This window comes from Macaca fascicularis, chromosome 15 (assembly GCF_037993035.2).
Source record: "Macaca fascicularis isolate 582-1 chromosome 15, T2T-MFA8v1.1".
NCBI classification, from domain to species: Eukaryota; Metazoa; Chordata; class Mammalia; order Primates; family Cercopithecidae; genus Macaca; species Macaca fascicularis.
In genome coordinates, this window is record NC_088389.1 from 89,034,969 (window position 1) to 89,107,057 (window position 72,089).

Genomic DNA, 72,089 nt, shown 5'->3' on the forward strand with positions numbered 1-72,089 from the left:
AGAGTCTTGCTCTGTCGCCCAGGCTGGAGTGCAGTGGCGCGATCTCAGCTCACTGCAAGCTCCGCCTCCCGGGTTCACGCAATATTTGGATTTTTATCTTGGCTGTACATGTAAGACAGTTGAGGCTCAGTGATGGATCTCAGAATACATCCAGGTTTTCTGGTTACAGCTTATTCTAGATTCTTAACATATAATATGACTATATATAACATTGTAGGATATAAGGGTATGTGGGCATACAGTTGAAGTAGTAGATGGTGAAAACTCTTAAATCTTCTTTCTTTGGTTGAATGTGTTTCCAGATCAGTTCATAGTGTGAAAATACTTGTAGACAGCAGATGTATATTCCAAGGGACTTTCCAAATAAAGTCCAGACTTTTATTCATCATTTGTTTGGGTTTATCTTTCTTTGTGGGTCCAGCACTTTAGATGAATCAGAGAGAAGAAGCATTAATTTAATTTATATATAATTAATTTCCATATAGAAATATAATTTCCATATAGAAATGTCATAGAAATTATGGACTAAACTTATTTAGGAAATTAAATTAGTTTCAAGCAGGTAAGCCTGAATTTATATTTTTACCCTAAGATATCTGTGTTCCTCTATGCAATTAAATGTAAATAATAGTTTAAAATGTGAATAACTTACTCAACCAAATTCTTCTTCCTTTAGTTCCTTCCATTGCAATTGCTTTACAATAGATTTTTTTAAATTTCATTTGAAAAATTTTAAATTAACAGAAAAAGTATGAAAATTGCACAGAGAATTTCCATATACCGCATACTTACTTTCCCCTCTTATGAATATTTTGCATTAGTATGTAATGTTATAATTAATAAAGAAATATCAGTACATTATTATTAACTAAAGTCTATATTTTATTTCTATTTTCTTTGCTTTTAATGTCCATGGATATTACATTATATTTAGTTATCATGTGTCTTTAGGGTCCTCTTGGCTGTGACAGTTTCTGACTTTCCTTATTGATGAGTATTGCTCAGGTATTTTGCAGGATGCCCCTCTGTTAGAATTTGTCTTGTGTTTTTCTCTACATAAGATTAAGATAATCGGTTGTTGGGAGGAAATACCACAGAAGTAAACTACCATTTTCATCTCATCCCATCAAAGGTACATGCAATCATATTGATATTGGCCTTGATCACCTGGCTGAGGTAGTGTATGTCTTATTTCTCCACCGCCAAGTTAGTCTCCTTTTGTCCCCCCTTTCCATACTGTACTCTTGGAAGCAAGTCTGTACACAGAGCCACAGCTCAGAAGTGGAAAGTTATGCTCCACTTTCTTGAGATAGAGTAGCTACATACATTATTTGGAATTATTCTACGTGGGTTGCTTTCCTTATCACCTCTTATTTTGTTATTCAAATTGCCATAGCTTTGGTCATTGGGAGCTATCCCAGTTGCTCCTGGGATCCTTTGACATACTTTTTTTCATTTTTTAAATTTTCATACTCCCTTTTTCATACCCCTTTTATCATTTTTAAAATTTTTTAAATATGTCCTTACATTCTGCCACTACAAGTTGTTCCAAGTTGTTGCGTATTTCCTGCCTCAGACCTAGATTCAGTCATTTATTTAAGGAGCTCTAATTTCTTTTATTAGGGAACATTATTAGAAGCCAGTATCAGGGTGCTAGGCATGTTTGTTGCTACTGTCTGCCATTTCTTCTAGGCCTTCTAGGCAGACAGAGAAAAAAATATATGTGCTTAATCGTAACCCACGTATAGACATACCTTTCTAAAATATCTCTATATGTAAACATCTATATATTAAACTAAACTTGAGTTCATACCAATGTCTACAACTCGAATCTATCACAGCATTTGTCTTTCTAGCTTCCTCTCCTTGCTTATCTGAAAAATCTCACTCCTAGTTCTATCTGCTATCCATTTATTTAGTTCCATTCCAATACATTCATATAGCAGTATCAGAATTGTTAACCTGTACCCTGTGGAAAACAACTTTATCAACTCAAGTACACTGTTTTTGTGCACCTCCTTTTGCCTCTAGCGTTTTAGACTTGACTCATTTTCAAAGTTATTTAGGTCAGCACCTTTCTTCCTTATTCTCCTCAGTGAGGTTTTTCATATATTTGTAATACAGATAGATTCTCTTATTGTAGTAGGAAGTTTGTCTAGGATCATCCAACCTGCTAAAATTTTTAAATGTCTACACATTAAGTTTTACTCTGTGCTGTAAAATTCCATGGGCTTTGACAAATACGTATTGTCATGTATCCACCATTACAACATCAGTAAAATTTGGAATAATTTTACTGTTCTAAAAATTGCCTGTACTTTACCTATTTACCCTCTTCCTTCCTCTCAAGGCTCTGGAAACAACTGATCATTTTAATATTTCTACAAGTTTTACCTTTTCCAGAATAACATATAATTGTAACCATAAATATGTCAGCTGTCAATACTGGTTTCTTTCACTTAGCCATCAAAGGTGCATTTAAGATTTCTGTGGCTTGATAGGCAATTTCTTTTTATTGCTTAATAATATTTTGTCATATAGATATACTACAGTTTGTTTATTCATTCACCTGTTGAACATCTTGGTTGCTTCCAGTGTTTGGAAATTATGAATAAAGCTGCTGTAAACTGGCAGGAAGGTTTTGGTGTGAACATAACTTTTTGAAACAATTGGGTATATATACCTAGGAGCAAGATTGTTTGATTGTATAGTAAGACTGTGTAGTTTCAAGAGCCCACCAAACTGTTTTCTAAAATGGCTGTACCATTTTGTATTCCCACCTATTGCTGTACATTCTCACATTTGGTATTGTCAGTATTTTTAGTTTTCACCCTTCTAATAGATATATTAATGTCTAATTGGTGTGAGGTTTTATGATATTGAGCATCATTTAATATTCTTGCCATCTGTATATTTTCTTGAAGTATCTGTCCAGATATCTTATGCATTTTAAATTGGGTCATTTGTTTCCTTATGGCTGAGTTTTAAAAGTGCTTTCTATATTTTGGATAAAAGTTCTTTGGCAGATATGTGTTTTGCAAATAAATTACCCAACTGTGGCTTGTCTTTGATTCCCTTACCAGTTTGTTTTACACAGTGTAAGTTTTTTGTTTTTGTTTGTTTTGTTGTTGTTGTTGTTTTTGAGACAGAGTTTGCTTTTGTCACCCAGGCTGGAGTGCAATGGCACAATCTTGTCCCACTGCAAACTGCACCTCCTGCGTTCAAGCGATTCTCCTGCCTCAGCCTTCCGATTAGCTTGGATTACAGGTGCATGCAACCACACCCAGCTAATTTTTCATATTTTTCGTAGGGACGGGGTTTCACCATGTAGGTCAGGTTGGTCTGAAACTCCTGACCTCGGGTGATTCACCCACCTCGGCATCCCAAAGTGCTGGGATTACAGGCGTGAGCCACTGTGCCTGGCCACACCGTAAGTTTTTAATAAAGTCCAATGTATCCTTCTTTCTTTCATAGATTGTTTTTGGTATGATGTCTGAAAACTTGCCAAACTCAACATCAGTTATATTTTCTCCTGTGTATCTTCTAGAAGTTTTTGAGTTTATTTAATATTTAGGTGTTTGATCTATTTTGAGTTATGCTTTATGAAAAGTGTAAGCTCTGTGTCTAGATTCTCTCTCTTACACATACACAAATGGACTTCCAGTCGTTCTGAGATTTGTTGAAAGATACATTTTTCTCCATTCAATTGCCCTTGCTTTTTTGTCAAGGATCAGTTGACTACATTTATGTGGGTCTAATTCTGGGCTTTTCTATTTTTTTTGTTTTTTTCTCACCCTGTCTTACAGTGCTAATCTTCTATTCTGTTGATCGGTGTATCTTTTGTTTTACCAACACCACACTGTCTGGATTACTGTAGATTTTTAGTAAGTCTTGAATTCAGGTTGTGACAGTCTTCCAACTTTATTCTTCACTATTGTGTTAGCTATTCTGGGTCTTTTACTTCTTCATATAAATTTTAGGATTGATTTGTCAATATCACTAATATGTTAAGGATTTTTGCTTTTTGTTTATGAGAGATATTGTCCTACAGCATTTTTTTTTGTTGTTGTTTGTTTGTTTTATTGTTTTTTGCTATGGTGGTGATAACATTAGAAAAATAGCCTCAGAGAATGAGATAGAACATATTCTTTCTGCTTTCCTTTGAATTTTAATTTCAACTTAAAAAAAGGATGTTTAATTTTATAATTTTTTTGTAAATATGCTTGTTCTTTTTAAAATTTTACCTTGTTTATGTTTTCTTCTTTGAAACATTAATAATTTTAAGTATTATCTTATTTTCTGCATCTGTACAGGTCCGTTCTTGTTAAGCTTTGTATCAATATGTCTTTTGTAATTTTAGATTATACGCTAATTTTTGGCAGGATTTTATTTTTAAGAATTCCATATGATTTGGATTTATGAGATATCTTAAAGAGAGGAGTATTCTTTGCCTCTGTTAACATTGCCATGGATATTAGTAGCTTTGGATCACTTTTTATGTGTCTGGATTTTTTTATGGAATTTTTTTTGTAGTCAATGAATACAGTGGGCATACTTTTTCTCATCAGTGGGTATGCTTTTTCTCAAACAATTTATTTTTAATTAGATGTATATTCTCCATGAGCTTCAACTATATATGGAGTTCTCAACTCCAAATTTCAACTTAACTTGAGCCCAATGCTTTTTCTTGTTAACGTTCTGACCCTTAGCTAGTTTCGGACACTGATTTCTTTTGCTACCATCTATGGGCAGTAATAACATAAATATCCACTTTTTAAATCTAATATGTATTTAAACTTAATATTGATTACAATTTATTCATAAGTTTTATGTGCTATTTTAGTGATGTGGAGAAGATTCAGTTATTTAGATTCTTCAGTGCTAGAAAACAAAATCTTATTGCTCTCTAACTTGTGATTTATTAATACTAATACATTGATCTGTCTCTTAGGTAACCAAATTCTATGAGCCATTCCCTTGTCTCATTCACGTATGTCCCACCTTAATTACCTGAAATAACTATTTGTGAAGAGTAAGTATTTAATACAAGATTAAATGTGTGACAAAATGATAAACCACATAATAAAACACATGTATCTTCTGTATTAATTTTGACTCTTTTTAATATTATGGGTTTCTCTCCACTTGAAAGATAATCCACTGATTTTGAAAACCCACAAGCACATATTAAAAACAATGAACTGGATTTCTGAATTCAAGTAGTGCTTATTTATGACTATTTTAAACTTTTAGGTTCATGCAAAAATAAAAAATTTCTGATCATTTGACTCAGCCTCAATTAAATCACTATACTACTGTGGTCTCATAACACTTTCAGAAATTTAGTAGAATTTTTTTTAAGTTTGACTTTAATCAGGGCTGAGGTAAACTTCACCTCAATTTCTTTTACATCCTTTCCCCATAAAGAACAAAAAGTAACATAATTGGATGGGAAGAAAAATACCTCTCCAAAGGACTATGTGTTATATTTATGATGAATCGAAGACCATATATTAGATTGGACATTTCTAAAATATGAGCAAAATCTAGAATTTTTTTAAAAAAGAGCTTGCATTTAACATGTGATCAACAGTTAATGTGTTGGTACATTTGCAAATAAAAGTGGCCTTCATCAAATAATTATAGTATAAGACTTTAGTCCCTCCCCAGCCCTCCAGTTATAACTTAAAAATGACTTAATTACTCTATATTGAGTAGTCCTTCTGATACTGTTTCAGGAACATGTAGTTACATTGTTTTGGAAAATCTTTGTTATTTCAGAGTAATATGATTATTTTCTTAAGAACCTAAATATCCAGAGTTCAATGTTGTGGCCAATGTAAAGTTATATATCAAATTGACATATAGCAAAAGGTAAGAAGACAGTGTTTTATTTTAAGATTCATAAAATGATAAAGAATCACAAAGAGAAAGTAAAAACTTAACTATTTAAGAATATAGCTTAAATACATACATATCCTTTACTGTTTTATGTTCTTGTGGTTCCTTTTAGGATGATAGTCATTTTACACTTCCACCATTTAGTAATCATTCACTCATTCATTCATTATTCATTTGTTCTTTATCAATTTCATGCTGCCTTTCCAGTGTTATACTGGAGATAATTTCCTTTGTTTGCTGACAGTGCTTACTTAAGAGGACCTGACTGTATCGCTGTTAGGCTTTCTATGCCTACTATGTGATGGGAGTAGATTGCCTCTCCATCATCTTCTTCTTTGCTTCGCTAAAATGCAAGCTCTTTAGCATTTAGTTTGACCTGTACTCTTTATTTTTTAGTGGACAGCCTTTAACATTTCTTGCACAATTATTTCAATTATTTATAAAGTGAGCTGAAATGGTATCTTTATCTTAATAGAGGTTTAATCTTAAATCTGAGTTTTGTTTGTTCCAGAATCTCATTCTGAATTAGATGCAAATTGATCTTATTCCTTTGTAATATTTTTCTAGCTAATCAATATAGCCATTTGAAGGAAAAGTCTACTTATATTGTGTATATATAGTTACTTGTATCTATTACTTTATCAATCTATGTTTCTATGCACAAATAATATTGCTGGGATATACACAGAAATTGCTATGGAAAAAATAGGAACTGTGTGTTTCAGATGGGAGGGAGGATTATTATTTATTTTTTATGTATAAAGATGTTCATTATGTACATATTGTAGTATTCTAAAAAACTAGTTAATAAATATTCATGGATTTCATATTGCACTCTCAAAAATGACAGATTTTCTATTTCTGCATTATTTTATATTGTTTTAAACTATGAAAAATTTATTGTCTGATTATATATTTTATAAGTAATGTTCTTAGTAGTAGTTCTCATATAAGGTATTTTCATAATGTTAAAACAACATGTTTAAAGTTAGTACTTTTTAGAATAAATATACTTAATAGAAAAATGATACAATTATATTGCATGCCTCTCTAAATAGACAGGTTTTTCAGTAAGGCTGTTTATAGGACAATTATCTATTTTTTTTTTTTTTGAGACAGAGTCTCACTCTGTCACCCAGGCTGGAGTGCAGTGGCACAATCTCAGCTCACTGCAGCCTCCTCCCAGATTCAAGTCATTCTTGTCCATCAGCCTCCCGAGTAGCTGGGATTACAGGTGCACACCACCATGCCCAGCTACTTTTTATATTTTTAGTAGAGACAGGGTTTCACCATGTTGGCCCTGCTGATCTCAAACTTCTGACCTCAGTGATCCACCCGCCATGGCCTCCCAGAGTGCTGGGATTACCAGCGTGAGACACTGCGCCCAGCTTGATCTTTCAATCAAGTGCCCTGTAAACCTAGAGTCCTTCAAGGTAGCAAATGGATGGAAAAATATAATTTTAAAAAACACAGCAAGGAAATCCTCCATTTACACCAAAAGCAGATGCAAAGGCTGATTGCAACATTGAGTGTGTGTATGCCAAACAATTTCTTCTGGGCATCATATGGCATGTGTCAATAAAACCCTATGGTGGGAAGAGTGATCTATGTAGCATGAGTATGACATAAATCATTGCCAGATGGTACCTGCAGAAACTAGCTAAAATATGTTTAAAATTGGTTGCTTCAGCAGTGGTTACAATAAACATGGAACTGATGGGATCTCAGTGAGCGTAAGTCACGTAAACCAATATCACAGACTGTTAATTTGCTCCAGTACAAATACCAGATCCTGCATGAAATGTTTAATGTTATGGTAGCTTATCATTACGTTAGAATTCTCCAGAGAAACAACCAAAAGTGTGTGTGTGTATGTGTGTGTGTGTGTGTGTGTGTGTCTGTATGCGCATTTGCGCGCACGTGCACACGCGCGCACACACACACACACACACATTTTAAAGAATTGGGTTCCATGATAATGAAGTCTAAAATCTGAGGTTCAAGTGACAAGGTCATTAGGTTTGAGACATAAAAAAGAGTTGATGTTGCAATGCAAGTCTTAAGGCCTTCTGCAATTCCCTCTATTTTAATTTTTTTTTTAATTTCAATAGCTTTTGGAGCATAAGTAATTTTTGGTTACATGGTTGAATTCCATAGTGTTGAATTCTGAGATTTTAGTACACCTGTCACTGAGTGGTATACGCTGTACCAGTATGTAGTCTTTTTATCCCTTTTGCTCAGGTGAGGTCAGTCTTTTGTTCTGTTCATGCCTATAACTGATTAGATGAGGCCCATTCACATCATGGAGGGCAGTCTGCATACACAAATTTTACTGATTTAAACGTCAATCTCATCCAAAGATATTGCTGCAGAAATATCCAGGATAGTGTAGACCACATATCTGCACACCATGACCCAGGAAAGTTGACACACAGAATTAATCCTCCAATTTGGTTTTACATGAACAAAATAGGTAAATCTAATGGATATATGATGTGGGTCACCACCTTTGCATTTTTCAAGTCTTTGATGTTGGTACTAATTTCTGCAGTTCTTCCTAAATTCATTCTTGCATAGGATTTTTTCTGGCTACCACAATGTCCCTTAACCCACAGGTTTGAGAACCAATATGAAGGCTCTTCTACTTGCCAGTTATATCATTCCTATATAGGCATTTAAGAAATATTTGCATTTTTAAGGGAAATAGCTGCCAGATAAATGAACGTATCAGAAACACTGTGCAATGGATTTGGAATAAATGTATCTCCTGGTCTCCATAGCCCTTGCTCTAACTGGGGGTTCCTGACAGTATTACAGGTACTACTTCAGTGTTTAAACCCTAGTTCTAAATGTCTTTTAAATTTCTGGGCATTCACCTTTCCCCAGTGAATAGTTATCCAGGCAAAATGGTGCAAGGACTCTTTAGGGAAGGGAGAATATTTATTATATATATTGTTAATAGTGTTGGTCTTTCTCAGTAAAACCAGCCTTCCGTTCAATCATTGTACTCTGAATTCTGTGAACTAACTTGATGGTCAAAATGAGTGAGAAACAATCTTCCATTGCAATGAATGATGCTGGCCTTCTGCTTACCATCATTCTATTTTCCACCAATTTTGTAATTGAACAACATCCTTGTTTGTTGTATCTATATCTTGCTCCTAGGAACACTATTTTCCAGTTGTTGCCAAAAATGCCTGTGGGTCAAGACACTATGTACTGCTGAGCATTTAAAATTTACATCTCTTATATCCACCTTCTTTTTAAGTGCCATCACCTGGTTTCTTACATGCTAGAATTCCACTACAGAGCCCAATAATCTCCCACCTTTAACCAGGACTAAAGAACACAGCCACATTTGAGCTCTTCAAAGTTACCATTTCTCCTTTCACCAATGTGAAAGACACATAACTTTGAGGTGGTGAGTTCTCAGATCTTACCTGGTAAATCCATTCTAATTTTACTACCATCCTCAGCCTCTGTCCCTCCTCAATACTTTGCCAAAAATGTTCCAGCATCTTTCCTTCATTTCCTGTAGGCCATAATTTTGAGCAAAGTTCAAGGAGAGATTCCAACATACATATTTGGGCCAGGGCCAGGTGTTCTTACCCACATACTCAATTAAGATCATGAGTAAATGCTGGGTGTCAATAAATTCTCTTCATACTAGTCCTTACATTGCTCCCCGACCTTAGTCCAATAAACTAAATTGACTGCTACATATTTAATCTTGTTTCATGCTATAAATACTGGCTAGGCACTACATTTCCTGTGGTGTATAATCTGTTTCCTCCTGATGCAGAATTATACTTCACCAATCAAACTATACTGAAACCTCACCCTGGTTATTGGCCTGAAGGCATAGAGAGGCTGTAGGAAGGGATGTTGAGGAAAATGCCATTAACTTGTAAGAAATCTATGTCAGATATATCCCTGTACGCCCTCCAGGCAAGGGGAGGAGAAACTTTTCTCAAAAACACTGGAGCGTTCTGCTTTTGACAGCCAGGAGGATTCAGAAGAATTTAGGGGTTCAAAATTCTTATGCTCATCCACTCAAATGTCCCTCCCTGGGACTTGATTTCTCACGTTTTGTTTTTTCAGTAAGAGCCATAGCTTTGTCGGAAATTTATTAAGGCTAGATGATGTTTACAGTTCTACCACATTCATAATTAAAACCTAAGTCTAATTTTTAACACAGCTGGCCTTTTAATTATAGGAGATAAGAATACCTTCAAACATTGCCACAGAGGCCCTTAGGCTTTTATAGCTTGCCTTAGATTGGAGATGGATGCCCCAAGATTATCACTTTTTTTTTTCCTCAAAGCTTCTAATTCAGTTAATAGAAGCTAGACCTCATTATAGTTCTATTGTCCCTGAAACGTTAAAGGGCTACATATACATATTTCACCTTCCTCCTACATTTTATTCTAACTAACCTGAGGTGAAAATTCCTAGTACTTATGACGCATTTACATGCCATGGGTTATCACCACCTCAGCTACCACCAGAAATGGAATCTCTTGTTACTTTCATGCCAGTGAGTAATCCAACCCCAAAATTCTATTCTTAGAGTCAGCTTTCTGCTGCTATGCCTCATTTCAAATGCTGTAACCTAGTTTTCCCAGAAATCAGAACAGAAATTATGTGCTACTACTGTTATTTGAGACCATACTCCCATGTAATAGGAGTGAGGGAAGGAAATGTGGGGAAAAGAATAAGAAAATGCATTATTGATTCAGGGATACAAAAGATAGTTTGATCTTCTACTTTCTTCTTAAAAGCCAAATAAACTAGGTCTTAAGACAGTTGGTCCGAAGAAAGAAAAGGGAGAAATTTCTCCACCAGCTTCCCTAGCTCGTTTGTCAAAGTTGTGCCTCTTGGGAGACGAACTCCCCACAATTCTACATTGCGCATATGTTCTGTCTAAACACGATTTCACAGCATCCCCATCTGGATGTCACATGGAAGTCCCAGAGAGATGAGAGGTGTGTAGCACAGGTTTAAAACAAACCATTTTCAGGTTAGGTCAGCATAAAGTCAGCCACAGTTCACACAAAGGTTGCCGTAACAGTGACAGCTGGGACAAAAAGCAAGGCCAGGGAAACCTGAAGTGACACAGGAAGTGTATCTGATATCTATGGGCTGGGCTATGATGATACGTTAAGGATAACTGAGAGACTTGATCTTAAGAGTCACACTTAAGGAAATCGTTTGGTTACAGAGACAAAAATCAATTTCACACTGACTTACACAAAAAGGGAAATTTATTGACCCTACAAACAAATTTTATGCTAATACTGGCTTCAGAAGAGCCATGATTCAAGAACTCATTTGGGATCATCAAAGATTCAATTTCCTTTTTTTGATCTCTACTTGTTCTTCAGAATGTTGGCTTCAGTCTAAAGTCAATGTCACACCTGATCTGAAGATAAGACATGACCTGAGGCTACATACTTGCTCCCCATTCATCAAGAATAAAAGTGTTTTTTTGCCAGAGTTTCCAATGAAGGCATAGAGATTCAGAATATGCCTACCCCTTAGTAGGACTGGGAGCCTGGATGTAGTGATTTGGCTTAACCTAGGTCGTATGATTTTTCCCTTTGGTATGTGAGTAGCATTATCCCTGGGAAAATATATCAACTCTCAACTAGAGCTGTTGCAAAGAAGAAATGTCCACATGAAGATTGAGGAAGGAAAACAGGAGTGATTATCCCAATCAGTAAGTTGTTGCTAATTGGTAGAAATCAACTAAATTTAAAAATAAAAAAAAATCACAGAATGTGGATTTCATCAAATAATTAAGGTGTTAATGGGAGGTAATTTTTTAAGTCTTATAATGTTTTAAAAGTTACGAAGCCTTGGTATATAAAATGCATTGCTTTGGTCTCAATTTTTAAAATCTCTGGAAAGTGTTTAGAAAATGGCTACCATTTTGCCAAAAATATGAAAAATGAGAAACTCATAAATATTAATGAAACACTTTTTAAGTGAATATTTTCTACAGATCATGGAGATAATTAAGCATAACAAAATCATCGCTTCCATATCTTCCCCTTATGTTTGAACTTTCTCTGATTTTGAGACATATAAACAATTCTTACAATTTTTGTTCTACATCTTGTTTTCTTGTATTCTTCACCCTTCACCACAGAAATCTTAGGCCCCCCACCCATCCTGACATTGCATCAGATAGTGTTTCTCGTTGCACTGTAATATTAATTTATTTAGATAACTCTGTTAACTGTTTTATTTATATTTCAAATAGTTCTTAAAATTTATGACTTCCATATCTTGTTCTTTGCAATTATCTTTTTATTGTCATAAAATTTGTCTCTACTCCATCTTTTTTGCCCTTATACCTACTGTTGAGATCAAATCTAATATAATACTACCTATTTCTTGGGTTAGACTAATAACTCTCCTTTCTTTTATCTTTTTAACAATGCTCCTAGAGTTACTGCCATTGGATTACAGAAATTAAGTGAATACACTTCTTAAAGCTTTGGCTAAATATTGCATACTTACCCTTAACATTTTACCTTTGGGAAAAAAGGTTTTGTAGAATATTGTGTCATCAGATACATAAACCAATCACCAAAGAGTTAAGGCTAAAAGTGTGCAGCTATTCGACTTTCAGTGTATCTCTACATTTTACTTTTATTATCCTTTATGTCTTACATTTTAAAAATGTTCATCACCTGCCATTTATTCGCCAAACATTCTGTAAGACTTATTATTTTTCAGACATGTTGTTTGATATTGGGAATGGGTAGGGCGATGCCAGATTTTCGGAGAAAAGAGTGGCAGCAATAAGGAATACACATCCCTTCCTGGAATATCCCAATCTATTGAGGGAAGATAGTCATATTTTTAAAAAATTGAGATACAGTGAAAGTCGTGTTGATAGAGAATGGCAGTGCAGTTCATAAGTATAGTAATAGAAAAAAAACTGTGCTTTAGAGAGGATAGCCTCATGTTCACAAGGAAGATGACCTTGAATAGGGTCCTGAAGGATGAGCAGACCCCATAAGGCGAACAAATAGTAACACATTTTATAATCAACAACAAAAATCTTGACTATTCTTCATGTTCTGAACTTTCTCCTTTTTCCTCTGTCTTCATTTTTACCTTTCTTCTTCATCTATCTCCCTTCTTCATAAAATCAAGAAAAAAAAATCTTGCTAGTGGGATATTCCTGCAACAAGGAAACTCATAGATGACTTCTAGACAAATGAAGTTCCCTACTGATCTGCTCCCTATAAGCCTGTCTTTCTTGATTCGTTCTATCTAAAAATAGATACGTGTCACTGTCAGGGGTGGCTGATTTAACAAAATAATCTTAGTAGGCACCATTACTTGAATCTCTTTATGATTTTTTTTTAGGTTCATACATGTTACAGGAAAAAAAGTCTCTTGAAAGATGAACTACTCAAAACAGTGCTAACTTCAAGTATTTTAGTCCTTTGAACCAAGAATCAGAACTAAAATCTGACTTGACCTTTTACTACCTACATGCCATGGTATTTTTTATTTTATCTCCAGAGCACATGTTAAGTATAACTAGAAAAGAATCTGGATACCTAAAATTTACCGTTATGTTCCAAAGTACCTTACTGAAAACTAAATGAGAGAATATCTGTATAGTTGAACTGTTCATTGTACTGAATATGCCTCCTGTACATGTAGGAATACATGATCAAGGGACGTGTCAACTTTTCAGTTCTTCCAAGTTATTTTTTATAAAAAGATCATTTCTTTTGTGGTATTTTGGGGTTCTTGCGATAAAAATCTCATTTTTCTAAGGCATTTTCTGATCTTCACAAGCAAATAGAACTTTATGCATGGCTTCCAAAATCAAGATTTTAATATATATAATTGTTATTCATTTTGTCATTTGCATTATAAAAATGATAATGTGTCAGCACATATTCATAGTTCTGCTTCACATAATGTTGCACTTCAATTAAAGCAAATTTTAAGTTTCAATGGAACTACTTGAGTTTTTGCTTTAATTTTATTGTTAAAATCCCTTGATCTTTTAGGCATGGGTTGAAGTAAAATAACATTTGTGCCTTTAGAGCTTAGATGTCTGTTACTGCATTAGAGGGTCTCTGTATTGCATAAGATAGTTCCCAGTTTTTCCTCTGATCAAGCTGTTCTCCCAGAAGCCAGTGTTGATGCAGGAGGGTTGGAGGAGCAGTGGTCTGGAGACCTGCAATAAGGAAAAAAGATGCTTCCCTTTGTAACAAGAGTGTGCCTCGGTAAGATCCAGGCAAAAAGTCACAGTCAGCCTCAGAAGTGGATCCCTTTTGGGAACTGATAAGCAGCCTCAGAAGTGGATCCCTTTTGGGAACTGTACTCTTTCTGTAAGTTTATTTTACAGCTACTTTGAAGAGGGAGTTTATTTTTTTAATTAATTTGACACAATTTAACATATAACCTCTTGCATGCCACCCACTAAGCTAGATATTTTCAGCCATATATAGTGCTTTGTGCATCTCTCAATTATACTTATTGTAACATGGTTAATTGTCCACACATTTTTACCTATTCATTAAATAAGTAAGTATTGATTACCACCTATTTTCTAGGTATTTTGCCAAGTGCTGGGAATGAGCAAGATGTATAATTGCTTGTGTGTAAGCTGCTTGCAATCTAGTGACGAAGAAAAGCACAAAGCCTTATTATCTTAGAAGGTGCAAGATAATGATTTAGTATGCATGGCAGATTTAAATACTCCTCTGTAACCAGTATCCAGCTTGGGAAAGTGAAGGATGACAAGTGGGAAAGTGAAGGATGACAAGTGGGAAAGCATCCAAAAGGTTTCCTCAAGTTCTAACATATAGTAGTTTTTATATCATTTAATTTGTATCATTTTAAATTTTACAATAATTGTTATTTGGTTATTTACAAATGTAAATTACCATCTTTTTAAGAAAAGTTCACATCTGTATAGATTTATTTTGTGTGTGTGTGCGCTCTTTGTTTCTGATTTTTAACTTATTTTTATTATGGTCAGAGAACATGGTCTATTGGATTTCAAATTTTGGAACTGTTTTAAGATTTGCTTTACAACATCAATCTGGTTGACTTTAAGAAGTATTCCATTTATGTGTGAAAATAATATATGTAGATACTCTAATTTCTCCCCTGTTAAATTATCTTGATTACAATCTAGCATCCTCCTCCAATTTTACTAGAACACACCTTGTCATGGTCACCCATGAGCTCTATTTTGCAAATGCAATGTACACTTCCCAGTCTTCAACTTGCATTACTTAACTGCCACCGTGGACACAGTAGAACACTTCTTTTCGAACCACTGTTTTTGGTTGGCTTCTGGGACCCCACTCTCTGACTTCCTACATATTTTGTTAACAGTTGCATTTTACTTTTTCTTGATTTTTATCTTCATGTCACTGGTATCTAAAGGTTGGACTACCCAAGGCTTTAGTCTTTTGACTACCCAAGGCTTTAGTCTTTTAACTCTTTTCTTTTCATCACCCTTTGGTGACCTCATGTGATCTCAATGCTTATAATACTACCTATATCCTGATCACTTTCAAATTTATGCTTCCAGTTCTATTTTTCCCTTAATCTCAGATTTATTTACCTCCCTATTAGTTTTATTCAAATGCCTAATGGGCCTCTTACAATTAACACTTCCACATGGATCTCCTAATAATCCCATCCAAGCCACTACCTTGGTAATCGACTTTAACTGAAAAATGGTAACCTCTTACACAGAACCAAAACTGTACAGTTATACTTGATCAATTTCTTGTAACATACCACATCAAATCTGCTCACAAATTCTTTTTACCTTCAAACATACCCATATTGTAGCTACCTCTCACCACCTCTCCACTACTACTTCTCTGGTCATATTCATCTCTTTTCTAGACTTTTACAGTAGCCCTTTTTATTGTTTTTCTGCTTCTCTTTTTTTTTTTTTTTGAGACGGAGTCTCGCTGTGTCGCCCAGGTTGGAGTGTAGTGACCGGATCTCAGCTCACTGCAAGCTCCGCCTCCTGGATTCACCCCATTCTCCTGCCTCAGCCTCCTGAGTAGCTGGGACTACAGGCGCCTGCCACCTCGCCCGGCTAGATTTTTTTGTATTTTTTAGTAGAGACGGGGTTTCACCGTGTAGGCCAGGATGGTCTCGATCTCCTGACCTCGTGATCCACCCGTCTCGGCCTCCCAAAGTGCTGGGATTACAGGCCTGAGCCACTGCTCCCGACCTCTCATTTTAACCTCCTTCAGTCTCATCTCTACATTTGGCCAAACAGGATCTTATCTACTTTCTACTCAAAAATATCCCACTGGCTTTCCATTTCATTTGAAGTAAAAACTAATGTCTCCAGTTTCTAAAATAACCTACTCAAATTTAGATGATGTATCTCCTCATTACCCTGACCTCCTCTCCTCTGTGTCTTTCTCATATTCAATCCATTGCAAAAAAAAAAAAAAAATAGATTTATTGCTGTTTTTAAGCAATCTATGTACGCTCTCTTCTTAGACTTTGCTCTTCATGTGGCCTATTCTTGGAATACTCTTCGCCCAGTTATACGCATGCCTGACTCCCTTTTTTCCTTCAGGTCTTCACTCAAATATTGCCTTAGTAAGAATTTACCTCATTCCCATATTAAAAAATCACAATTTCTTCCCAGGTATGTCTTACGTCCTTCTGCTGTCTTTTCTCCTTAGCACTTATTGCTATATTATATCATGTAGTTTATTAACCTTATTTAATTTTTGTACTCTCTACTATAATTAAAGCTTCATATGGATTAAGAAGTATGTGCATTTTATTTGTACTCCTGTATTTTAAGTGCCAGTCTTAGTGCTAGCATGTAGCAGATACTCAAAAAATGTTTGTGGAAATACTGAGTAAATGTTGTATCAAGTTGTCACCTGCACACTGGACACCTTACTGTTCCTCAAATAGGTGGACTGAGACAGATTAGTATAAGTAGATATCTAGTATAGGTTGTTAAGGAGTTTTGCAGTGAATGATATCTGTGAAAGGGAAGGGAACAAAGTAAGAATGGGCAAACAGGAATGATGAACTGCAATGCAATCTCAACAGAGGCTTCAGCCAACATCACAGGAAGCTTTTCTGTCTTGTGGCTAACAGGCTAGGCCTTTCTCCTCTATATCTACCAGTCGTTGGGCTCAGACTATCTTTTAGTGAGACATTGGTGAAGGAGCATGGACAGCTTAGGGCAATTTGCAGATTGGGATGAGAGCTAGCGCTAGCAGTCCAGCAGCACTCCCAGCAGCTTGGAAAGAAAGAATCCTTTAATCCTGAAAAGGGATTTTTCAGTTGTCTACTGTACTTAGCAAGCATGCTGTGGGCTTAAGGCTGTTCCCATTTCCTAGAAGGCTCTTCTTCTAGAGAACTGCACAATTAGCTTCTGTGCCTCCTTCAAATTCTTATTCAGACATTGCTTTCTTGAAAAGACTACCCTTTTTAATTTTAAATTAAAATGTCTCCATCCAACAGCCACAAGCCCACAGCTTCTAATATCTTCTAATATTGCATATTATTTGCTTAATTACATGTTTGCTGTTCATTGTCTCCTCCAACTAGAAGATATACTCCATGAAGACAGTAATTGTTGTCATATTTGTTCAATAACACAATTGACTAATACTTAGAATACTACACATAGTATTCCAAATATTTTGAGAATGAATGAATAAATTTCAAACTTCCTATCTGACATTGTGATATTTTGAATACCTAATTCCAGAGAGTGGTGATAGCCCTTTTATTTTGACTGCTGCACAGGGAAAAATGAAGCAGAGCCTGACTGCCTAGAACAAACCTCCATGCAGCCCTCTGACAAAATATTCCAAGGCCATCTCCGCCTTTTATAACAACTAGGAAGGAGATAAATCTTGCCTATTAGGATATCTAACAAGTTCCAGGTACTAACCTGGTTCCTCAAGGGTTAAAACAGATCTACTATTTCTTCATTTTGAGTATGATTGTGCTACCATATTGTCTCAGGACCAAGGAGACTTGGGTAGGCTAACAGCCTAAGTAAGACTGACATCAAGCTACACCCACCTTCAGCTTTTGCCCCAAGAGTTAGTGCAGGGAAGATGCAAAGGAGCAAAATGCCACCAGAGGGCACTGTGGCACCTCTTTGTGATTTTCAGTTTCCATATATGAGATTGTAAGAAAAGCTTGGGACAAAAGCTTAAAAAAAAAAAAAAAAAAAAAAAACCCTCAGAGCAATGTTTTGCTGATGTAGTTAATGGCTTTCATTCATTTTGAAAATGCATAGGATAATAAAGAATGTTATAAATTGCAACTTGGATAAAAAATGGCAAAGCTATTAACAGAAATTTCACAGAAAAATATACACAAATGACTTTAAATATTAGGAAAACATGCTCAAACTGCCTTACAATTTTTAAAATGCTAATTAAAATAGCATTGATATAAAACTTTTCACCTGTAAGATTTGCAAAATTCTAGAAGTCGGCCCACCCAAGCAATCTTGTAGATTGTTGGTGGAAGTACAAATTGGTTTGATTCTGAAGGAAGGATATCGGGCACTATATCTGATGTTACAGATTCATTTGCCCTTTGACCTTCCTACACATACTTATAGAAATATATTCTACAGATGTGTATCTTATATACAAATTGATGCATAAATAGTAACTTATTATAAACTCTTAATAGGTAAAGGGGTTTTTAAAATCGTTTTTGGGAGAGTGCTGGTTAAATTATGGTATATCAGAAAAATAGAAAAACATGAAGCTGAAAATAAGATAACAAAGACGCTTTTTATTTACTGATATAATACCCCCCTACCTTTAAGTGAAAAAAGCAAGGCCCATAATATTGGTAAATCATTCAATTTTTTTAAGAAGGTAGAGAATAAGAATATATGTATGGTCCTACTCATTTGTATTTCCAGAGGGAAATTTTGCAAGGACACACAGATGCCAATCAACGTGGTTTTGGTGAGGGTGGGAAATGGGGAGGATGGAGGCAAGTGTGAGAGTAATATTTTGTCCTGTGCACTATCTCCTGTGGCTTAGATTCATGACTCAGGAATTCATTACTTAGTCACAAAACAGAATAAATGTTTTAACAATTGATGGGGTAGAACTTTTGGCTGGGCATTCAGAAAATGTTGGGGGTTCAACTCTTTGTTTTAAATCTTTCAAATACATGAGATATACAAAGAAGTATTTGTTGTCATAGTTAACTAGTGACTACTGATTTTTCTTCTGAAAATCAGTTAATTTTAGTGCTTTTGGCAACCTTGGAATGAATGACATGAATTTTCCAGCAAGGCTTCCCAGAGAAAAGTTACAAAAGTGACTGGAGTTTCCTTTGGGACCTCTTCAGAGTTGTTCTACTCTCCACCGTGCACCAGTTGTCACAGGCTGGTCTGTCCGTTGGGAAAAGAGGCTTGAAGTTTCTGAACCCTTTCCTTACATTGTGACAAACTGATCATAGATACACACATTTGGCTGGGCGCAGTGGCTCACGCCAGTAATCCTAGCAGTTTCGGAGGCTGAGGCAGGCGGATCACTTGAGGTCAGGAGTTCAAGACCAGCCTGGCCAATACGGCAAAACTCCATCTCTACGAAAAATACAAAAATTTGCCAGGCGTGGTGCTGGGTGCCTGTAATCCCAGCTACTCGGGAGGGTTAGGCAGGAGAATCACTTGAACCCAGGAAGTAGAGATTGCAGTGAGCCGAGATCATGCCACTGCCCTTCAGCCTGGGCAGCAGAGCGAGACTGTCTAAAACAAAAAGATACACACATTTCTTCATTCACTTTATGTTTATTGAATACTAAGAACCTAGCTGTGAACCACCTTTTGAGCATACAAATCTGTCAGACATAGCTTTTCCCTTCCCTCACAGTCATATAGGAAGCCAGGCATGATCTAAATCAAGCTTGTCCATCCCATGGCCCACAGGCAGCATGTGGCCCAGGACGGCTTTGAATGTAGTCCAACACAAATTCACAAACTTTATTAAAACATGAGAAAACATGAGATTTTTTCGGAATTTTTTGTTTTGCTCATCGGCTATCGTTAGTGTTGGGGTATCTTATGTGTGGGCCAAGACAAGTCTTTTTCAGGTGTGGCCCAGGGAAACGAAAATACTGTCCACCCCCCAGCTCTAAGTGATTTGTTGAGTGCTGTGTGCCGTGGAAGAACAAAAAGGGAATGGTCACCTTTTCTTGATTAAAAAGCTGGAGAAAGCCTTCAGATCATATCTCGTAGATTGTAAAATATGAGTAAGAGTTTTCTAGGCAAACCAGGGTTGAGAAGTAGGAAGAGAAATCATTCTTGAGTGGAAGGAACAACCCTTATGAAAGTGCAGAAGTTTGAAAATAGATGACCAATTAGAACAAGTGGTGAAGAGCTCAGCATGATTGGAGCATTATATGTGTCTGTTGATTTAGTTTTGTATTTCAACAGGAGAGCTACTGCCACTTTTGTTAATATTATAACCTCTAGGTATGTTATGCCATTTAATCTAACAAAACTCTGCAGAATGTATTATTATCTCTATTGTACAGATAATGATACCAAGATTTATAAAAGTTATCTGTCTAGAATTATACATCTAGGTAGAGGTAGGACTCAACTCTAATTTCAAACCCCATTCTCTTAAGTATGCATAAGAGTGTTAGCTGGATCTCTTCTATTTTTCCTTTAGAGTCACTCTATATCTTTTTCATCCTAATCCCTTACCCTGGTAACTAGCCTGATGGAGTTCATTGACAGGCTCCAAAGCACTCAGGCTTCCAGTGAGGTTTGCCCCATAGGTAATCTAGTCAAGAAACCAGAGGTAAGGGAGACAACGAGAGGGGTTTCTTCTCAGACTTCCATCTGTGCTGCCATCTTAAACTACCTGTGACTCCCAAACAAAGATCATTGCTCTTCTCCAAGAGGCCCTCTCCACATATGTGACTTCTAGATGTCTGTAACTGCTCCCTCCCCTCATCACTGCAAGTCTAGAGGTGGTATCATCGCCATCATACCTTCCTTGTAGTTTCCCCACACACAGCCTGCATTTTATAAATGGATTCCTTATTAAGCTCTATTCAAGTTACCCTAATTTGAAAGTGCCATCTGTTTTCAGCTGGCACAAGATCCATATTCAGAAGTTATTATCTAAGTGAGAACTGATGAAAGTTTATTGTGGCAGTAGCAGAAGAAATGAAGGCGATTAAGTGGATTCCAGAATGATCTGAGATTAAAAAGGGCTACAAGTAGAAAACAATATTTGCTTTTAAGGTTTGAGTTACATAAAGCAATACTGGTGGGACTTTCTTGAGCCCTTCACATCACACTGCATAGAAAAAACTCTTCAGCTAAATGAGTAATAGCAAGATGAGACAAATAAGTGGTTCCAAGCTTGACACCAGAAGACAGATTTCAGTGCATTTATTAAAATACAGGGAGTCACATGATGCATTTGCAGAGGGTGTTACCAGGCATCAGGTGATGATCCAAACAAGCAATTAATGCCAAGTAGGTACAACAAGAGGCAATTGGGTACTCTGGCAGGTAGATCAAGAAATAGGTTTTATTGACCTGGTCAATCCTGGTTTTGAAGATTCAGATAATCAGTGAGCATCAAAAAGGAGGTCAGCAAACTGCAGGATCTTCATGAATTCAGTTCAGCAACAAACTCCAAATCTTGGGTAGGCAGAATAGGCAAATCAAAGACTGCACAAACCACAAGAAGATTGCAACAGTTGCTGCATCTCTTGCATTTTTAGAGTTCCTTACAACCACCCAATTGTCTACCAAACTAGAGCAAGGCTAAAATACTAAAGGTCAGTAGCTCTATTTTTGGGCAGTAAAAGACCCTACCTGGCACATTCCATTCATACAGGAGCCCTGCTCTATGGTTTTTGTCAAGCCTATCATCTTTATCATGAGGTCAAACTGTCTATTTCCATAGTAGCAACACTCTGGTGCATTTGAAAAACCATCAGTGTTCTTTATCAGTGTTTCTCAAGTTGAGAAATATAAAACAGCATAGGCATAAAACTAATGCAATTGCATTATTACATTCTGTTTCCTACTGAGTTCCTTTTCATGGTTAAAAAAAGAGGAACTCAGAAAATGAATTATTTTCAACATCAGCTTCTCTCTGGAGTTTAAAATGTATTTTGATTTACAGTTTCCAAGGACATTATATAGAAAATGGCTTCCTAAATTAACACATCAATTACTTAAACCAAATGGATAGGAATGATTGCGCTCAAGTAATAAATAACCTTTTATAAGGAACACTTTATAAAAGATGAAATATAGATGGTCCCTTTGACTTATACAGGTGCTATATTAATCACTCAGGTGTAAATTATAGAGGTGAAAAGTTTATGCTGCTTTCCTTTGTGTTGAGCATTCTGATAAATGAGTGTCTAATGTGACAGGAAAAGATAACATAATGAATATCTTATTGTGCTTCAAGGAACGTGAAGAAATGACTGACACTATATTTTGTTCCAGGTAGAAATAAAAGGCAAGCAGTTCCTGGCCCGTGATATTCCAGTTAGAGGTGTCTGACTGACAGCATGTTGGCACCGAGGGAAGCGATGGGCTTTGGCTCCAGGTGAGTTCAGTATGACTGGGTTTGCTAGTTTTCCATGACACAAGATACGTGTTTTTCAGACTTTTATCTACAGAATTAATGATGTAACTCCCTCAACCCTCTAACTCTTTCAAAATACAAAAACACTGCATTTCTTTAAAAGATAATAATTTTAAAATTCAATAGTGTCTTTAAGTCAATGCATATACTTTTTAATCCACCTAATTTCAAGTTGTAGAATAGGTAACTATGAATGAATTTCTTTCTGAACTGAGGATCAAAATACCTGAGCTAGAAGTAGAATAAATGCTGAAACTTTATAAGAGTGAAAGCTGTTTCTAGTAGTGATCAAGAGTAGGAAACCAGAGTTATCATTAAGCATTTCAACTGGCACATTGTTCAGTGCCACCTTAATGATAATCACCTGTGGGCGAGTAACCCTTCAGGACCTCAGATTTTGTCATTTCTGGAGTGGCAATAAGTGCAAGCAGATAATCCAATAACTCAAAAGACTCCTTGATTCCCAGTCTTAAAATTACAAGAAGTAAGAACTCTGTCTCCAATTCCAGTTATGATTCTGTCCGAGTCTGTGCCTTCAGAAATCCATAGCCAGAATATATTCATCCCATCATGTAGAGACATTAATATGAAACTTTGGCAAACTGAATAGAATAACCGTTTAGGGAATGAAAAATACATATTATACAGCTCATTTTTTAAATGATTTTTATACACTATAAGAACTAAATGATAAGCCTACACATAACTTATCTGTAATTCACATGGAATCTGTCTTCCACAGTTTCAAAGAATAGTAAAGAAGATAAACTCATCAACACTAGTGGGAGAAATGCTATAAAATCGATACGAGAAACGTAATAAGTATTTGGTCTACTTATCAAAAATCTTAACAATCCCTCCCCTACAGCAATTCTGTATCTTGTGATTTAATATAAGTAAATAATTAGGAATATCTGATAATATTTAAACAAAATTGTTTTTATAGTCGTTGTAATACAAGTGAAAGTTATAAACAGCCCAAATATATACTTGAATAAAATTTATAAAATATTTTTTTCTAATGGTAAAATTCTATGGAATTATTAAAACATATGCTGGAGAAAAATATGGCATGAAAGAAGGAGCAGGCATATATTTAAATTTTAGAAATTGGATTAAAATGTCTTATAACTTTTATGTGTATGTAGAGAAAAAAGACGAAAGGGATCAATATAGTAATTTTTAATTTTTTTAAAATTTTTAACCTCTTTACAATGAATTTTTTTCTATAGGAAAAAAGTAACTTCTAATTTTGAAAATAGGCACTGAAATTGCTTCATAAAAAGGATAGAAGAATAATGAGGTCGTGAAAAAATAGTCACCATATTTTCTAGAGGGATTAAAATCAAGTTATAACACAGAATTGGAGTAAAATTCTATTTGTGTAAAAAGCATATTTAAATATATTTTCATTTTATACTAAGGAAAATTATAAACTCAGGAGAGTCAAGGTAATAATTCCTATTTAGTAAATGCCTAAAGTCTTTTAAAAGGAATGAAATTTGAGTAGGGCCTTTAAGGGTAACCATACAGAAATTTGCTTTTAATAGTACTTATAATAATTAAAATTGACCTGTTTAAATGGATAAACATACATATTATACTCATTTATATTGTTCTACTTCATTTAGTGGAAAAGTATAAATAATATGTATTTCATAAATTTAAATATTATTTGTGTCAAGGGTAAGCAGAATAGCCATACTGATATACTCAATGCTATCTTTCATCATACACTTAAACTTTATAAATACTGCATTTTTAATAAAAATTACATCATTATATAATCACAATAAGATATATTCTTTATTAAACATTGAAAGTTACTTCTGCTTCAATGCTTTTTTTGCAATTCTTTATCCAATTTCAATGACACATGAATGAGTTGTACATTTGTTTACATTTGAAAACTCAAACATACAAGAAATTGTTTTTATGTGAAAATGTCATTCATAAACTCTGTAGAAATATTGTTAACAATCTCTTTCTCAGACTTTCTGTTCTTGTCTTCCCTGTAGACTGTGGTTTCCAGGTGCATTCTTGCCCTTTTTATTCTCAGTGTGTGTTCTATTTGAATGATCTCACTTATGTCCATGGCTTCGATTTTCCCAACTCTGTGGCTCTAACCAAACCCACACTCTAATTGTGTACTAGATCAACATACCAAATGAACCGCAGGTATCCTAAACTGTTTCCAGTGCCAGTGTTTGGTTTTTCCTTCCTCCCTTGAGGTGTCATTTGTGTATCTTCTTCAGGAAGATACCCCTGGAGCTCCCAGCCCTAAGTGGGGTATTCTTATAGCTCTGCTTTATCTCATAGTACTTTTTATGCTCTGTTTTTGTTTGTTTTTTGTTTTTTTTTTTCTTTTCTTTCTTTCTTTCTTTCATTTTCTTTCTTTTCTCTCTCTCTTTCTCTCTCTTTCTATTTCTCCCTTTCTTCCTCCCTCCCTCCTTCCCTCCCGCTTGCTTGCTCTCTTTCTTTCTTTCTTTCTTTCTTTCTTTCTTTCTTTCTTTCTTTCTTTCTTTCTTTCTTTCTTTCCTTTCTTTCTTTCTTTCTCTTTCTTTTCTTTCTTTCTTTCTTTCTTTCTTTCTTTCTTTCTTTCTTTCTTTCTTTCTTTCTTTCTTTCTTTCTTTCTTTCTTTCTTTCTTTCTTTCTTTCTTTCTTTCTTTCTTTCTTTCTTTCTTTCTTTCTTTCTTTCTTTCTTTCTTTCTTTCTTTCTTTCTTTCTTTCTTTCTTTCTTTCTTTCTTTCTTTCTTTCTTTCTTTCTTTCTTTCTTTCTTTCTTTCTGCCTTCCTTGCCTTCCTTGCCTTCCTTGCCTTCCTTGCCTTTCTTGCCTTCCTTGCCTGCCTGCTTGCTTGCTTTCTTTTCTTTCTTTCTTTCTTTTCTCTTTTCTTTTCTTTTCTTTTCTTTTCTTTTCTTTTCTTTTCTTTTCTTTTCTTTTCTTTCTCCCTGCAGACTGAGTATCTGACTCCTACACTGGGTAGTAACTGAGTATAACTTTGAATATGAGTACAGTCCACTATCTCTGGTATCCTCATAATATTGTAACCCATGTCATCCAAAATCAGAGCAGTACTACGGCAAAAGAAAACAGACCAGCTGTAATTTCAAAATAACTCATATTCTCTTTTTTGAACATGATGTCGTACAAGTAGACCACATTCATCACATAGCTCTATGTAACTTTTTAAGTTTAATTTATCATGTTTTCTTCTGTTCTTCTCCCCCAATATGCACATCCTAAATGTGGGAGCTAGCAAACACTAAGTGGCGACTAGAAGGATCACATAGAGTTAGTGACATAGTAAAATAGGCGTAGCGGACAGATATGGTATCTATTGCTTAGGCTCAAATATCTACTCTGCAATGTATGAGTTATACAGACCAGAGCATATAAGTCTCTTTGAACCTCTCAGATTTAAATCATTTATTTGCTCTAAATTGTCTCTATTTTATAAATCAACTAGTGTATTTGTGAAAGCCTTTTACAAACATTTTAAAATGTTTAAGCACCTTATAAGTGTGAAAACTGATATTACCAAGTGAAAATAATAGATAGCTTACCAAAGCATCAAGTTTAAAGAAAATAAGTGGCTTCAAACAATTATAAGTTTTCTTCCAAAATGCAGATTGTGTATGTGTGTGCATGTTTGTGTGTATATAGAGAGAGATGACTGCTACTGAATTAGGTGCTGAATTTACTTTGTTCTTTATTTTCTTTCACCAAACACAAGGTCAGCTATCACTAGTCAAGTTTACAAATAAAATATTCAGATTAGTTAATATTCTAATAATAGTAGCAATGGATTTTTCCATGTTAATCAGTTTTCCACCTTATGGCATTGTGAGTCTGTCTTTGTTGTTGTTCCCATAGTAAAATATCTCTTTACTTTGTGTAAATGATCTTTACATATTTGCAAAGAAAATTCCCTCCTTTTCAGTTTAATGTAATTTGCCTGCCCATCAAATCAGCATGGTTCAATAGTTTATAAGGTGCTCTTTCTGTCCTTTGATAACAAAGGGGGAATTCAGTTCTGGACAAAAACTCAAGATAATGAGCTTGGCAACATAAAGAACTTCCTTTTATGAAATCCACTCACAAAATAAATGTGGTATGAAAATTAAAGGCACAGAATATTAAGACAGCATTGATTCATTGATCTGGAAATTAATTCTAACCATGTAATATTAATAACACTCCATGATCTGAAATTTAAGCTGCAGCTAACATGCAGCAACAAAAGTTATTTAGTATTGCCAACAACTATAGTAAAGCTGAATTTTAACAGTTGACATTATATTTTCTGGAGCACTATAATATTTTTCAAACTGTAATGAAATATTGAAAATGATCAGAAGATGAAAAGTTGTTCACATGAAGCAGAGTTCATTAGTCATTTAAGAATATATGCCTAGAATACATAAAAGCAAGTTTTATGTTTGTTATACCCAAACAACTTAGACTTCCAAACAACATATAGTAAAATCTGGGTGAATTATCTTGCTACTCACCAATCTCTCAACTGCATTTTCTTCCCCTGTATCCTTTATTCACATATCTCAAGAAAATTCAGATGACATGAAAATAAGCTAGGGCTAGAAGAATGAGATTGACTCTGAAAAAGATGGCTCTCAATGACTAAAGAAAGAGGCAATATTTCAAACAATATTAAGAACCTATGAACATTGAACTGCATTAGATGTGTGGGAAAAATAGATATTAATAATATACTGCTTGTAATTTATCCATCATAGGAAATGCATGATGTATTTAGATACTAAAGAGTATGTTATTATGTACCCACCCACATTCCTTTACATAACTATACTATTAGTGTTAGGTGCTAAAAGATAAGGAGAGATCAAACACCAATTGTTTTCCAGAAGACAGACTAGTAATTTGTATTAAAGCAACTGAGAAGGCTTCTTGAGGAAAGTTGAATTTGATATAAATCCAGTAGGGCAGATGTGTGGGCTGGTGTAGGGAATAGTACATACAGTAATAGTGAATTTGAATGTAGAGCGCATGTAGGAAAGGACAGCTAGCAATGCTTTCATAATAATGGGTAGTAATGGAAGATAATACTGAAAAGAAAACACAGAGATTGATTTAGGTGGGTTTTAAGTGTTTGCCCAAGAGTTCTTTATTTCATGCTCCTCCTCCAGCAGTGGGTGTAGTTTACATTGTGTTGTACCCCCAGTGAAATCACATGTAGAAATGCTTTTAAATATTCTAACTTAATACAGAAATACTCAATATTTTATACTGGTTGAGTATATAATGGTTATTACCAAACCTGTGATGTTTATAGCGGTGCTTAAATATCACAAAACTAATAAGCAAAATTAATCTCCTAAGGCATATAAAATACAAACTTCAATTAACACTTTTTCCTGCAATATGTAATTATATTTAATTTTCCACGACACCAATAGTCTCAAGGTTACAAATCAAGAATTCTTGAAACTATTAAAACTAATCTTGGTGTATAACTGGAAAGCTTTTTCCATTTGTAATAAATAAAATTCCAATTTATGATATAATGCTGAAAATGTACAGCTTAAAATACAAATTTTCAGTGATCTTTATCTTTCTAAACAAATGCTAATGGGTAAACTATACCTTTGATTTCTCAAAACACTTGCAAATGTAGTTCTTTATTAAAGTTTCTCTTGAAATCTTCACATTAACCCTAGTTAGAAATTTTGGCGTTAGCTTTCAACTATAATTTTTGTCAACAATAAGTCATATATATTTGAAGTTTACAATTTTTATTTCTACCCTTTCTCAGTTATTTTAATGATATAATTCACAATCAGTGAAATTTTCAATCATGGAGTTTGTTTCTTTCTCTTTTCTGCTCGTTTCCTCTGTTGTACGCATTCAACATGTATTTACTGAAGAAAACATCGTTCCTAGATCTGAGTCGTCTTTCAAAGCCTCCTTGATGTCTTCCTTTTTTCTTTCCATATTCCCTGCTTTTATCCTCTTTAATGCAATTTGGGCAAATACAACTAAAAATTTTTATTAGGATGATCCCATTTCTGTCTTAATATCCACTATTTTTCCTCTCTATTGTACTGTTTTCCAGTAATTTTTCTGAGATGATTAGCACTACCATACAGTTATTCTAAAAAACTATTAAGGTTTCTTTTGCTCATACTGAGTTTTTAAGGGCTTGATTTAGGAAAATACTAGGTAAGTATAAGATAGATAGAATTTAGAAGTACAAGCCTGAAACTTAGAAGTTGGCCAGGTGCAGTGGCTCATGCCTGTAATCCCAGCACTTTAGGAGGATAAAGCAGGAGGATCACTTGAGGCTGGGAATCTAGACCAGCCTGGGCAACATAGAAAGACCCCATTTCTATAAAAACTTAAAAAATTTGCTAGGCATGGTGCTGTACACCTGTACTCCCAGCTACTTAGATGGGTGAGGTGGGAGGATCTCTTTAGCCCAGGAGTTCAAAGCTACAGTAAGCCATGACCATGACACTGTACTCTAGCCTGGGTGACAAAGCCAGACCCTAACTCAAAACAAACAAACAGCAAAAAAGGGAGCTTAGTATATAGATTTGAGATTCTTTCTCACAAGTCATCATCTATCTAGCATTGCAGTGAAACAAAGATAAAAGGAAAAAAGGTGCTTAGAATAAATATTTTTTGAGACATGGACTTAGAAGTTAGCATAATGAGTGAGAGAAGGAATCTCAGTTTAGATATGCAGGTAAGTTAAGGTAGAAGAGTTTTTTAAAAAGTAAATGTTGTCATCTGCTGAATGCTGAAAAAAATGAGAAGTACTGAAAAAAGACCACTATATTTAATATTACCTTTATAATATTAAAAACATGTTTTAAAAAAAGCTAATGTGAAGTGAAGCAAATTCTTTTTAGTAATCCAAAACCATAAATCACTCTTCAAAGATTATATAATATAGAACCTCCTTCAAAGTCCTATATGTAAGACCTTAAATACCAAACATTCAGCAGTCACCCTCCTGTTCCCCAGATCCATGCCTGGTAGAGATGACAGATTACTTTAAATCTCAGCTTTGACTATATTAAATATACATATTTTTGTTTTTCTGGAGAGGTAAAGGTGTGAATTTCCATTTAATAAGGCAATAATTTTATCCTACCCTGTAATAAGAACTTTCCCACATTTTTAGGCAGCACATGGGCAATTATTGCCTCTCTACAGTAGTATAAGTCATCATTGCCACTAAAAATTTGTGAGCAAACTGTAGATTTATAATTTAATTTTGTAGTGCTACAACCTGCTATAATAGTTGAATAACACTATCTGTAATAGATACTAGTTATAATATAAACACTGTAATATAGACCATTATATACCAGCTGCTAAAGTCAAAGGTATTGCTACTGGGCATTGACTACTTAGAAATTATAGTAAACATATTTTATTTGTGGAAATGTACAAATTCTATTACTAACACAAGAGGTGATTAATATTTCATGCACTCTGGATAGGAGTTGAAAACAAGGACAGAAGGTGCTAGGTAGGAGTTGAAAGCAAGCACAGAAGGCGCTTCATTCAAACATAATTTAACATTAGTAGCAACATATGTCATAAAAAGCAGAGATATATGATATGCCTATCCTTGTACTGAATGCCATAAAACTTGAGCTTTCAAATCTCTGTCAAAGGCTATATCCTAATTTTTAAAGCAATTATTTTTAGAGATACAAAGGACAATAAGAACATCTAGACTCTTTTAAAAACTCCTTGTGATAGGAGATGGTTTTTATTTCAAAAGCATGCTGCATGTAACACAGGACCGTGTTTCTTTTAAAAAGTTTCTAAACAGAGAACTCGGGCAAGAAAGTGTCATCAGTGTGCTGTATTGCTGAAATGACTTCAGGGATTTTGTAGCAACATGAATTGTTATAACTGTAAAATTTGCTTTTATTTTTATAAATAGGAGCTCATGATCTAGTAATCAAATAGTATTATATTAAGAGGCTTATAATAACAGCAACAATAATGGCAGCTTGCTTGACACTTCTCTGTACTACAGTCCTGCTCAACTGAGTAAAGCAACGTTCAGCTCATGTATCTGGTTCTTTTGGTAATTACCTTAATTGTTTTTAATAGGCTTGTATTATCTTCATTTATCACCTTGAAACATTACCTAATAACTTCTATTGTGATGCTTGCATAGGAATTAGGTGCATCGATTACAGGACTCTCTTCCCACTATTCTCTCAATGTGTTTTTTTCTGGTAAAATCATGATTTCCTATTTACGTGATTATGACTATGTAAATATTGTTCTATAGGTTTACATTTTTAGCATAATATCTTTACTTTTCCTGAAGTTTATAAGGTTTTCAGTGATTATTTCAAATTTCAAATATACAAAATCATCAAAATAGTTTAGTTCCATCTTTCATATGTTTAGATTTCACTCCTCTAGCCTTTCATCCTTCGGCTCTCCTCTCACTGTTTGCTGTCTAAGACTCCTTGTCTTTGTTTTTCTCTGTTGGACTTCTTGTTCCTAGATTGCGCTTCATTCTCCTTGATTTCAATACCTCATATTTGCAGAAGTACAACTTCTAGTAGCTTTCTAAAAATTATGGTACATGCGAAGTATACATTTTAGATGCATACTTGTCTTCAATGAACTTACCTCCACCCTTCCATCTGATTGAGCATTTTCTTGAGAATTTAAGCTGAAGATTCTTCTTGCTCACAATTATGAAAACATCATTTTGATGCCAGCCTGATTCCCTTTTTGTTTGTAGGTGACTTGTTTTACTTTTTAAATGGTTTTGTTGTACGTTTTTTCTTCATATGAAACTTTTGAGCATTTCTGAAATTCTTGATATACCTTTGTGTGGAACTAATTTTGTTTGGAGATGGATTTTTTTGTGTTTGCTCAGAAATTTTTCTTCTATAGCTTCATTGATAATGTAGTCTTATCAGTTGTCACAAATCTTTATTTATAATGTATTAATCAGCCGTTGGACCTTCTGCATTGGAAGAGGACCTCTCCTCTTCCTATCTTTTGTCATTTTCTATCTTTGTGTCTTTGTTTTAACCTTTGAGAGATTTTCTTGATTTTTATCTTCTACTCTTCTATTCATTAAAAGAAATAGTTTATTCGAAAAATAACTCTAACAGAAAGGGTGTAAAAATGTACAACACCTCACTATCTTTTACTCAGATCGCCTGTAGAGTTAACATTTGCCTTATTTGCTTCCTTTTTCTGTACACACACACACACACACACACACACACACACACACACACACACTCCTTATTTTCTTAGTGATTGTAAGTTACATGGTCTTTCACCGCTAAATATTTCAATGTGTATTTTCTAAGAATAAAGATATTCTTACATACCTACAGTATGGTACTAAGATTCAGTAAATGTAACACTGATGAAATACTTTGATGTAACATACTGCTAGCATTCTAATTTTATCAATTGAGCCAATTCTTTCTAGCATGATTTCCTTCCAGTATGTGGTCAAGCATAGAATCATGTATTGTAATTAGTTGTCATATCTCTTCAGTACCCTTCAATCTGGAAAACCTCTTCAGCTTTTCTTGCCTTTCACAATGCCATTTTTTAAAGATACAGTCCCTGTTTTTAATAGAATGTTTTCATTTTTGGTTTGTCTTATGTCCTACTGGTTTCTAAATGTTATTTATCACACTTTTCCAATAACTTCTTTTGTTAACTATTTTATAGCGTTCATTTTTTGATTTTTTAACACATACTTTTTTCTCACTCCAATATTGGTTATTTGTAATCTTTCCCTGTTCTTTGATTATAGACATGATCTCGATTTCAGTCCTTTTTAGTCGCAGGTCTCAACTCCTTAGGCTGAAATTTTGCTTCAGTGACTCTTCATTCATATTTTACAAGGGAATTTTAGAATGGGGGCTTGGGTAATATAATTGCTGTTCTAAAAATCAAGAAGGGAAAGAAGGTTACAGGTCCCTTGATCATGTGAACTTCCAGTAATAGCTCTGATCGGAATCTAACCTTTACCAGGTTTAATTTCTTCACAGAATGGTATACTTTGGATTCAAAGGATTCAGAGAAAGGGAGGTGATGGGAATGAAGAGGTAATTGCCCACTGTAGAGGGAGAGAGGGGCAACCACTTTAGAACTTGATGAATTTTTCTCTTTTCAGAACTGCACTTCATGCCTTCCAAAGCACTCAGTTTCTCCAAGTGGTAAGCTGCTCACAGCTTCTCTGAGTGATTTGCTAACTTTTTAAACCCATGCTGCTTGTGGGGCTCCACACTGTGGGCATATAGGCAGTACTTTCTCAGCCCTGCTATATGAATCAATTCTCCATCGGCTTCCCATCCTCCACAACTTATTGAATTATGGTACAGGGATTGAATGTACGACTTTAAAATGACACTGCCTGGACTTGAATACTAGCTTTGCCACTTACTCAATATATGATAATCAGCAAATTGCTTAATGATTCACCATTTCCTCATTTATAAAATAGAGGTAATGATAGAAATGTTATGGATGCTAAATGAGTGAGAACAGTGTCGGACACAGTGTCAACTGCTCTCAATTACACTATTGTCTTTTCTACTATCTTTAGTGCTTTTTTTTTTTTTTTACCTCTATAAATTGGCTTTCTAAAAATTATTTTCCCATAATTTGTCTGAACTTTGGAGAAGGAAAAGAGGATTGATACCTACTGTTAATTCATCAGACTTTGTTTAAAAAAAAGTTAGGGCTTTTAATTTTATCCTCTTAATTAGTCTGCCAATTTTTTCCCCTGAGCAGTAAAACTGTTATGTAATTTGTAATTTCTCTTGAATATACTCCATTTCATCTTAAGACTAGAAAGAATCAGGACTTTCTTGATCTATATATATATAGAAGAATTTTATATATATATATATAAAATCATTCTAAGATATTTTAGTAGAATTAATTATATGTGTGAGTATCATAGCTCTTAAATCATTGATCATTATTATTTTGAGATACTGCTATTCATGTGAGAATTTATGTTAAGAATGAATTAAGGACACCTAAATTAATATTATATAACATTACAAAAAAGGAATTTCTATTTTACTATGTATTAAACAGGCAAACAGAATCCCTATCTTCTGTGCGCAGATATTTATGTTATAGAAATTCAGTTATTTAAATATTTATAAAATGAGAGTTGAAAGCAGCACTTCTGAAAAGCAGTTAATAATGAACAGACATCAAGGGAGCTATCATTATAACAGCAAAGTGCTTTGCAACTCCAATAACTTCAGTGGTGCAGAAGCAGGCCATCAAATTTAATTAAAAGCAGTCAAAAATAAACTGAGAAATTGAACTGTAAAAGTCTGTCCTTTGCCAGGAGCTAAAGGCAAAAAGAAAGCAAGGTAGAGCCTTGAAAGTAGTAATGAATTGATAAGCCCTACTGCCTGCAACTTGTAATTCGCTCTGTCAGATTTTAGTATCAGTTAAACTAGATTAATAGAGCAATCACTGATTCTCTATCTTAAATCCTTCTTCGTTCATCCTGCGTTATAGGCTCCCATGATAGATGGAAGCCGGCGTGGGTCAAAATTTCCATTCATTTCTCTACTCAGTTTTTAAATAATGCTGGCATCTACATTTTCTGGACACCAGAATTCTTATATGTTAAAAGCAGGAATAAATTAGTTATTGACAGGCTATAGCCCTCAATTCCAAAGAGGCTTAACTCCTTTTTATTCAACTGAGGAAGAAATCCCCTGGAACATGAGCAGTGAGCAGTTAGCATCTCCTTCTACCACTAGGGGCTACCATGGTGAAGTGAATGATAAAGAGGAGGTAACAAATTTATTGTTGCTTTAAACGTTCAGATTAATGTGGATCTGCAGAAACAGTACCACAAGGACAAAAACAATTTGCCCTCGATCATTTTATTTTTATTATAATGTTCTTTAATGAAGCTAAAGCCTCCCTGCTGTGACCTTATTATGTTTTTCAACATCAGTGACAAATACATTCCTTCAAATTGTAAGAGAGCTCATGAAACAGCAGGGATATTGAAGTACAGGATCAATTACTTTTTAGCAGTATTTTTGAACTTTAAATGGCTATAGCACAGCCTATGTAAACAAGAAGACAAACCACCTTATTGAAAAGCAGTGTGCAAATTATCCAGACCACAAAAAACTGAGGTAAACAAACTGTTCTGTTTTCTAATATCCATCAGCCTTTACACAGTGTCTCATCAAAGAGCAAGTGCCTGTGACACTGTTTTAGAAGACACAAACCAAAACTGAAAACAATTTTGTCACTGATTTAAATGGAAAAATTAAAACATGTCTAAGAAATTTGAAAATTGCTAACATTGCTGCTTGTGGATTAAATCTGCTTATTGTAACCTCAAGAAAAGATTTTTGATTATGATTAAAACTTCAAGGTGTATATGAAGACAGAAACAGAAAAGTGTATAGGTGTTATAAATGTAACAGATTATTATTGCATTTATGAAATACTCTAATTTCTGAAGTCATTTTATATCCACATGTCACTCAATCCTGGCAGCATCTTAGTAAGACATGAGTTCAAACAGGCATTGATTATCTTACAAATGCTGCAGTAATGAAGACTGAGACTCAATCAGGCAGGTTAAATAGTTAGCACTAGGTCATACAAGCACCTGAAACTACCTAATATAGCCCGTTGTTCTTTCTCTTTAGTATTTATGAGAACTCCCAACTTTTAAAATGCAAATCATTAAGCTGCAATATAGTCTGCCTTACCAGAGTCTATAATTTCCATTTCCATCTGCTGCATTCAGGCAGGAACTTCTCATTTGTGCTGATATGGGAGTTACATGAATCATTGGGCCTTTAGATAATGCAAGCTCTTAAGTGTACTTCATTTGAATAATTGTCCACATGCAGCACATGCAGGACTCCACAGCCATCTAAAGGGTAGGAAACTGAGATCACTGGTAAGGGGGCTGTCTGAAAAGCTTCTGAAAAAATGACATATGAGTTGAAAGACACATTCCTTCCTGTGTGGGGACTTTCTTTCCTGCTCGAAGAGAGACTGGGTTGAGGTGAAGTTTGGGCCAAGCCAACAATTCACCCAGCTCAATGGAATTGACTTAGAGAGATGATTGGAGGTCAAGGTTAATAGAATCCTGAAACTAGTTAGAGGGAAGAGAGGGTATGTTTTTAAGAGGTGCTAAGATATCAGTGTGAAACGTAAAGTAATGAAAACTTAGGAGCAACAAAACCCTAAAATTTAAATAATATGACTTATTCATTTTATATAAATCAAATATTGCCATTGATTTGGATATTTTAACTTTTTTAAAGCTATTTTTAGTTATTTAACATTAGCAAATAAAAGGCTGTCAGATATTATTCTGTCTCCTCAACATCAAGATTAGTATGAATAATTAAAATTATAATAAAAATAATGGCATTCATTAAGTTGTAACTATAGGCCACTTTTCTGAGGACTCTACTGGTATGTATTATATACATAAATAATTACTCTTATTTTAAATACCAAGACAATAATGTACAGCAAGTTTAAGTAGCTTGCCCAAAAGAAACTACAAAACTAGTAAGTGGGAAACATTTAGCTCCCCAGGATTTACTCTTAACAGTTTTCAGGCTATTATCTAACAATAATAATGAATCTGCTTGCTCATTTACTATGGTTTTAGTTTTTATTTGCCTTTAAAAATTACATTTTGGTTAACTCAAGAGTTTATGTAAATTCTAAATCCAAATGATACTGCTTGAATATTCCCAAAGACTGTTTTGCTTTATGAGATAATGAGATGTAAACCAAAAAGTATTTGAGACGGGTCTCAATCAGTTTCAGAAGTTCATTTTGCCAAGGTTAAAGACATGCCCCTGAGATAGTTCTGTGCCTTTCTCCAAAAATGAATTTTGAGGGCTTCAATATCTAAAGGAGAAAAGCTGGCTGGAGGGTAAAGAGGGAGGGTGTGGTCTCATTACTGAATCCACATTTTGTAAGAGAAAAGGAATAGTTAGGGGAATAGCCAATTATATATTTGTCTCATGTTCAGTAAATCAGCACTTTACATAAGATAAAGTGAACATAGAGTAGCTACCTGTGGAGATATTTAACCATTCATTAGTAGTCATCTGCTTAGTAACAAAAACAAAGGCATGACTCAGCTTTCAGCCTAACTTTTCTTTTTGGCATAGTAAATCGGCATTCCACATTTTTATTTTTCTTTCACAGGGAAGAAAACAAATTTTGCAGTCTTATATTGTGATTATTTTAATTTCTTATGAAATCCATCTGATAGCGCTGGATGACCTTAAGTAAGAATGATTGCCCTGATGCATAAGGTGGCATAGTAAAGCCTATAGTCACATTACCTCTTTAAACAGGGAGTTAAGTTATAACTCCCTACCAGAACATGGCTTTCACCATGTTAGACTCTTCTTACTAAAAAATGTGTGTGTATAGATAGATCAACTGTATCTATATGTATATGTACATGTGTATATGTACATATGTATATGTACTCCAAAACCAACACTTAAGGTACTTTTGTGGTCATTTGTGGACACACACAAAGCATTAAAAAAAACTTGAGTCACTCAACATACATTGTCAACTAAGGAGAACAAGGTGACACTCTGCCTTCCTCTTTTAATTTTTATATTAACAAGTGTTTTGACAATTTAGTGCCACGTTTTTCACATTTTTGTGTTTTTTTAAATGATCTTTTCACTGTTTACAAAAGCCACCAAGTATAATGAAGTGCTGTAATGAGCTTTATGGAGAAAATATATGTGTTAGAGAAACTTCATTCAGGCATGAGTTACCATACTATTGGCTGTGAGTTCAGTGGTAATGAATCAATAGTATATTAAGTATGGCATCTTTAAACAGAAACAACCATAAAGCAAGGTTACGTATAGATTTGTTGATAAAAATACTGTGACTGAGGCTTGCAGGAACCCAGCCCTATGTTTCCTCTAGGAGCAGTGCTTCAGTTACCAATTTAGTGTTCCTGTAACTGTGTATAACATGACTGCCATAAATAGTGATTACGTATCTTTCTTCTGGCCAAAGCAGAGTACCTCATTCCAATCCATTCTAATTTTTGTACCTTTCTAGAGGTATCCCAAATCACCTCTACCATCATGTTAGGGCCCTGTCTCCATTTGCTCCCTGGAACATTTTATAATTTTTGTTTCTAGAATAATCTCTGTTAACAGCATAAAATAACTGTATTTTCTTCAAAATAGTTCTATTTAAGTCATATAATAACACCAATATCTATGCAACAAGAATTGTGTATGCATGCTAAATGAGAATCATTTTTCACAGAATCAATGTATTGGTATATGGCCCACATGTTCAGGTTAAAATAGAGAAGTGAGGTAAAAGGAGGAGAAAGAAATTATCAAATAAGGACCTTGAAGAAAGCGTAATGAATGAAATCCATGTACAAGTACAGACATTAGCCCCAGGAAGGAGGAGGAATGTATTTTCTTTGAGACAGAAAAGACAAGGAATGGGGAGATAAAAATGAAGGAAGAAGTAGAAAATACAGAAAACAAAAAAACTTGAAAGTAGAGAAATTATAGGAGGTTGGATTGGATGATCTTATTTTCTAATTAAAAGAAGGGCAAAGTCATGTACAGATTCAATATTTCTTGAAAGCCTACATTGTACGTTATAGATTACAGATGAAAAGCAATCTAAATAAAGGTCTATGGTGATCTTTCTGAAAATACTGTTAAACATTGTATTTTTTTCATTATCATAGTTCAGAAGCTCAGAAAGGAAGGTAGTTCTCCTTAAAAAGTATGAAAGTATATACATGAAAATATATATTTGGAAAGTGAAGTCCTTTATGATGTCTCCTTATATATCTTACAACTCAACAGTGAGGAAAGTCTTGTGTATCTTTTCTATCATTTTTAATTGTATCAGTTATAAAAAGCTGATGATTTTGGTGATTGTAATGAGATGGCAAAAAGGATTATTGAGCTTTATGAAAATTCCTTAGGAACACATAAGCTGAAAAAAACTCTTTTCTCCCCATAGAGTTATTCTTTGCAATTTACCATACTGTATTTTAAGTTTAAAAATGTACTTATAAACCAAACTTATTGTTATTTCTAAATATTTCATTTAATAAAATGCATATTTTATTGCATTTATTAACTTTTAAAAACACGTGTACCATTTGGGGAAATATGGAAAGTAAAAATAAGCAATAATACTACAATATACAATTCTTCTAGTCTTAGTTCCTAGAGATAATTGTGTATACTATTGATAGTTCTAGAAGATTGTGTGTGCATGTTTTTGCATCATTGTCATTATTGCTAGCATTTATTTAATATGTTTGGGAAATTTACTCAGCATTATTTTACCTGATCAGCCTCATTTTATCATATATGAAATGATATTTAAATGCATTGTTATTATTTCTAAATAGAAATGTATGTAATTGATGGAGATAGGGGAAAAAAATTAATGCCTAGGGCTGGCAGAAAGGCAAGATAATTTGTCTAAGTCCCTATGACAGTCAATTGGTAGCAGAAATAAGATTTAGACTAGGCTACCTTAAACCCATGATCTTAACACATTAGGCTGCTGCACTTTTCATAAATTTCTCTTTTCAATAAGAGCACATTGTGAACGTATTCGTATATCTACTACATAAAATAAATTCCTAATGGTTTAATAAAACCCAGGGCATAAATTTATTATAATTTTTAAATTTCCACGATTAGATATTTTGATTGTTTGTAATTTTTTTTATTAGAAGGAATACTCTAATGAAGAAACTTACATGAATACCTTTGTTAATTTGTTCTCTTATTTTCTCAGGATAAATTCCTAGAAGTAGAAGCACAATTGCTGAATTGGAGTCTGTGTACCTCTTACCCTGTTGACTATGCCAGGTTATACTCCAACAAAAAGTCTATATAAGTGTCTCTGTCTATGCTTTTGCTAGCCCTGGGCATTAGGTTTCTTTTCAATCTTCATTGCAAACAGTTCTGTTTGAAAATAAGGTAAATGCATTCTTCCTCTAAAATTTTAAGAGCTTTCTGAGAAAGTATACAGTCTGAGGAAGGAATTCTTGAAAACAGTTTCCAAGTAAGACTTGATGTTCTTTAGAGATCAATTTTTCACCAATAGTGCAATAAATCCAGATATTACAGAATAGTTCATTTTTATGTCCACCAGTTAGTAGTTCAAACTAATAAAGCTATACCCCTGTTTGGGAGGGGAGCATCACACACCGGGGCCTATTGGGGCGTGGGGGCTTAAGGGAGGGATAGCATTAGGAGAAATACCTAATGTAGATGACAGGTTGATGGGTGCAGCAAACCACCATGGCACGTGTATACCTATGTAACAAATCTGCACGTTCTGCATATGTATCTAATAACTTAAAGTATAATAAAAAAGAAAAACAAAACTGTACCCATTTGGCTTATTAAATAAATGACCATTTCCCTGATATAAAGTTAAAAAACATACATTGACTGATTCAATTTTTAAAATTAAGTGCCAATTATGTCATTTCATAAGGCTTTTTCCTATGAATTTTCACTTAAATGGTGTTGCTTCAATGCCATAATAAAGAAGAAAATATTTGACACACTTAGATTCTAAAATAAATTCTTACTCAATTCTGAAGGCCCCCTAGTAATATTCTGAATCTGCAAAACAGAGTGAAGAAGATAATTCACAAACTGGTTCAAATTACTAAAACAAGGATGGATCAGCCTTGACCTGCCAATGTACAAGTATTTCCAAGAAAGAGGAAATTCACATAAATTGCTTCTGATTTTTGTATTGTCCTGGCAATCTTAATGTTGCCATCTGCCATTATTGCCATGGTCCATTCCCTTTTATTTGATTTGTAACATTAGTCAAATATTTCTCATGAACAAGATTATTCATATTCTGGTCACACATAACTCACAATTATCTTTAACTCCCTTCCCTTTTAGGCACAGAGACAGGCAACTATTTTTTGAGAATAATTTAAGCCAAGACTCAGGCTGTTCCAGAAATACGTAGTAACTGATTTTCCCAAATTCTTCTCAAAATTTCTATTGTGAAGGAAAATACAAGTGAGGTAACACTACAAAAAAATTCTCAGCAATTCCCCAAATACTCTACATTTTATGTTTAAATAAGGCCTGAATTGTACTAGAAACACAAGATACATAGATATTAGTCGTTATAATAAACTACTCTATCAATTTCCTTGCCACATTTCACTATAAATGTGTACCAGACTATTTTTTACATAACAAAACATGTACTTTTTATGAAAGCCAATAAGACTAATTTGTTTTGGTCTTCAGTGTCACATAGCACTCTTCTCCCTACATAACATAAAAACTGGTGTTTTTTCATTATGGATACTATGTGTCATGTAATTGACATTTCCCTTTTTGAGTTTGCTACTAGGATGCCCAAAAACAAATTTATAATGATTCAGAAAAGCATGCAGGGCCTAATGACATGAGTGAGTGGTATTAACCACATTTTCTTTGCTATTGTACTCTTCTTGATTTTTTTCTTCTGTACATATTATTATTTATTTGCAACCTCAGGTCCCTTTGAAAATTACTGAGATATGAATACTTTTACAATCAATTAACTATTTCATTTCAATGTTGACCATATGAAGCTGACATTTTTATAACTCTGAATGGTTTAATTAAATGAAAGGGAAGGGAAGGGAAGGGAAGAATATTGAATTATTAGAAATTTTTTTCTAAAGCACAAACCATGTAAATAGAAGATTACATGTGAATTAAAAATAAAACAACTATAAAAGTCTGACTTGCAGTTTGAGAAATTTATAAAGTCCCACAAAAGGAGGGATGTGGTAATCACTTGAGGCTGGGAGTTTGAGACCAGCTTGGGCAACATAGCAAGAACCCATCTCTACATAAAAAAGAAAAAGAAAATAGCCAGGTATGATGGTATATGCCTGTAGTCCTGGCTACTCAGGAAGTAGAGGCAGGGAGACCAATGGAGCCCAGGTGGCAGAGGCTAACGTGAGATATAATCACATCACTGCCCTCTAGCCTGAGTGACAGAGTCAGACCCTGTCTCTAAATAATTTTTAAAAGAAGGAGTGGGGGAAAAGAGAAACTTTGGAGTTACTTACAAGTATAAAAGAGGAGTTGTAATTGAGATGAAGAGACCTGCGGGGAATTCTGGGTGCTCAGTCTCCAAGAAAACCCAGTCCCTGGGAGAATGTCACTTGACTAAATTATTCCGCATCTTGTTTCCTGAAGCCAGAACCTCACCTGGAAACCTCCAGGGACAAACAAGACAAAAAGCAAAGTGAGCAATAGAGTCAAAGTTGTAATTAGTGTGCTGTCAGTAAATTATATTAAGCACCTAAATAGTATATTTCAAGAGTTTTGACAAGGTAATGGAGTGAAAAATATCTCTACTAAACCCCTCAATGATAATGAACTACTATTTCTCACCTATCTCTTACTCTTTCTCACTACCTCATCGAGCCATTCAAGTTATGTCTTGAGTATGGAGCCTTTAGAAAGGTGAGAGAAAAATAGCAGAAATGCATATTTTTGTCCCAACTTTTCTCCTAAAAGGCATTCTTTATCTCTGACTCCATATTGTACAATATTTCCTTCATGCCCCAGCATCTATTCAGACCTTGTAGGGAAAAGCTGACATCTCCCCTTGTTATCACCTCAAAGAGCTGCTCGTTTTAAAGCAAGATCCTGAAACTGCTTATTATTAGGACAGAATTTGAGGCAACAAGTGGAAAAAGACTATGACCAAGAGGTATTTAGTAGGAGGACTTATCAAATTCAGACCAGCAGGATTTGGTTGGCAGGCCTGATTGATGAGCATATTTCTAGAGAATATTGTAGCTCTATAACTTGATGAAAAATAACAAGACTTTGAAGACAAAGAATTAGTATTGTGTTTTTAAAAAATCCTGTAAATTCTTTAAAAAATTTGAAGTAATTCACATTCGGTGAATAGTCTGATGGGAAAAAAAAAAATCCCAAAATGAAAGTAAAGAAAGGAGAGAAAGTCAGTTTCCTTTCCACATTGTCATCTATTCACCCAATTCTACATTCTGAGGTTAACACTTTTTTTTCTAGTTTCTTACACATATTTTTAGAAATAGGCTATGCATATAAAAACATCTGTACAATGATATACTTTCTGTTATAATTCTTGTATTTTATGCAAATTTTCTTTAATCTTGAGTCTTTCTGAAAAAAAGATTGGCCTTTTATGTAATTAATAATAACAGAATGGTCACAGTTAACCTTTGTGAAATGCTTGTTACTTTGTGTCAGGCGCTAAATCCTATATATTTAACTTTTCCCTAGCTCTTCCAAAATAGTGTTATTATCTATTTTCTGTCAATGAAGAGACAGATACCTCAATAAATTAGTTTTTAAAACTCACTTAACCTGTAAGGGCAAAGCCAGGGTTGAACCCAGATAGTAGGACTCTAGATCCTACTCCTTATCTATCATCTCCTACAGTAACCCTAAACTGAAGCTGAAAAATAACATGGAAATTTCCTGAATTAAACATCTTTAGTAATCCCGTCTATCCATTGTGTTATAATAAATGGTGAATATTAAGAGATGGGATATATATATATACACACACACACACACACACACACATACATATATATAAATATTTGACTAAAAGAATCAATCTTAGAGTTTTTGTTTGTTTTTTGAGATAGTCTCGGTCTGTCTACAGGTGCACACCACCACGCCTAGCTAATTTTTGTATTTTTAGTAGAGACGGGGTTTCACCATGTTGGCCAGGATGATCTCGAACTCCTCTTCACTTCAGGTGATCCACCCACCTCGGCCTCCCAAAGTGCTGGGATTACAGACATGAGTCACTGAGCCCAGCCGTAGAGATTTTCATGCGAGCACTATCTCCTTTTGTAAAGAAATCTTTTTTGATCTTAATATCACAACTGCAGTATGTTAGAGCAGCAGGAAACTGAGAAGTAGCAGGAGAGAGAGAATACATTCTTACTCACTAAAGAGTATGGATAAGGATAAAAAGATATAATAAGAACTGGAGGGTTAACGAGAAGTCCCCCGTGGAAGCTAACTAACTTGTTTTTAATGGTGAGCAGCTTTTGTGGAGTGGGTATTCATGGAAAGGGCGGGTACATCCAGTGTTCACTTTCAGTGTCCTGGGTTTCACAAAGTAGAGAATTGCATTGACAATGAAGTATAGTCGAAGACTGAGGTTAGCTGCTGATTGAAATTGTAGAAGTAAGAAAAATTCAGTATTCAACTTACTCTCACCAAATATTTTATCACAGGTCTTAGAAGTAGGAATTTAAAAATTAAAATTGATACTGTATTAAAGCAACATTTATATAGAGAGAACATGAAATAGTTTTATCTATGTCCCTTCCAGAGCCACAACAGGGGAACACTAACATTTTTACCTATGTAGACAGTTCCATGGTATCATATGGTGACACCTATTCTAATTCCAGGTACAGAGCCTTCAAAGATTGTGTAACTGGATGAGATTTTCAAACCAAACCTGCAAAGTTATGGGAAATGGAAGAGTGGCTGGAATGGGTGGGGAAGTTGAAGTGAAAATTAGCAATTTGGCATACTTTACCAACATATCAGTTGTCATTGAAGGTAATTTGACCTATTGGAATTCCAGCTTTTGAGAGAAATCAGTTTCCCTGGACATCTTTTTTTTTTTTTTTAAAGAAAAAATGTTTCATAATCATATAGCATATAGGGTAAAATAAGAGATTTAACAAAGTCAGATTATATATTCAGTTGTTACTGGCTTAAACATAATGTTGTTTAATTTATAATTTCCAATTGTAAAATATGCTACAGAACATTTGAAAGTGAGAAAAAAATGCTGGACATACATGGGAATTTATCCACGGATTGAAATATCTAGAGCTTACTGTATATCTGATTTAATAAAACTGTCCAAAGTTGAAGGAGTTGTCTACTCAAGTTGGGAGATATTCTAAAGCAAGACAGGCAAAAAAGATAGGAGTGAGGGGATACAAAATACTAGGAAATACATCTTTGACGTGATTGGACAGAGAATTCAGCCTAGGCAGAGGATCAAATGAAACCAAAATGAACTGATGAACAGGAACAGATTACTATGCCACTGAAGATGAGCATGAGAAAGGCAGAAGAGTAACCAAATCCTTTCAAAGGACAGTTTGAGAGATCCCGCATCTTAAGAGAAGGAGAACTTCTCAGCATTGATGTTCAAGGCATGCCAACAGCCTGGGAAATTTTTGAGAGGAGACAAGAAGACATTCTTAATTAATTTTAAGCATTACTGAAGATACTGTCACATATCTTACTGTATTCAATCTTCATAGAAATTTTCTAATATGCTCAGTAATGTGACTCTTTTACAAATGAGAATACCTAGGCTCAGAGAAGAAGAGAAACTTCTCTAAGGTTACCTAAATATTGAGTGAAATAACATTGTTCCAAAAACCCTATTATTTCCACCAAAGTTCATGGTGAAATGAGAATTTTGGAATGCTCTCAAGTTAAAAGTTAAAGTAAGTATTCAAGTATACCTAATAACATGAGGATATATTAGTTACGGAGTTGACATTGATGAAAGAATGATAAGGCAGATAAATACAACTGCTCACACGTGTACTGAAGGCTAAATTATATAGGAAAAGCAGATTTGTTTCTATATAAATTGGCCTTCAACACATGTGAGTCTATGGTAAATAAGGGAAGTAAGATATTCTGATACTGAATTCTAAACCTCAATTAAAAAATAATTTATTCCAGAAAAAAATAAAGTATTATTTTTAAAAAATTTATCCCACAAGGACACATGCTCTTGACAATGTTAATCAGTTTTCCATGATATAATGACTAAAATAGTCAGTAACTTGATTGGGAAGTGAGATTCACAGTGTATATTAGCTTTAGTAAAGGCTCTGAGAGGTCCCATGGTAACAAATGTATTGAAATAATTTATCTCATAATTATCCAACCTATTTGTTCATTTTGTTTGTTTTTTTAATTAACAAATATCTGTACATATTCATAGGGTTTATAGTGATGTTTTGATACATATAATGTATAGTGAGCAGATCAGAGTAATTAGCATATTCATCATCTCCAATATTTATTTGTGTTGGGAACATTAAGTAACTTTCCATATATTTTAAACTATGTTAACTACAGTGATTCTACAGTGGTATAGAACACTAGAATCTTTTCCCCCGTCTAGCCATAATTTTGTATTTTTTAACAAATTTCTCCCTATCCCTTTCTTCCCAGTACCCTTCCCAGTTGCTAGTGTCTTCTGTTCTACTTTTTACTTTTGTGAGATCAACCTTTTTTATTTTAGCTTCCATATATGAGTGAGAACATGCAGTGTTTAACTTTCTGTCCCTAGCTTATTTTACCTTAAATGATATCCTCTAGTTTACTTATTTCACTTAATATGATGGCTTCCATTTTTTTGCGAATGACAGAATTTCATTCTTTTTTATAGCTAAATAGCATTCCATCATGTATATGTCCCACATTTTTTAATCCAGTCACGTGTTATGGATCATCTGGGTTTATTAGATATCTTGGTTATTGTGAATACTGCTATAATACACATAGGGGTGCAGATGTCTCTTTGATATACTAACTTTTCTTTGGATAGATGCCCAGTAGTGGGATTGCTGGATCATATGCCAGTTCCACTTCTGTTTGTTTTGAGGAACATTCATACTGTTCTTCATAGTGATTATACTAGATTACATCCCCTTCATAGTGGTTATACTAGATTACATTCTCTCTCTTTTTTTTTTTTTTTTTTTGAGGTGGAAAATCACTCATTCTGTTGCTCAGGCTACAATGCAGTGGCATGATCTTGGCTCACTGTAACCTCCACCTCCCGGGTTCTAGTGATTCTCCTGCCTTAGCCTCCCGAGTAGCTGGGATTACAGGCACCCACCCCCACCATGCCCAGCTAAATTTTGTATTTTTAGTAGAGATGGGGTTTCACCATGTTGGCCAGGCTGATCTTGAACCCCTTGCCTCAAGTGATCCTGCCCATCTCTGCTTCCCAAAGTGCTGGGATTACAGACGTGAACCACCACACTGGCTTATTTTCGTTTTGATAACAGCCATTCTAACTGGAGTGAGATGATATCTCATTGTGGTTTCGATTTGCATTTCCATTATGATTAGTGATGTTAGTATTTTTTTCATATATACACTGTCCATTTTTATGTCTTTTGAGAAATGTCTATTCAGGTCATTTTCCCATTTTTCAACTGGATTTCTTTTTCTTTTTTTTTTCTGTTCAGATGTTTGAGTTCCTCGTATATTCTGGACGTTAATCCCTTGTTGGATGAAAATATTTTCTCCAATTCTATAGTGTGCATTATCACTTTCTTGATTGTCTCCCTTCTGTGCAGAAGCCTTGTAGATTAATATAATCCCATTTGTTTATTTTTGCCTTATTTTTTTTGCCTGTGCTTTTGAGGTTTATTCCTATAATCTTTTCCCAAGCAATCGTCCTGAAGCGTTTTCTCTGTTTTCTTCTAGTAGTATCATAGTTTTGTGTCCTATATTTAGGTATTTGATTAATTTTGAGTTGATGTTTGTGTAGGGTTGGAGGCAGAGGTCTAATTCTTCTGCAGGTGGCTATCCAGTTTTCCTAGCACCATTTATTAAAGATACTGTCTTTTCAACAGTGACTATTCTTGATACCCATGCCAAAAATCAGATGACTATAGATATGTGGATTAATTTCTGTGTTCTCTATCAGTTCTATTGGTCTTTTTCTGTTTTTATGTCAGTGTTATGCTGTTTTACAGTTACTACAGCTTTGTGTAGTGTATTTTGAAGTCTGGTAGTGTCATGCCTTCAGTTTTGCTGTTTTGTCTCAAGATGGCTTTGGCTAGTTGGAGTATTTTTTGCTTCCATTTACATCTTATGATTTTTTTTTCTATTTATTTGAAGAAAGTCCTTGATATTTTGATAGAGATTTAATTGAATCAGATTGCTTTGGATAGTTTTGTGATTCTAACAATATTCTTCTAATCCATGAGCATGGGGTATCTTTTTATTTGTATCTTCTTCAATTATTTTCATCAATGTTGTGTAGTTTTCGTTGTAGAGTTTTTTTTTTTACCTCCTTGGTTGAATTTATTCCTAGGTATTTTATAACTTTCTTGTAGCTATTGTAAATGAGATAGTTTTCTTGATTGTTTTTTCAGCTAGTTCATTTTTCCTGTATTGAAATTTGACTTAATTTTCATATTGATTTTTATATTCTACAACCTTGCTGAATTTGTTTATCAAGTCTGAGTTTTTGGTAGACTCTCTAGATTTTTCTATGTACAAAATCATATCCTCTAAGTACAGATAATTTGACTTCTTTCTTTCCAATTTGTATTACTTTTCTTTCTCTTGCCTAATTGTTCTGGGTAGGACTTCGAGTACTATATATAATAAGACAGGTGAGAGTTGTCTTTTCCCATTCTTAGAGAAAAACATATCAGCTTTTCACTGAATAGTAGGATGTTTTGGATTTGTCATATATGACCTCCATTATGTTGAGATATGTTCCTCTTTTTTTTTTTTTTTTTTTTTTTTTTTGAGACGGAGTCTCGCTCTGTCACCCATGCTGGAGTGCAGTGGCCGGATCTCAGCTCACTGCAAGTTCCGCCTCCCGGGTTTACGCCATTCTCCTGCCTCAGCCTCCCAAGTAGCTGGAACTACAGACGCCCGCCACCTCGCCCGGCTAGTTTTTTGTATTTTTTAGTAGAGACGGGGTTTCACTGTGTTAGCCAGGATGGTCTCGATCTCCTGACCTTGTGATCCGCCCGTCTCGGCCTCCCAAAGTGCTGGGATTACAGGCTTGAGCCACCGCGCCCGGCCGGAGATATGTTCCTCTTATACCTAATTAATTTAGAGTTTAAATCATTAAAGGATGTTTAATTGTCTTAAATGTATGTATTGATAAATGGCTTTTCTCCTTCATTCTACGAATGTGATGTATCACAGTTATTGATTTGCATATGTTGATCCATCCTTGCATTTCTGAGGTAACTCCCATTTAATCATGGTGTATTATCTTTTCAATGTGTTGTTGGATTTGGTTTGTTAGTATTTTGCTTAAGACTTGTGTGTGTCTGTTCCTCAGGCTATTGGCCTGCAGTTTTCTGTTTCGCTATTTTTGTATCCTTGTCTGCTTTTCATATTATGGTTATGCTAGCCTCATCAAATAATTTGGGAAGAATACTTTTTCCTTCATTTTTTTTTGGAATAGCCTGAAAAGAATTGGTGTTAACTCTAAAGATATGGTAGAATTCAGTGGTGAAGATATCTGGTCCTGGATTTTTTTTTTTCTTTTTAGGAAAATTTTTAAGAAATTTTTCATTATTTCATTTTTTTTTACTTCTTGTTGGTATGTTCAGGCTTTATATGTCTTCTTGATTTAATCTTGATAGGTTGTATGTATTCTGGAATTTATCTATTTCCTCTAGGTTTTAAAATGTATTGGAGTGTAGTTGTTCATGGTGGTTTCTAACAATCTTTTGTACTCCTGTGATCTCCATTGTGACTTCGTATTTTATTTAGGTCTACTCTTTCTTTTTTTTTTTTTCTTTTTTTGTCTAGCTAATGACTTATCAATTTCATCTTCTCAAAAAAACCAAGAAGTTTTTGTTTTTCCTACTCCCGTTATTTGAGAGCATATTGTTTAATTTCCATGAATTTGTATTATTTCAAATGTTCCTCGTGTTATTTTATTCCATTGTGATCAATGGGATACTTGATAAGATTTTGATTTAAAAATATTTAAACTTGTTTGGTGTCCTAACATGTCAATCCTGGAGAATGTACCATGTGCTGATGTGCAGAATGTGTATTCTCCAGCTGTTGAATGAACTGTTTTGTAAATTAGATCTATTTGTTCTATGGTGAAGTTTAAAGCTGATGTTTGTTTTTCTGTTTTGTCTGATCTAACTATAACTACTCCTGTTAGGTTTTGGTTTCTGTTTGCATGGAACGTCTTTTTTTTGTTTTCCATAACTTTCACTCTATATGTGTCTTTAAAGGTGAGATGAGGTTCTTGTAGTTAACATACGTGTATATATATGTACATATACATGTATACATACATATACACATATATGTACATAACATACACATGTGCATATACATATATGTGTATACACGTGTGTATATATGTGTGTATGTGTGTGTATATGTGTGTATAAGTGTATGTGTGTATATATACACATATAGAGAGAGGATTTTTAAATGGGATTGGATCTATTCAACCAATTTATATCTTTTAAATGGGGAATTTAATTTATTTACATTCAGGGTTGTTATTGATAGGTGAGGACATACACCTATCATTTTATTGACTTCTAGTTGTTTTGTATATCCTTTGTTCCTTTTTACTTTTATTATTTGTGGATAGTTTGTTTTCTATAGTGACATGGTCTTATTCTTTTCTCTTTCTCCTTTGTCTATCAGTGAGTTTGAATTTTGTATGGTTCCATGATGATATTTACCACCTTTTTACTTCTAGAGTTACAATTATCTTGAACATTTCTTGTAAGGCTGGCTAGTAGTAATGAGTTCCCTTAGCTTAGCTTGTCTGAGAAAGATTTCCTTCCTCCTTCATTTTGGAAAGATGGTTTTGCTGGATATAGTATTCTTAGCCAATAGTTTTTTGTTTTGTTTTGTTTTTTTAATTTTAGTACTTTTGGATATATCATCTCATTCTCTCCTTGCCTCTAAGACTTCTGTGGAAAAGTATGCTGTTAGTCTAGTGGAAATTCCCTTATATGTTACTTAATGTTTTTCTTTTCCAGCTTTTAGAATTCTTTCTTGGTCCTTGATTTTCTTCAACTTGACTATAATGTACCTTGGAGTAGACCTGTTTGGGTTGAATCAATCTGAAGTTCTTTGAGCTTCCTGGATCTGAATGTCCATCTCTCTAACAAAAGAAGATGTTTTCTGTTATCATTTCATTAAATACAATGTTCTCACCTTTTTTCTTGAATGCTTATAATAAAATATGTGTTCACTTAATGATCTCCCATAAATCCTGTAGGATTTCTTCATCATTTTTTATTCTATTTTTTTTTTAATTTTTATTTTTTGCCTGGTTCATTTAAAAACATCTGTCTTCAAGGTCAGAAATGTGTTTTTTCTGCTTGTCTAGGCTGTTGTTAAAGTTCTCAATTGTATTTTTTTAAATTCATTGAATTATTCAGCTTTAGTACTTCTGTTTGGTACTTTTTAAAATGATATCTATCTCTTTGTTTAATTTCTCACTTAAATCATGAATTGTCTTCCTGATGTTCTTGAATTATTTATCTGTATTCTCTTATATCTCAGTTTCCTTGAGATTTATTATTTTGAATTCTTTTTCTGGCATTTCATATATTTCCTTATGATTGGTGACTGTTTACTAGATAATTATTTTCTTTTGGACACATCATGTTTCCTTTATTTTTTCTGTCTGATGTGTTCCTACATTAATTTCCATGCCTTTGGAAGAAAAGTAATCTAGTTTAATTTTATGGAATTAGTTTCATATGGAAAGACATATTCATACGAATGGGTCTTGGGGGGTGTCAGTTTGTGGGGTGTGTTGGTCTTCATTCTAGGTAGACACATTTTTGTTGTCTCCATGTCATTTCTACAGCTGTAACCTATGCTAAAGACATTTGCAAGTTGCTCTGTGGCCTATGCTGAGAGAGTTTGTGGTGATAATGGTGAGGCTTTGCCGAAAGTTGGCTCATGTGGCTATTTCTCAGGTCAGGGGCATATGTGTGCACACAGTGGGTCTGACAACTTGGTGTCTGGCTCATTGGGTTTGGGGCCATAGGGATGTTACTCTGGCTAGGAGCATGGGCATGAAGTTTTTCTGCCAGCCTGGAAGCATGTCTTCCAAGGGCAGCCTGTGGCTCTGTTTTTCAGGCCCATGATATAGAACCAGTTTCCTAGCTAGCTTGGAGGCATATTTGCCCAAGTAACCCATAGGACTATTTCTCAGGCCTGAGATATGAGCACAAGCAGGTTCAGCTGGCCCGGGAGTATGTCTGCTGGCGGTCAGCTTATGGGGATGTTTTTCAAGCTCAGAATATAATCACATGCTTTCTTGGCTGGTCTGGGTGCATGTTTGCTGTGGGTTGCCTATAGTGCCAGAACACAGGCCCAGAAAACAGGTGCTCGGAACACAGGCACCCAGATGTTCAGCCAGCCTGGATATGTGTCTTTTAGGGGCAATCTGCAAGACTGTAAGTCAGGCCTAGAATGTGAGAGAAAGGCGGTTTGGCTGACCTCTTATTGTGTCTGCTAAGTGCAGGCACGGGGTTATTTCTTAGGCCCCTGACATGGCTACACAGCTACTCAGCATGTCTACTAGGGGTAGACACTTGAAGCTCAAGGCCCAAGACACATACTCTTTGCTGTTTGACTGGCCCATGGGTGTGCCCACTGGAAGAAGCCTTTGGGACTGTTTCTCAAACCCTGACTGCAGGCACAGGGCTGTTAAGCAAGCCAGAGACATGTCTGGAGCAGCAGGGGTTGCTTTGCTGTGGGGCTATTTCTCAGACCCTGAATGCAGGAACATAGCTGCTCCACTAATCTGGGGATGTATTAGCTGCTCCACTAATCTGGGGGTGTGTTAGCTGCTCCACTAATCTGGGGGTTTATTAGCTGCTCAGAACCTCAGAATTCTCTCCTGCATTGGGAAAGGAGTGCAGCAGCATTTGGCTAGTTCAAGGGTGGGTTTGCCTGAGGCAGGACTGTAAGATGATTTATCTGGCCAGAAGTGTAGTGCCAAATATTGGTTTCTCTACTGTACAGGATCAGAATCACAGCCGATCCTGGGCCCAGAGTCCACATAGCTGGGGTTGTAGCATTCAGTTACTACTGTCAGCTTGTCATAATGAAGATGGTGCCCTGTGTTGGAGAAGTATGGTGGCTACTGACCCCAGAACAACATGTATTCCAGAGGCGGCTCTGATCTTGAGATGGCAACATGCTGCAGCAGCTTGGCTAATGGCAGGGAACGGGGGTCGGGGGTGGAGGGAGAAAGTACACACCTTGTGCTCCTAATCCAGGGTGATGAATTCCCAGCAGTTCTCTAAACTGGTTTCAGGGTTTGTGTGGACTGTGGTATGAGACTGTAGATGTTTACATAGGCAATGGGGCTTGTGGGGTCCTTCTGCTTACCTTTTCCGGCAACGAGAAGTCCCTCCTGACTTGGCAAATTAGATCAGGGTTGAGGAGATGGGACTGCAGAGTCTGGCTGCCTCCATGCTTCCCTCCTAAATTTCCAATCACCACGGGTGCATCTCCACTTCCCTTTCTCTTCCACACTCCAGTCCAGTCTTAGCTGTTTATTCATTACTTTGGTCCTTTCTTCTGGGAGAGATGAATGCCAGGCCTCTATAGTCAGCCATCTTGATGAGATCACTCTGTTGTGTTTTTTTTCCCTGTTTGATCTTAAAGTACTTTTATTCCTCCTGCAATTTATATAGCATGTATTTATCAGCATTCTTTTACTTTGGGAAATACTGATGCTGAATAGATTCATTACCACTGTTGACTCATATCAAGACTCCTGATCGAAGATTAAGGAAATTTATATTTTGTTTTGCTCTGCAGCTAACCACATTAACAGTGAAATACTATGCATAACATACTTTTCTTTTTTTGATAAACATGAATTTATATAGCAATTAGAATGTAATTTGGAATTATTTTTCACTGGAGCTATATTGTCACATTTTCTTATAATGTCCCAGGAAATTTATGATCAATCACATATTTGTATGATCTTATAAAATGAAATAAAAAGCAGACTTAAAAAAACCTATAAGAATTTTTACAGCAAATCTGATTGTTACTTAATGTGTTTGTCTTTATTTGCATTCATGAAGAAAAAAGGAAGAGAAAGTGTCAGGTTTTAGGAAATTGTAAGATGCATTGATTATACTCTATTTTTATGTTCTTTCCTATGAAGAAGTTAGAACTTATCAAGATATAAAAACTCTTGCAATATTTTCAGTGCTACTGAATCACATTTGTTTACAAAAAGAAAAAAAATCTTTATGTCTGGATAGTCTAGGGAAGATCATTCTCGACTTGGGGTTATTGGCTTCTGACATCGTTTTATTAGTGCAGTTGTAATTGTAATTATGGACTATAATACCTACTGGCTATTCATTTCTCTTTGCCACCAGAGGGAGATGCAAACTCACATGTCGGGCTTCAGCGCTGATTGCCAGTGATACCATTTAATATTACTCAGCTTTCTCTCTCTTGGGGAGCTTCATTACCAAATTATTTCTAGGTATTGATAAGGCAAAACATCTGCTATTGAGGAGTGTTAGTGCAATCTCAACCTTAATTCATATGACAAAAAGAACATTATTTTATGCAGAGGAGTCCAAGATAACCCCATAGGAATAGTGGAATTTAGAGCATAATCAAAGTTGGCAATTGACAAGGGAGACTTCTACCTCATAATAAATGAGTTGACACCCTAAATTTTGGACAAATGTTTTCCTTTGAATACTGTAGTTTGTATATTCTAACTCAGAACAAATGACAGTCTCTTGCTTTTTCAACTTAATGCCTTTAATGTTTTTTCAACAATGCCTAATTCCACAATCAACTTAAGTGGCAGGTTTTCCAGAGGGGCTGACCTGCTCTTTTATCTTTTAATTTGAATTTAAATTAAAAGATAAAAAAGTATGTGTATTTATTTGCTTTCGCTTTTACTTCTAAATATACTTGATAGAAATTTACTGAATTTCCATCAAGGTATTCCTTTTTAGTACTTAGTATTTTTCCCCCACTTATATATTACCGATATATCAGCAAGACTGTAGATTATTGACTTTGTTATTTCTTATTCTTGCTTGACATTCTCAAATTCATAAATAAACATTATTAAGATCTTATTTTTAAGTCTAATGAATTATGGTAGTATAAACTGGTTCCATAACATTGACAAGAACAAACAGATGATCTCCTCGTATTTTAAGTAAAAATGACCTGGCTATTTTTGAAGATTTAGTTTTCCAAATGTGCTTTTATTAAACAATATCACCACAGGAATCATTTTAAAGTGAATTATTTTATTAACATTTTCTCTTATCCTGAAAATTTTACTTAAAAGTCGAAATAAAAAGTTGTATTAATTTTGCTTCCTATATCCCACTGTTATTTAGCTCAGTTACTTGGCATTTTGAATGTTATGAAAGTTTATATCTAAATGGAAATATAAAAGCAACAGTTTTTTGAACTGATAAAATGCAAATTATTATGAAAATAAAATAATTGTTTTCCAGAATGTTAACTTTATTAAAATGATTAGAAATTTTACATTGCATTTTATTTTAGCAGTGTAACTATGTGTATGGTAATTTAGTTGGGGTTTATTACGGTAAGAGAGTCAACTCTGACATGAGGTTTGTGTGTGTTTGTGTTTCTAAATGCCTTCTTTATGGTGTGGCTAATGTTCATTTTCATGCACATTTGCATTCAAACAAGTTTGGAAGTGTCCTTTTTAGTTAGATGGAATCACACACAGAGACTCTAAGTACGAGTTCTTGCGTTTAGCTATAAGGAGTATCAAATGCAGTATGGGATGAGAGTAGTGTTTTATCCAGCCTTGGAATTTGTTTCCTAACAAGGATAATGGTAGTTGTCATAGCTATCTACCTTCCCAAACAAACTAAAGCTAGGAATGTGAAAGACTTGTTAGAGGAGAGGGTGGGGTTGATGTATATTATCCACACAATAAACCAAAGAACAGGAGCAGTGCCAGGATTACAAGCCAAGCAGACAGGAAATGGAAGAACAAACTGTCAACTGCAAGGAGTTAGCCAAAAGACAAATTCAGATATGAAACAATGAATTGGAAACTAGACACCAAACCAAAACAAGTAGTTTCTAAAGGAAATGATTCCCACTGGAATGAGAACTACTCTACTTGAACCCATAGTGTAATGTTTGTTGGGTTTTGACAAAGATTTAAATCACTTTTGAGTGATTAATCTCAGAACTTTTCAATTTTCCAAGTATTATTCAGATCATTAAGAGTCTCATGATTTCACACTAGAACTTGGAAAAGAGTTACCTACTTCAGTAGGTAATGATTTCATTCAATATTTTAAGAAACTCAAGTTTTGTATCAAATGATCTCATGGTAATTAATAAGAAAATGACAAATACGTCTATATATAATGCATAAAAGACAAAGTTAAATAATAAAAAACAATGCATAATTCCACAATAATTAAATATAAATTGAAGCAACACCTTTATAATTTAGTAACTAGAAAAAGAAGGGAGTTAATGGCAATACTTCATACTAGAAAGGTGAACAGAAATGGTCAGACCCCTACGCTGTCAAGAGGAGTACGTATGTTTTCAAACATCCTTCAAGAATATATTTCTTTCAACTTGGTGCATTTCCTTCTAGGAAATCATGGGATTATTTGAACAGAACTGCAAACATACTTGTATACTGAATGTTTACTGAAAATTGCTATACAGATATTTTTAAAAGATTGCACACATGTATCATGAGAGATTTAAAATTTCACATTACATCAAGTAGCAAAAATATTCATAAACTGTCTATTTTCTGTAAAAATGCTTGGGTTTGCATAAAACTCCACAATAATACAATTGTCATCAGCTTAAAATTTATTCTGTGCCAGGAGCTGTAATGAATACTTTGTATATAACTTACTTAATCCTAGTAACTGAGATACTGTTGTCCTCTGCATTTGCAGATGTGAAAGCTGAGGTACAATCTTGACCAAGATGTCAAGAAAGTAGTAAGCACTTGAACTAGCACTTAACCTAGAGGTTATGGCTCCAGAGACCGTATATTTACCATAAAATAGTAACACCAAGGATTTAGAACTTTAGCTGATAGGATGATTTTGTCATTTGTATACATGCCTTCTCTATTATCTATATGTATTACAAGGAATATGTATTACTTTCCTATAAAGAAAAAAGTATACAGCTAGCTGCATGTTAGGGAAAAATTAATTGAACTTACAGGCAAAAACAGAGGTTGAGTCAGTTCTAGTGAATAGTGCATGCCCATGACAAAAAAACATGGAATCAACAAATAATAATGTCCTGAAGGCTCACATGTCTTATACTGAAGTCAACTTAGTCAATTTCTTAATTAGTTCATTGAAGTATAAATGCACTATAAAGAAAAGGAAGTCTGACAATATTAAATTGAGAAATTAAAAAAGTAATTTTACATTTTGACATATTTACACCAATTAAACTGCCCCATATTTGATACCACATTTTACAATGATGTCTAAGATAGTGCCTAATAATAGATTCATATAAATATATTAACCAATAATGCATTTAGAGTGGAGGAGTTAAGGCCTATGTTTAACTCAGTACTACACTGCTTTTTTCAATTGTCATTTTTAATAAATTTGCATTTATATAGATATGTAAATATTTTAAAGTCCTTCCAATACTACTTCCTCAGCTGCCCCTGCCCCCAGAAATGTTGTTAGTTAAATTAATAGGAAAAGCAGTTAAAAAAAAAAAGAACTTTCAGATTAAAAACTCAACCTAAAATCCCATTCATCAGCATGCTATTCATCCATAGCAATATTGTATGAGAGAGGAAAAATACACACTAAGCACACAGCTGACAGATATGCCATTTCAGGTAGAAATGTGCTGCTTCATTTAATTTTTGGTGAACAAAATATGTATATCAGCAATAAAAAATCATTACATCTACCCCCTCCTCCATAATAAAAAGGAAATCCTGAGCTCTATAGTTTGGAGTTGCTTTTCAGTCCTGGAAAATATGTGAAAAAAAATCCTTTATTTACCTCAGTGATATTGATAGAATAGGATGTTAATATAAGATCATGTCAATTTTAAACCACTTGTTATATAATAGTTTCAGATAAATTGAGGAATATAGCCTATATCTTTTATCTATATAATATTTTGGTTTAACTGACCATTAAACTCCAGAGAAGTGTTACTGACCTAGATACCAAAGACATAATATTTTTATTCTTACACCTAGAATTTGTATGAGTGTCTATTTTCAAAAATTTCTCAAAGATAAGTTTCATAGATAAATATGTTATATTTTGTTTGTTCACCACTCCTGAAATACTTGATATATTAGTTAAGCAATCAGCACAGAAAAATATAAGCAAGATAAAATAACAGAAAACTCATATATTAAATAGCAAATGGATAGGAAGTATATATTTTAAAGACAGTCTAGGCAACTAAATCTTTAAAACCCATTTCCCTCATCCAAAACATTTAATAGTTCATTTTATCTCTGGACTACCATTTGAGAAATAATACACATTAACACCACTGTGGATGGGACATACTCCCAGCAGAAAGAATGCTCAATAAATATAATTGTGTTTCCTTTCAGGCCCACAATGAAAATGTCCTTAACAAGGTATGGATCCAGTACTTTCAAAGGACTAGTCCTCAGACAGGTCGGAGAGACCCCTCCCCACCTGTTCACCTGTTCCAGTTGAAATGCCCTCTGTTCCCTTCCTTGGCACTCCCCCTTTATGCCAGCTATTGATACTATTAGTGTGGAAGAACTCTCAGATGATACAGCAATCACTGCCAGCCTAGGCACATTAAGCAGGAATGTTCTATGTGTAAATTCCAGAGAGGGATTAAATTTAACTTTTATTCCAGAATTGACCATCTTCTTTCAATCTCCATGGACTTTTCCTTTGCCCAACTAGATACTTTTTTTTCTGTTAATTTTATTTTCTCATTTCTATTCTGAGATTTTTTTTTTCTGTCTTAATATTCCCTTTGTCCTAATCTTGGTGTATATGTTCTCATATTATAATCTTACTGCATCCTATATGGTCCTCAAAGTATAAGATGCTATAGGTCAGGTACATGATATATAAATACATTAAACTCAATTATAATTTGCAAAAATTGTGAGTTGTTATACCTGTTTTCCATTAAGCTTTGTAGTAATTTACAGTTATATAATACATGTTACTGGTATGAGTGATGAAAATGACAACTATTAAGTGATTCACTATTTTCATTAAAAGATTCAGTAGGTTTCTGACTTTAAAGAGTGTTTACGGTTAGGAGAATTTTATGATTAATTATGTAAATGGTGGCTATGTTAGGAATGACAATATTTTCTCAAACTGGTTAGTGATCAGTTTCATCGACTGAATTGTGTCTCTCTGAAATTCATATGTTGAAGCCCTAATCCCTAATGAGACTTTATTTGGAGATAGAGTTTTAAAAGAATTAAGTTTAAATGAGGTCAGAAGAATGGGAGTCTGATCCAACATGACTGGTATCCTTATAAGAAGAATAGACATTAGTGATATGTGCATATAGTACAAATGCCATGTGAGGACATAGTAAGAAGACAGCCATCAGCAAGCCAAGGAGAAAGGGAGGCCTCATGAGAAACTAGACTTACGAACAACTTGATCTTGCATTTCTATCCTCTTAAAACTGTGAGAAAATAAATTTCTATTGCTTGAGCCACCCAGTCTGTGGTATTTTGTTATGACAGCCCTAGCAGACTAATATAATAATAATAATAGGATGTTTTGTGCAATGATGCTTATATAAGAACCCAACAAGAGAAATAACAGACTCCAAAACCTCCTGATAATCATCATGTATATGACAATTGCACATGACCTAATTAGACTGTGTTTGCGACTGCAAAACAAAAACAAAAACCTAGATTTGGGGGATAAGCAAAAAAGGACACAGAACTCTTGCTTGGAAGATGCTAGTTGAAGTACTCTCATCATTAGGAACTGACTATATAAGGATTTGGTGTGTGTTGGGGAGAGCATGGGGAGCAAGATTTAAAATAAGAAAATTTAGGTAACTTGTCCTAAAGTCTGCTGTGTTCATCTTAATTTTGGCAATGATGCTTTTTCACTTTTGTCAGCACAGCTGCAATCTTGGAGGGCCCCAAATGCAGTGAATTCAAAATAAGTTCCATGAACCAGATCTCATATTAACCTATCATGATGTTTTATTCAGAAAAAAATTAATTAGATGTCTTGAAAGAGAATAATCTTAAGAATGTGCTTTTGAAAACTGACAGTGGTCTGTAACAAAAAACTCCATATACTTTCGAAAACTGGGTTTCGATTTAATTAAAAATACTGAGTTTTCCCCTTCCTATGAATTGTCTACATATAATACATTCTAAGCCTTCAGAAATGCTGATTATATGATAGGTGAGTTGAAACATCATAAATGAATTCTCTTTGGAATTATTTAAGTGTAGTATGACCTAAATGTGTCATAGGAATGTCTGTCTTCAATTAACCTAATTCTTTATTAAGCATTTATTTTGGATGACCAATGTAACTATCATCATGTAATAGAAAATAAGCGAAAAGCTTCAACCATTTGCCTACTGATTATGTAGGCACCAATACAGGTTAAACAGTAAAAGATAAGAAAAAAGCAATGATTATCTGTATAGTGTAGTCTACATAAAATAAAGACAATGATAACAACTGAGTATAGAGTGAAGTTGGAATTATTGGAGGTACCTAGGGCTGTATCACATAAGTACAAAAAAGCACTCTTCTCACATCCAAGATGAAAAATTTTGAAGGAACGATTCTTTTTTTTCCTTTCCTTAATATTTTATAACAAATATGTCATGAAACTGGTGTATACTTTAAAAGATTCTCTTCTTTTCCTTACTAGAGCCTGACACTCTCCTTCCCCCATGGCTAGATTACTTGAATAACTTGTATGCCTCCACAAAACTCCAGGAGTTTGCCTCGTAGGCCTCCTGTATTTTTTCTATTCTGTGTGCTCCTAAAGCTTTGCAACAAGCTTTTTAGCTGTACCTCAAGTTACGAAGACTTCTATTGCCTAGAGCACCTGGCTTAAAATTTTCTCTTACAGCCAAACCCACCCTAATCTGGTCCCACCTTATCTTAATAGGTTAATTCTCCACACACATGCTTCTCCAGTCAAGGCAGGGTCCTCATGAGTTTGTACTTATACCTCAGGCCTCTGTGTTCTGTTTAGTTCTCTCTTTTGTCCTTGTTTATGTACTTTTTCTTGACTATAGTAATGTCTGTATTCTTTGTCTGTTTATCTATTCTTCCAGTTTTTGTTTACTTTTCCTCCTAGTGTCTTGAATTCTTCTATATTAGTATTACAAATACAGTGATAATTACGCAGTTGGAAATTTAATTACATGTTATCTTGAGTTTTGTTCTGATTCTTATGTCATTTACAAAAATCTCTGATAATAGGGACCAGTATATTATTTTTATGAACACATGTGTGTGTATAGTTATTTTATACAATTTCCCTTATTGAACAACTTTTTTAAATAAGTATCTGACTGACTTGATAACTAGTATGTATATATATAGAGCCAAATTTTTGTATGTAGCCATAAACTTTGTTGTTGTATATGAGGATGACATATGTGACAATATAGTTGTTTGCAGACTTAGATTTAGAATATATTTTATATGCTCTCTAGAGTGTTCATTTAATAGTCAATAATAACAATTGAGCTAATTATTTAAAATTCTACCTGAAATATAATTCTGGTTAAAAAAAAAAAACTCTAACTTTCAATAATCAAACTGAATTTAGGGTGACCATATGTTTGCAAAGTAAATGAGGAGCTATAGAAGATATGTAGATACAAACATACATACGTATGTGTAATGGTTTAGAAAGAACTTTAAAACAAATGTCCTGTTCAAGTACAAACTAAATTTGCTAAGTTCAGGCACAAGAAAGTGAGTTACTTAGATGGTATACTCTCATTAGAAAGGAAAACTACTGAGTAGATCACAATGAATATTAAACAGAACATTGATAATATATGCCTCACTGATTTGCATCTTTAGGAAGATGATTTAAGCACACAAAAATCCATGTTTATGCATGTTGTTCTTTAATGAACTGAATAAAAATATGGGACAGATTAAAGGCACTTTCAGCATGAGAACTTAAATCCCTGCTTTGTTGTTTCACCAAGGCATTTCATTGCCCACCTATGATTTCTCTGAGTTTGATCTTGGGTGGACAAAACTTCGGTGAACATCTTTTACGTCATCTGTTTTCCAAATAAATTTGAATGTATCATGACATTTTCTCAAATTAAAACGATGTTTCGGCTTTATTCTCTGTCTTTTTAACCTTATATTTTGCCTTATGTTTATCTAATGTTTTGCCTTTTTTGGAGCATTTTTAAAATGCATTATTGCATTTAATCCTTTCGAGATAGGAGATTTTTCTGTTCATTTTGTAGGTGTGAAAGGAAGCTAAAGCTAAAAGAATTACTGTGGCCATTTTTAGTGATACAGTTGAGAGCATAACCTTTGATTTGTGATCTTACCCTTTGAGATAATTACAGTATAACTGAGGATTCAGAATAACAAAAAGCGAATACACTTTAAAATATTAAAATAACAGTACAAATATTTCAATTTCAAAATAACTGTAGAAGAGGTAGTCCTTTTCCACAATCTTCTAATCCCAAGCATTTTTGTTCCCTTTCCTGAAATAATAATTGTCATATTTTGGTAGTCAGTGTAAGACAGTTTTAGAGAAGTGACCTATCTTAGTGAACATCTGACTTCCTGAATCTTATTTCTTGGAGTTCATCAAACGTTTAGGCTGAAAACATATTTGAAATTTAGAAAAGAAAAACATTTCCAGCTTTAGATCCAGATACACTGTACCACCCATCTTTGTCTGACACAGAGAGATTCTTTGTGAGAAGAGAGAGAAGTGAGATGATGAAAAGGAACAAGCTGTGCTTTGGAAAACTGTCTTTTCACTATCATCCGTACACCTGGAGGACTGAACTTTGCCAGGGGTAACTCCATGGTTTTCTGATGATCCCAAAAGTGAAGGCAGGGGCTTTGACCCGAGATAGAGGCTAATGTTATTATTACTGTTATAGTTTGTGAGTCAATGACCCTATTAGTTGATTGACACATTTTGAAAACCGAATTTATTGTTATGGTCAAATGTAACTTAGAAGACAGTTGTTCTGACACACATTGAATAAGATGCATAGTCATGATGGTGCTGCATGTTAATTAGATAAAGCTAGAGAGTTAAGATGATCCAGTGAAAAGCTGCAAGTACTTTAGAATTTCCTGGCATCTCTGATCCTAGGATAAGATGGAGAGAAAAAAGAGGAAATGTTTTTAAACTGTGGACGTCCACAGAGATCAATCATATTGATTTGTTTAATTATATCTTATTTTTCTTGTATATTTAATGCTATTCTTTCAGCAAGTATTAACAGAGCTGCTTCTCAGTCTGAGGCACTGTGTTCTATGCTGGAAATGTAAAGTAAGTGATACAAAGCTAATCTGTTTCATGAGAAATACCCATTATTTATTGGTTGCCTGATCTGTGTATAATGGAGTTATCAGTGCTTTATCAGTATTTTTTTCACAAACTTGTGAAACTGTTTCTATGATTATCACAGTTTTACTAACGTGGCAACAGACACAGAGGTCTTTATTAAAGACAATGACCATTTTTGTTAGAGTGGTAATGGTCTTTAAGCATCTAATAGCTTCAAACACTAGTTGAGTTCATCATCACATACAATATTAGAAAATAAAATTAAAACAGGGAAGAAAACAGAAAAGCATGCAGATTTAAGTGGCAAAGGAGGATATAAAGTGAAGCAAATTCATTCATATGCATGCAATCTTTCTGCTATGTGAGATATGTAATCATTGGAAGAAAATTATTTGATTCAACAAATTAGCTGCTGCTTTCACATTTGATTACTTATTTCATGCTACAGGTGGTTAAATAAGAATATATGTCTTTAGCTAAAATTCACATATACGTATGTAAAATCCTTGATTTTTACTGGAATTTTGGATGTTTTCCACTCAGGTAAAACTCCCTTAATTAAAATATAAGATATTTTGGCAGAATTAGAGTGAGCTACAGTTTTATTTTCACCGTTAGTCAAAGTCACACTTTTGATATTACACAAACAACAAGATGTAGGAAATGTTGCTTTGTGTTGAAAGATTGCTATCACCTAAATGTTCAAATGCAGTTCATACTACAGTGAGCTTGGAAAAAGTTTGTGAATGAAAGTGGCTCTAGCTCATCTTTACATCTCCAAATGCACGTGAGTTTTATCTATGTATCTATCTAAGGTGTCTATCATCCTACCTACCGATCTGTGTCTGAATTCATCATCACCCCATGATTTTGAATGTGTTATCAATAATACCTTCACAAGCCAGCAAGTAAATAAGCAGACACGTGGTGCTAGTCAGATAAGCAAAGTTGAAGTGTGTGTTTCTAAATGTGCTAGTTTATTTTTTATTTAAATGTAGAATTAAGGATTTAAATATTGTGGTTATCTTAAGACCAAATTTCTACACTGTTGTTAATCAACATACATGACTTCAGATGCACGACTCTTGCATTTTAGTGATTGGTATATGATTACTCAAAAGTAGAGCACTGGATAAAAAATGATAAAGGGGATATCACCACCGACCCCACAGAAATACAAACTACCATCAGAGAATACTATAAACACCTCTACGCAAATAAACTGGAAAATCTAGAAGAAATGGATAATTTCCTGGACACTTACACTCTTCCAAGACTAAACCAGGAAGAAGTTGAATCCCTGAATAGACCAATAGCAGGCTCTGAAATTGAGGCAATAATTAATAGCCTACCAACCAAAAAAAGTCCAGGACCAGATGGATTCACAGCTGAATTCTACCAGAGGTACAAGGAGGAGCTGGTAAAATTCCTTTTGAAACTATTCCAATCAATAGAAAAAGAGGGAATCCTCCCTAACTCATTTTATGAGGCCAACATCATCCTGATACCAAAGCCTGGCAGAGACACAACAAAAAAAGAGAATTTTAGACCAATATCCCTGATGAACATCGATGCAAAAATCCTCAATAAAATACTGGCAAACCGGATTCAGCAGCACATCAAAAAGCTTATCCACCATGATCAAGTGGGCTTCATCCCTGGGATGCCAGGCTGGTTCAACATTCACAAATCAATAAACATAATCCAGCATATAAACAGAACCAAAGACAAGAACCACATGATTATCTCAATAGATGCAGAAAAGGCTTTTGACAAAATTCAACAGCCCTTCATGCTAAAAACGCTCAATAAATTCGGTATTGATGGAACGTACCTCAAAATAATAAGAGCTATTTATGACAAACCCACAGCCAATATCATACTGAATGGGCAAAAACTGGAAAAATTCCCTTTGAAAACTGGCACAAGACAGGGATGCCCTCTCTCACCACTCCTATTCAACATAGTGTTGGAAGTTCTGGCTAGGGCAATCAGGCAAGAGAAAGAAATCAAGGGTATTCAGTTAGGAAAAGAAGAAGTCAAATTGTCCCTGTTTGCAGATGACATGATTGTATATTTAGAAAACCCCATTGTCTCAGCCCAAAATCTCCATAAGCTGATAAGCAACTTCAGCAAAGTCTCAGGATACAAAATTAATGTGCAAAAATCACAAGCATTCTTATACACCAGTAACAGACAAACAGAGAGCCAAATCAGGAATGAACTTCCATTCGCAATTGCTTCAAAGAGAATAAAATACCTAGGAATTCAACTTACAAGGGATGTAAAGGACCTCTTCAAGGAGAACTACAAACCACTGCTCAGTGAAATAAAAGAGGACACAAACAAATGGAAGAACATACCATGCTCATGGATAGGAAGAATCAATATTGTGAAAATGGCCATACTGCCCAAGGTAATTTATAGATTCAATGCCATCCCCATCAAGCTACCAATGAGTTTCTTCACAGAATTGGAAAAAACTGCTTTAAAGTTCATATGGAACCAAAAAAGAGCCCGCATCTCCAAGACAATCCTAAGTCAAAAGAACAAAGCTGGAGGCATCACACTACCTGACTTCAAACTATACTACAAGGCTACAGTAACCAAAACAGCATGGTACTGGTACCAAACCAGAGATATAGACCAATGGAACAGAACAGAGTCCTCAGAAATAATACCACACATCTACAGCCATCTGATCTTTGACAAACCTGAGAGAAACAAGAAATGGGGAAAGGATTCCCTATTTAATAAATGGTGCTGGGAAAATTGGCTAGCCATAAGTAGAAAGGTGAAACTGGATCCTTTCCTTACTCCTTATACGAAAATTAATTCAAGATGGATTAGAGACTTAAATGTTAGACCTAATACTATAAAAACCCTAGAGGAAAACCTAGGTAGTACCATTCAGGACATAGGCATGGGCAAAGACTTCATGTCTAAAACACCAAAAGCAACGGCAACAAAAGCCAAAATTGACAAATGGGATCTCATTAAACTAAAGAGCTTCTGCACAGCAAAAGAAACTACCATCAGAGTGAACAGGCAACCTACAGAATGGGAGAACATTTTTGCAATCTACTCATCTGACAAAGGGCTAATATCCAGAACCTACAAAGAACTCAAACAAATTTACAAGGAAAAAACAAACAACCCCATCAAAAAGTGGGCAAAGGATATGAACAGACATTTCTCAAAAGAAGACATTCATACAGCCAACAGACACATGAAAAAATGCTCAGCATCACTGGCCATCAGAGAAATGCAAATCAAAACCACAATGAGATACCATCTCACACCAGTTAGAATGGCAATCATTAAAAGGTCAGGAAAAAACAGGTGCTGGAGAGGATGTGGAGAAATAGGAACACTTTTACACTGTTGGTGGGATTGTAAACTAGTTCAACCATTATGGAAAACAGTATGGCAATTCCTCAAGGATCTAGAACTAGATGTACCATATGACCCAGCCATCCCATTATTGGGTATATAGCCAAAGGATTATAAGTCATGCTGCTATAAAGACACATGCACACGTATGTTCATTGCGGCACTATTCACAATAGCAAAGACTTGGAATCAACCCAAATGTCCATCAGTGACAGACTGGATTAAGAAAATGTGGCACATATACACCATGGAATACTATGCAGCCATAAAAGAGGATGAGTTTGTGTCCTTTGTAGGGACATGGATGCAGCTGGAAACCATCATTCTTAGCAAACTATCACAAGAACAGAAAACCAAACACCACATGTTCTCACTCATAGGTGGGAACTGATCAATGAGATCACTTGGACTCGGGAAGGGGGACATCACACACCGGGGCCTATTATGGGGAGGGGGGAGGGGGGAGGGATTGCATAGGATTTATACCTGATGTAAATGACGAGTTGATGGGTGCAGCACAGCAACATGGCACAGGTATACATATGTAACAAACCTGCACGTTATGCACATGTACCCTAGAACTTAAAGTATAATAATTAAAAAAAAAAAAAAAAAAAAGAAAAGAAACTAAAGCATCATACTCAGGAAATGAAAACAATACATTAATGGTATGGGAAACTAAAATTCTTCATTTCTTTGGTTTACACCATGTTCCAAAAATTTTTTAAGTATTCACAAAGATACATAAATTAGAACACAGTGAGGTAACTGAATTAAAAATAGTTGAGAAAGAAATAGAGAACACAGACACTCATGCATGGGCACCAATGCACGTACACGCAAGTTTAGGATTATAAAATAGAATGAACAATAAGGCTGATGGAAAACACATATCAATTATATGAGAACAGTAAACTTTAGGAAGAAGGGGAAAAGTTGGTATGAGTAGAAGGAGCCAATAGTTATTTACCAGACCTATTAACTAAATTTCAGGAAGGCTCATTTCAAAGAGTTCATATGATATTAACTGTGAAATAGATAGATGTAATATGAAAATTACAGATCATACAATTCTAATGACTATTTAAAAATATTTGCTGTTCTCATGATGGTGAGTGAGTTCTCACAAGATCTAGTTTTTTGAAAGTGTGTAGCACTTCCCCCTGCTCTTTCTTGCTCTACAGCTGACATGTGAAAACGTGCTTGCTTCCCATTTGCCTTCTGCCATGATTGTAAGTTTCCTGAGGCCTCCCTGACCATGCCTCCCATACAGCCTGCAGAACTGTGAGCCACTTAAACCTCTTTTCTTTGTAAACTACTGAATCTCAAGTAGTTATTTATAGCAATGTGAGAACTAACTAATACAATGAACTCACCACTAGCTTTTGAGAAAGAAAGAAGTCAGATTTCTCTGGTCTTTTTAATTAAGAATTTATTTATTAATTCTAAGAATTTATTAAAATATTCTGACATATTTTAAACTTTGGTTATATATTTCCCCAGCAACTGTAAATTCTTAGATATTTAATATATTTTATTTATCAGAAATTACTGTGTTAGTGTCATTTCTTAAGATTTGATCTCATCCACAGTTATGACAACTTATCCCACATGTTGCCTCTAGGTTTGAAGCACTATTTAGGGAGGTTGAACATTGAAGTTCTAACAGTTTTAAAGAAAACATTAATGAACTCTGAAAATTGTTTTATTATTATAATGACATATTGGAACTTTAACAATATTGTATGCTAAGCTTCCCTAAAACAGTAGCTGCTAACGGCTAGTCAGAGACATATAATTGGGATGGTTATATCAGAAAATCCACTCTTGCTTCTGGTCTCGCCATGTTATACACAGGCACCCGCTTTGCTCTCCACTGTGACTGTAAGCTTTCTGAGGGCTCTCCAGAAGCTAGGTGGATGCTGGTGCCATTCTTGTACAGCCTGCAGAACTGTCAGACAAATAAACCTCTTTTCTTTATAAAGTAACCGAGTCTCGGATATTTCTTTGTAACAATGCAAAATGAACTAACATAGAAAATTGGTACCAAGGAGTGGGGCATTGCTATAAAGATACCTGAAAACTGGGAGGCCAAGGTGGGCAGATCACCAGGTCAAGAGATCGAGACCATCCTAGACAACATTGTGAAACCTCATCTCTACTAAAAATACAAAAGTTAGCTGAGTGTGGTGGTGTGTGCCTGTAGTCCTAACTACTTGGGAGGCTGAGGCAAGAGAATCACTTGAAGCTGGGAGGTAGAGGTTGCAGTGAGCTGAGATCATGCCATTGCATTCTAGCCTGGCAACAGAGAAAGACTGTCTCAAAAAAAAAAAAAAAAAAATCCTGAAAATGTGGAAGTACCTTTGGAACTGGGTAACAGGCCAACTTTGGAAGAGTTTGGAGGGCTCAGAAGAAGACAGGATGACAAAAGAAAGTTTAGAACTTCTTAGAGGCTTGTGGTTGTGACCAAAATGCTGATAGAAATATGGACAGTGAAGGCATAGCTGATGAAGACTCAGATAAAAATGAGGAAGTTATTGGGAACTGAAACAAAGGTCCTTGTGTTTTGCCTTAGCAAAGAACTTGGCTACGTTGGGTCCATGCCCTAGCGATTTGTGAAAGTTTGAACTTAAGGGTCATTATTTAGCATATCTGGTAGAAGAATAAATATCTAAGTGGTAAAGCATGCAGTATGTGGCCTGGCTTCTAACAATTTATGATCAGATGTGGGAGCACAAAATGATTCAAAGTTGGAATTTTTATTTAAAATGGAAGCAGAGCATAAAAATTTGGAAAATTTTGCAGACTGGACATGTGGTAGGGAAGGATAGAGCATTTTCAGGAGGAGAACTTAATGCAGCTCTGGAACAACCACTTGCTAGAGAGATTTGCATGATATTAAGCGTTTTACTCATGAACACACAATATTCCTTCAATATTTCATTTTTTTTCTTGTTTTCCCCCCAGCCTCTGGTAACTATTATTCTACTTTCTGTTTCTATTAGTTCAACTTTTTCCAGATTCATCATGTAAGTGTCTTTCTGTGCTTGGCTTATTTCACCAATATAATATCTTCTAGGTTTTCCTACATTGTCACAAATGACTGGATTTTTTCTTTCTTAAGGCTAGTGTTCCATCTGCATGTATGATAAATCTTCTTTATCTGTTTATTGATGGACACTTAAGTTGATTACATATCTTTGCTATTGTGAATAGTGCTGTAACCAAAATGGAAGTGCAGATATCTCTTCCACATACTGATTTTTTTGTTCCTTTGGATATATATCTAGTAGTGGGATTGCTGGCTTACATGGCAGTTCTATTTTTAATTTTTTGAGGAACCTCCATACTGTTTTCCACAACACCTGTACTAACTTAAATTACCACCAAGAGTGTATGAGTTCTCATTTCTTCACATCCATACCAACACTGGTTATCTTTCATCTTTTTGATAATAACCATTCTAACAACAGTGTGAGGTGTTATCTCACAGTGGCTTTAATTTGCATCTCCCTGCTGAATTGTGATACTGAACATTTTTAATCTACTTAGCCATTTGTATGTCTTCCTTACAGAAATATTGATTCAGATTATTTGCCCATTTTTAAATAAATTATTTTGCTGTTGAGTTGTTTCAGTTCCTTATATATTAGATATTAACACCCTTATTAGATGCATGGTTCACAAGTACAGTATTTTTTTTCCCATTTTTCGTAGTCTGTCTTCACATTCTCCATTATTTAGAGCTTTGAGTTCTTTCATCTGTTTTATAGTTCTCTACATACAGATTCTCTAGGTATTTTGTTAGATTTGTTCCTAAGTACTTCTTCTTGGGGTATGCTATTGTAAAAGTTATTTATTATACTTACAATTCTAATTGTTCTTTGCTGGCATATGAAAAACTAATTGACTTTTGTTTATTGACCTTGTGTCCTATGACTTTGCAAAACTCACTTGTTAGTTACATAAGATTTTTGTTTGGTTTTTGGGGATTTGTTATGTAGATAATCATGTAATCCATGAATAAAGACAGCTTTGTTTTTCCTTTCAAAAGAAAACAAGAAAATTCTGGAAAATATGGGATATACATAGTCATAGTCACTATGCACAGAGATTTTAATCCAGTGGGTTTAATATATAGACTAACATATATCTTTTAAAAAATCCACTAAGAGATGCTAATAAAGGAGATCTGAGGGCCAGAGTTAGAACATCGGTCAAGTGGAATATATTACAGCATATGGTTTCTTAAACTAGACTTAAAAACATAGCATTTCTATGCCAAATATCTCAATCCATTGCTGAAGTTCATATAAAGCATATATGACATTATACAACCACAACACTTCAGTGCAGCAACCACACACAAGAATCTTTTTGTGACTTCCTGTCTCTAATGTCTAAGGATTCCTTAAATTGAAAAATAATGCAAATCTAGAGCATAATCTAGAGCTTCATATGAAATCACATGAAGTAATCCTTGATGTGGTATCTTTCCCTATTAAATAAAATGTCAATAAAACATGAAGTATCTGGAAAAAAAACTTTTCAATGGAAATGAAAAGGTGTGAGTCCTGCTTTTATTGATAATGAAGTAATATTGACATATCAAGGCATTATTACCATGTTTGTAAACAGCTAATTAAAATCTACCCCCTTCATTAAATAGGCTAGCATACTGTCGGATAAGGAATTCACTACCTCCAGTCCCAAAATGAACGGTTACTTTTTTCATTTACTGAAATTTTAATTGTCGCATTGATATAGACTTTTATATTTCTGTGTTAATCTCTTCATATCAATGACCTAGTTTATCCCTAAAACATATTTAAAACTGTAGAAGTTTCATGCATTGTCATGAATAAATTAAAAACAGTAGAAAATAGGCTTTCCTCAGTTTCTCTGTTCTGTTGAAGATATTCTTACTGTTACGTAATTTAGATCAGAATTAAGCAGACTACAGCTGGTGCGTCAAAGCCACCTGTTTTTATAAGTAAAGATTTATTTAAACATAGCCACACTTTTGATTACCTGTTTTCTGAGGTCTTTTTACACTGCTGTCAAAGGTGAATAGTTGCAACAGAGACCATCTGACCTGTGAAGCCTAAAATGTATACTATCAGGCTCTTATAGAGAAAAGTTCGCCAATGCTGAATTTAGCCAAGAGTCAGAAAAAAAGTTAAGCATACATTGTCTACATTAAAAAATACCAAGTTTAAAATAAAATGTGTGTAGGTAGTTTTAAAATGTTATTTTTAAAAATAATATATTGTATATAACATTATTATGTTCGAGTAAAATCCTAATCAATAGGTGAATCAACAGTTATAACTTAAATTGTCCATGTTACATTGTTTTGTAATATATTCTCAATCGGAAAGCTTATTTTACAATAAAGTACAAGGATACTCCCATTGGGGTATTTTAAAATAAGTTACAGATACTTTAAAATAGATATAGTCCTATTGAGGAAAAACAGATGAAAAATATTAACTCTATTGCAAATAAACTTTTTTTTGGCTTCCTAGAGATTTACTTGTAGAGTTCAACTTCCCCTCAAATATATATTTTTTACTTACAAAAATACTAATAAATATTTTTCTTTTAAAAACTCTTGGTGTAAGTGTGTAGGTTCATAATACTGTCTTTATATATTGTTTGGTTTAAAGTATATACACTTGATATAGTAAATCAGTAAGTCAGAGACAA